Source organism: Prionailurus bengalensis, chromosome B4 (genome assembly GCF_016509475.1).
Source record: "Prionailurus bengalensis isolate Pbe53 chromosome B4, Fcat_Pben_1.1_paternal_pri, whole genome shotgun sequence".
NCBI lineage: Eukaryota > Metazoa > Chordata > Mammalia > Carnivora > Felidae > Prionailurus > Prionailurus bengalensis.
Window position 1 is genome coordinate 70,062,716 of NC_057358.1, and position 72,089 is coordinate 70,134,804.

Genomic DNA, 72,089 nt, shown 5'->3' on the forward strand with positions numbered 1-72,089 from the left:
GTGTCAAAGTTTTGTCATTACCATTCTGATTAAGCACAAGTGATTTTTCACTTTGAACTTTGGAATTTATATTTGTATTCTGAAGTCTTTTTATACTGTGAAATTTGTGGATTGCCCCTCTCTTTGTACACACACACACACACACACACACACACACACATGCATACACACACATACACACATGCATGTGCATGTGAACATACATTTCTTCCAAATGTGAATTCTTTAATATATACAATAATGGTAAAGAGTTAGTTTTCAGAATAAGATACAGCTGACCATTGAACAACACAGGTCCCCTTACATGTGGATTTTTTGATACAGAATAGTAATTAAATGTATTTTCTCTTCCTTATGATTTCTTAAGAATACTTTCTTTTCTGTAATTTACTTTGTAGGAATATGATACATGATACATGTAACATATAAAATATGTATTAACTGACTGTTTATGTTATCAATAAGCCTCTGGTCAACAGTGGGTTATTAGTAGTTAAGTTTTGGGCTAGTCAAAAGTTATATGTGGATTTTCAACTGCACTTCACTACTAACCCCCATACTGTTCAAGGGTCAACTGTAATTACATGGACACAATTGAAAATTTTCCTTCCTCAGTTTGATCTGAGTGTGGAGATGAAGACTACTACTAATAAGAGGACCTAAGCCATTTAATTTTGGGGTACAACATTATAAACTAGATATGACATAGTGATAATTTCACAGATAACCCTCCGAAAGCAGCATTGCCTGTGTGAATGAGAGTGGGGAGAATATTCAAGAAGGAGATGGCCGGATTACATCTTAAAATCCTTCCATGTTGATGGCTGAAATGTGCGAAGCTGGAAAATTCCTTCTTCCTGATGGTACAATAGAAAGGGTGGGGGGAAGTCTCTCAACTGAGACAGACCTCTTTTTCCTCTTCTTAATTTCTCGACTGGAGTGGAAGATGATGAGAAGTAGCATGATGTATGGAATCACAAGAATGGGACGTGAAGTCAGTTGGATGAAAGTGTGGGTCTCTGTAACGTTTTACCTGTGTGACCTTGGGTGAGTCACTTAACTTCTCTGAGGGTTAGTTTTCTGAAAGTTGTAAAATGGGCACATGGAGCTCAAATGAGATATGTATGAAAACAGGTGGCAAAACCACATATGTTAGCTGTTATTATCAAAGATGTCATCCAGCATTATGCTCATTTCCTCTTCCTGGAAACAATTAGTAGGCCAAGAAGCTTGTTGCCTTTGTCTTCCCTTTAACACTCCAAGGAAGGCAGACTGGGCACATGAGCCAGTTGAGTTCATAAGGGACCATGACACAGGGATTATGGCCCTGGTTGCCCTGTATCTTAAATCATCATATTTAAGGATACATATATATGCTAGCAGGGTGAATTCATGAATTTCCAAAATGTCTACATCTACTCAAATATATGAAGACTTCTATCTTTGGTGATTGGCAATCTTCATTTTCTCTAGCTCAGGAGATACTACTTAGATACCCTCTAAATGCTATCTTTGGAGTCCAAGCTGAAAGGGAGGCAAACCATTGTGTAGAAAGGGCCTTTTGGAATTTTGCTCAGTCTCCATCCTTAGATGGGATCCAAAGTGCCAGAACTTGATGTGACTATTTCCTGATTGGAATATTTTTTTTAAATGGAAGTATACTTGACATTCTACTGGCATCTTTATGAAGATGAGTTTTCAGCACATGTTGATGTTTTCCTTTGATCTGTCTGGGGATTTAGCAGGGGTTGGAAACCTTAGCCAAGCTACTTTTGGGAACAAATGTACAAAATGATGACGTTCCACTTCCTCTCATTTTTTTTGGTCTCGTTATGTAAATTCGAGGAAATTATTCCTGCATTAGAATAGGACAAGCAGGGCCTTTTTGGTCAGAATCCTTAATTCATCTGTGTTAAATGCTGAAGCACAGAGTCCAGCATTGTATGTTGATGTCTTGAGAAGAAGAGGGATTGAACATATTCCAGAATATCTTTGATTTAGTAAGGGAAAAATATCAGGCCCAGAATGTTTCAGAATACAGGGCTGAGGGGGCACCTGGGTGGCTCAGTCAGTTAAGCGACCGAGTTGAGCTCAGGTCATGATCTCACAGTTCGTGAGTTCGAGCCCCACATTGGGCTCTGTGCTGACAGCTCAGAGCCTGGAGCCTGCTTCGGATTCTGTGTCTCCCTCTCTCTCTGCCCCTCCCTGCTCGTGATCTCTCAGAAATAAATAAATGTTAAAAAAAAAAAAACAAAATAAAAGAAAAGAATTAAAAAAAAAAAAGAATACAGGCCTGAGAAACAATAAAACAAAATAAAAATTAAAACAAAAAACAAAAAACCCAAACAGGGGCACCTGGTTGAGCGTCTTACTTTTGATCTTGGCTCAGGTCATGATCTCATGGTTCCTGGGATCAAGCCCTGTGTTGGACTCTGCATTGACAGTGTGGAGCCTACTTGGGATTCTCTCCCTCTCTCTCTGCCCCTCCCCTGCTCACATGCACTTTCTCTTTGTCTCTTTCAAAATAAATAAATTGGGGCGCCTGGGTGGCTCAGTCAGTTGAGCATCTGACTTCCCCTCAGGTCATGATCTCACAGTTCGTGAGTTTGAGCCCCACATCAGGCTCTGTGTTGACAGCTTGAAGCGTGGAGCCTGCTTCAGATTCTGTGTCTCTTTCTGCCCCTCCCCTGCTGGTGCTCTCTCTCTCTCTCTCAAAAATAAATAAACATTAAAAAAATAAAAAAAAGAAGTTCTCACAGCATTTAAAGAAAAAAGATAGAGACACCTGAGTGGCTTAGTCAGTTGAGCGGCTGACTTCTGCTCAGGTCATGAACTCGCGGTCTATGGATTCAGGCACTGCGTTGGGCTCTATGCTGAAGGCTTGGAGCCTGGAGCCTGCTTTGGATTCTGTGTCTCCCTCTCTCTCTGCCCTTCCCCCACTCATGCTCTGTCTCTCAAAAATAAATAAACATTATAAATAAATAAATAAATAAATAAATAAATCTTAAAAAAACTCAACCAACCAATCAAACAACAAAACTCAGAATACAAGGCTGAGCACAGAATACTACAATTTGTCACTCTGGGAAAGAGGAGGTTAGCCTTCTCAAAGGAGGTTAAAGAGTGAAGCACTTTATTTTTTTAATTTTTAATTTTTGTTTAATGTTTATTTTTGAGAGAGAGAGACAGAGACAGAGTCAGAGTACAAGCAGAGGAAGGGCAGAAAGAGAAGGAGGCACAGAATCTGAAGCAGGCTCTAGACTCTGGGCTGTCATCACAGAGTCCGATGGGGGCTCAAACCCACACACCATGAGATCATGACCTGAGCTAAAGTCAGATGCTTAACCAACTGAGCCACCCAAGTGCCCCAACACTGAAACACTTTAAGCAAGTACATTAGAGATTTTTCCTTCTGGTGTTCCCATTTTTTTTTTTTTTTTTTTTTTTAGTTTTCACTAACCCATGATAAAACCCTGGTTTTATGTAAATCTAACTCCTCATTTAATTATTTTTCTGAAAACCTTCTGCCAAATAATTTTGGGATGAAATGGGCCAGTAATGCCCTGCTTCACTTCTTTTCTCTCTTCTATTCAAAAACATTCCCCCCAAGCCCAGCTATTTGACCCTCATCTACAGCTATTAATTATCAACCATGTAATATGAGCTGGCCACAGTGTTAGAAGCACTTATCATGCATTATCCTATTTTAGTTTCATAGCAATTCTGAGTAATGCTGTTATTATCCTTATTTTATAGAAAAGGAAATTGAGGTGTAGAGATTAAATAAATTGCCCAGGGTCCCTCGGCTATAAGTGGTTGAACAGGGATCAACCGCTGGAGTGCTTTGCACTCAAGATCCTAAGACCTACGTAGTGCCTAATTAGAAGGAAACTAAAGAACCTGGTTTGATAGCTTAGGTGACTCAGTTTCAACTCAACTTCTCTGTGTAGTCTTCAGTTGTGCATGTCTGCTTTGTTCACGCAATTAACTCCTAATCCCCCATTTTATGTCATAGTTCCTTTAACTATGCTTTTATCTTATCCCCTATACCCGAGTTTCTCAACAATGGCTTTATTTGGGGCCTATAATTCTTTGCTGTGGGAGGCTGTTCTGTTGATTGTAGAATGTGTAGCTGCTGACTAGGTGGCCTGCTGATTACTTTGTTCTGCGCAGATTGTGGCAGTCTGATTGGGTCACTCTGTGCTTAATACTAGTCCTGGATGCCGATCCCGTGCCTGTGCCATCTTGGCACTGCAACTCCCTGAGGTCAGCTGCTTTCTGGAATCTCTGCACATTTTTCTGGGCTGAACTCCCCATCACCATGTATTTGTCCTTGGGACACACCTGTTGTCCACCTACCAGCAGCCACCTAACTTGATGGCAAATTCTCACTAGATACTACGGTCTCTGATTTTGTGCTAAATTCCATGAATGGACTTCCTCTGACCGACTGTTGTCATCAGCTCCATCACATCTTGTCTGTCATCTCTCCCAATTTGTTCTATTGTATTGATGACTTAGCCTTGCTTGGGTCTTTGTTCTGATATGGCTTTGTCTCCCTGAAGCCTGCTGCAGCTGAGTTAGTTTAATTAACTTTCCACTTTGATCCTTGAATGCATTGAAACTTTCACCTTTCATACATTTGGGATTGCATATTCCATAGGAATTAGGTAGGTTCTCAAGTCAGTGGGATAAGCAAAAATTTACATTGTGAAATTTTCCCTTGAAATTTTCCTATGAAATAGCTGGCTGATGACTGACATTTTTTTCATCTTTCACTGAGGCCAAACCAGTCATAATTTTCTCCAGCAATGGGACATGCTCCTGGAACTTAATTAGAAAAGGATGGGTTTTTAAACACTAGAATCATATTCATCATGACAAGCTGCTTCTACCATGAGAACATTTAGGAAGCAAGACTGAATAGCCTGTAGCATTTTCACCTCTTGCCCCTCACGGTCACTCTGTGCAGGGCCCTGGCTCCTGAGTAGAGTGGGGCACAGAGGTATACTCTCTTACCTCTTTTGTTTTTGTTGTTGTTGTTTCATATGAATATATTATTAAATGTGTATGGTGCCATTCTGTTGTAAGATATTTGTTGGGAGCAATGGAAAAGAAGGACACCATAAAGGATTTGCTAGTGTGTTCCAACATTAGCCAAGTGTAGTTTTCAAACCCTCTTCTGAGGAACCCAGGGGTTCTTCTGAAGAACTTCGGGGCTGTTGTGGGGCATATGGTGTTTGGTTCAGTGATAGAAACTCTGCTTTCTTATCTTTTCTGCTTTTTGAATTTTTGTGTAGTATCTAATTTGAAGAAGAGGTTCAAATGGTTAAAACAATATTAAATTGTGCAAAGCACTGGAACTCAGAACCACATCATTGATACTTCCTTTCCAATTGAATAGTTTATTATTCACAATTTGATTAATATATACACAAGGTAGTTTCTAAGTATTTTAAAAACAAAATTTAATCATATTTTATATCCTAAGTCTATACCTTTTTAAATGTAACAATGTATCATGATCATCTTTTTATGTTGGAACATATAAACTTACCTCGCTAAAACATGATTTTGTGATTCAATATATGAAGAGACCACAATCGACTTCACTATTTGCTGGATAATTAAGTAGTTTCACAAAATTTACTATTTCAAATAATACAAAAGTTTTCCCTATAGACAATCAGTGTTTCTTCAGGATCGATTCTGAGAAGTAGAACTCAAAGGTCTAGGGTATATACATTTAAACTTTTGGTATAGACTGTGAAGTTGCCACTCATAAAGAGGGATCTAATTTTTTTTAATGTTTATTTTTGAGAAAGATAATGAGTGCAAGCAGGGGAGGGGCAGAGAGAGAAGGACAGAAGGTCTGAAGTTGGCTCTGCACTGGCAGCAGAGAGCCTGATGTGGGGCTTGAACTCACAACCTGTGATATCATGACCTGAGCCAAAGTTGGACACTTAACCAACTGAGTCACCCAGACACCCCAAGAGGTATCTAATTTAAAGTTCTACAAATAGTCTAAGTCTTTCCTATACCAACACCCTGACCAAACCTGATGATTAATAAACAATTTAATTTCTCCTAATTAAGCGGGTGAAACTGATACTATGTTATTTTTATTTACTTTCTCCTGATCATTGGTGAAATTTATAATCTTTTCAAATATTTACCAGCCATTTATATTTCTTCCTGAATTGCTGTTTCACCTTTTTCCTTCTTGGTTGCTTAACTTTTCATATCGGTTTTCAGAAACTGCTCTCTCAATACTTTCTCCCTAGTTGCTTATACTGTATATATTGAATCGTAGTCTGTAGTTCACCTTCTGACTTTATGGCTTCTTTACTGTGAAGAATTAAATATTTAGGTACTCAGATCTTTTATTCTTTTTCTATCTGACTTTAAGTGATATGTTTTGCATAGGAAAGGCGTCCTCACTATTTTGAGGAATTTTTGAGAATATCCTTTTAAAGTGATACGTTAAAATTTCTGTTTAGACATTACTTTTGCATATGGTAAGAATCTATTTTTCCTAAATACAGTCTGTTTTTTAGACCACTTTTTGAATAATTCATCATTTCCTTACTGAGTTTATATGCCATGTTTCTCATTTATTAAATTTCTATATATAATTGCTCAACTTCTGAACTCTGTATTTTGTTTGTTCATCCATTATTTACTAATAGCAAAGTGTTTTAATTGACTTAATGCGTGTTAAATTTCATACTTACCGTTCTTTTTAACATTATTTTTTCTTTTCTACATTTTTGTTTTCCGGATAAATGTTAGAGTTTTTAAGGTATGAAAAATATTTAGCTGGATATAGATCAAAATCATATTTAAATTACAGGTTACTGTGAGAGAATTGATAGTTTTAAATACTGAGTTTTCTTAATGAGAAGTATGCTATCTCCGTTTATTCTGGCTTTTTTTCTTAATAAAGTTTTCTTCAACTAGGAATTCAACATTTTTGTTAGTTTTATAATTTTTGTTGTTATTGGAATTGGATCTTTAAAAACATATTTTCTAGTTGTTTATTCCAATGAATGCTACTGATTTTTATATATTTATTTTGGAATCAATCACTTTACTACACACGTTAGTTTTTCTTGAAATTTTTCAGATGGTGCTTTTTGAGCCCTTTGATTATTAAAGAATGCCTTACGTCTGATGTGGAATGAGTTACCAAACGATTATTAATTCTCACTGGATCCCTAACTCTTTAACAATAGATGGTGCACCCATACATCACAGAGATAACAGCATCTCAGATGTTTTCCCAGGCCTCCCTCCTGTTTGCCTGCGCTATTTCCTACTTGTGCTTCCCTGCCTTATCTGCATCCTGGCGGCTGCATCCTACTTTGTTTAGGTAACCCTTTGGGGACCTATCTCCCAACTGTGTCTCCATCCACCCACTAGGCGTGAGTACACCTCCAGATCCAAGTATGAGATGATCTCTCTATCAGCCTCAGGTCTTCATTCAGAACTGCATCCTCCCCTCTCTCCGACAACTGAGCTAGCCAATGAAAAGTTCAGCAGTGAATCTAAGCTGGTCTATCTCACGCAATGTGGGTTTTCCAAATTCCTCCACAGAATGGCAATAATTTTAACCGAGCATTGGGGGAGGTTCTAGGCATTTGTTAGGCTCTAGGGAAAGAGCTGTAAATACTGCAGATATGCTATTCATCCTCATGGAGCTTGTATTCTATGGGGACCCAACACTGAAGGGGAAATCTTTCACACTTTTTCAGGGGTTCTTGTTAGTGCTGGGATTCTACAGGTCTTCAGGCCCTTCTAACCATATCCCAGGAAGTATTTATCTTTACTTCTACTGTCAGGGTTTGAGAGAGTGGAGAGTAGAAAATAGGAACAAACTATTTTCATTGAAAATAAATAATAAACTACTAAAACATTGCAATTCTGTACAGCTTTGTTGTAGTATTTATGAACATGATTTATTTTTATATATAGTCACTATTCCCCTACTTGTCTGTAACTCCCTATAGGAGCAAGGAAGGACTTAGCTCGTATACTTTTCATTCTCTAGAGCATACTACAACATAGCCAGGACTCCTGCTCAGAATTGATGCTCAGTAAGTATTTGTGGTCTCTCTAGATGGGGTAACTCAATATTATCCCCCCAAAGCCTTATTTCATCTCATTTAGCTGGTTTCCTAGGGCCCTTCAAGTGACACCTCACTGTATCTTCTTTGAGGTTCAGAGTTTTAAAAAGTAAAGAAAAAAATGGACATGCTAAGATGGCAGCAATTGTGGTCTTGGGCAGCGTACTTTTTTGTGTTAAATGAGAAAATGCATTCTCATCTGTGGTTTGCTAATTACTGTTTGTTGTTGTTGTTGTTGTTGTTTTGTTTTGTTTGCAGAACAAAGAAGAAAAATTTTCTTTTAAAGAAAAGCCCGGCAATTATTATAGACTTTTTCTTTTGACATTATTCCTAAACAAGAACAGGCCTAGATGGTGTCATTTTCAATTCTTGCCCTAACTGATATTGTTTGATTCCGCCGCCCCCCCCAGATTGTCTTGAAGAATTTTTGCCCAATTTTGTTTGTGTGTTGGGTGAAAACTACCTCTACATGGAACAACTAAGGTATCTTAACTGTCTACTTATATACAAAGTATTATTTTGTCTTCTTCTGAGTTCCATTACCAACTAACTTTATGTATGATATTAGTTATCCTTTGCACTTTTCTTTCTGTAAGGATGGACTAACATCTTAGGCCCCCGAGACAAAGAATCCATGGAGATTGTATTTGGAATTTTCCCCTTATTATCTCCATATGGCAAATTCACAACTCAAAAGAAAACTGGAGGTTGTATTATGTGATTCAGAGATTTGTACTTTTGTTTTAGATTTTGTATGCTTTCTTTCTAGATTTTCTTTCTATCCATCTGGCTTAAGAGCTTCTTTTGGTACTAAGGAAAGTCATAGAATAAGTTTCATAAGGAGCTTATGAAAAATCCAAAATCATTTTTTTTCAACCTTCAAAAATTGCTTCAGGGATTTATAAAAATGTGAGGGGATATTTGCTATTTCATTTGTCATATTCAAACCAGAAACACAAGGAAGTTCTAATAGCTTAGTGTCGTGCTTAAATTTTCTCAGAGCACATTTCAAATAGGGGTACAAGTAAAATTTACAAGTGTCATTTAATTCTAAGTTGTGTTGGTCACACATCAGAGAGGTGACAGAGTTCTTTCTGGTCTTAGAGCAAAGAGCAACCAGTGAGCAGTGCTTTTTGAACCTGTTCGTCTTTTTGTTTTGATTGGCTGAACTTTTTGGCTTTCTTTCCTACGGTGTCAAATCCATTTAAGATCAGAACAAAAACGTCTAGTCAAGTAAATCAGACATTCTTTATAATAAAAAATTTAATGTACTGTATGGCAAAGATTGAGAAGATGATGGTCTAAAGCTATCTAAATGTATCTCAGGGAACCCTTCATTTTGACAATTAACAAAGCTGGAATTTGAAGACAAGGTCTAATTGAGTATCTGGATGTCTTATTTAGGTGGGACTGATTTTAAAGCTGAGTTTATAAATTCCTTCTCGCTTGTTTAAGTCTCTTGGCAAATGTATTTGTGAGAAGGAAAGAAGGAGACACAGGAATTTTAATTTTAAGCATTTTTAGAGGGTGCAGTCATCAAATGAATTAAAGAAGAGGAATTATAGCCAGAGACTGAGTATGGTGGAGAGATGGACTGTGAACTCAATACATATCATTTTAAACATGTGATCTTGCCCTTCTATATTTTCTGAAGAGATAGCTAACTTACTCCTAAACTAATACATACTATTTTATAATTGCTAAATATGATTTTCTTTTTATCGCTTGAAATCAATGAAATGGTTATGAGCCCAGGTGTCAGACATGGACTTAGAAGTCAAGTGGTTGCTTGGGCACTGCTATGCTTTTACTGATACAATTAAACTATGCTATCTTCCTTTCCTTACCTCCAGAGATTTTGGGGGGCCTCGCATTTTTGAGCTTTTTAAAAATGCAGTATGAAAAGGATTCTTAAGTCCTTTCAGGCACTGAGATCTAGTTTCTGGAGTCAGGTTATGTTAATAGCAATTACTAATCTTTATTGATACCAGGTGCTAAATCGTTGGCTAAGCAGTATACAAACATTATTTCACTTAATCTACCCTATGGGGTATGTATTATTTTTTTCTGACATTGTACACATGAGGAAATTTAGGGACAGAAAAGTAAAGTAAGTTGCCTAAAGTCATGCAGTTAGTAAAGAGTGGGTTGGGATTTGAACCTAGACATAGTGACTGGAGACATGGTCTTAACTGCTGTTTCATAGTGCCTTCTTTCCCGACCAATAGAGAAGTCAGTTGAGAGACTAGATCAAAAGCAAAGTCAGACCACTTGTGTTCTCTGGTGTGGTAGACTCTTGGTTGTTTACTCAACAGTCATTTCCACTTCCCTCCTCCATTTTGTTCAGGTGTTAGTCAGCCAAGACCTTCAAACATTGACCTAGCTTCGGGAAGTTGAATAGTGATTACTCTAAGCCAAGACTAGTAACTTCATTTTTTTGCTATTAATTGGTTTAGGAATGGTCTTGTGACAGAATTCTTGTCAATAAGACATAAATATAATTCTACATAATGGTATCTGAAAAAGTGTACTTTGCTCTAAACAAGTGATAAGAAAGAGATACACTCTGCCTTCCCTTCCTCTTCATCTTGTTTTAAAGTTTACCCCTTTACTTTGTTAGAGTGCAAGTAGGGGAGGGGCAGAGAGAGAATCCTGAGCAGGCTCCATATTCAGTGCAGAGTGGAGCCTGACATGGGTCTTGAATCCGCCAACCGTGAGAACATGACCTGAGCAGAAATCAAGAGACAGGTGTTTAATGGACTGAGCCACCCAGGCATCCCTGCCTTCCTTCTTAAGATTGATGGGTAAAATATGAAGCTTGGTGCAGCTGCAGCTAGCTTGCAACCATGAAGATATAAGATTGAGGAAAAAAGCCCAGTGAGGATGGCAGAGAGAACTCAAGTTCTTGTGATGTCATCAAGCTGCTGCATTAATTAATCCTGGAACCTCTCTACCGCTAAACATCTTATTGGGAAGAAAGTAAGTGTACCCAACTGATTAATCCATTTTGAGTGTAGTTTTCTTGTTTCGTAGCCCCCAAACATCCTAATTGATGCATCTGGGCTCCAGACCATGTCCCGCTCTCTTATCTTCCACATCTTACTCCCTTATAGGTGATATCGTGTTGTGTTTTTCTTGTAGTTTGTGTTAGGTTAGAAACTGCCTATAAGGTTTTCTAAACAGATGTTTGAGACTTTCCCAAACAGAGGTATTTAGAACAAAAGCCGATAGTTTTGACTTTAAGAACTAAATATTTACAGTCTCTCCAAGCCTCTGAAGCTGTCCAGGAAGAGAATTGTGAGTGAATGTTCTATCACATACAGAATGGAATAAACAACACACATGGGAGCCCTCAGGGGACTGTCAAACTACATGAAACTTTACACATCTTTAAGCAAATCTACAGAGCCTAATGCAAAGAGAACAATAGGAGCTGTGAGCGGATTTGGGACCCTCTCTGAGGAGTTCTCCCTTCTCTTGGGAATATGCATTAGTGATTGATGATGCTCATCCAAAAGTATGCTCTTATTATCATCATAAGACAGTTTAAAAAATTCAAACAGAGTAGGCAAATTTCTCAGTTGAAGTTTGAAATATTCTTGACTTTATTTATCTCTAACCCCATGTGTGGAGACCACAACTAAACACAAAGTGTTCCTGAGAGCAAAGGCAGGTTTTGACTTTATGGTTTTTTTGGAAGCATATGGCATGCCTCTCAGGAAAGTTAAAGACATGGTGCAAGGCCTCCTCAGCTGTGGCCTGTTATCACCAGCTGTGACATGTCTTCCACATCGGTGGTATACATGTCACATTTCACAAAATGGAGCTCAGAGAGCTTTCTTTTGGAATATAACCCCTTGGTGACAAGGAGCATTTCTTAAAACCGGTTCACTTGGTTTTCTTAGAGTGGGGCATCTTCGACTCTATATTCATAAATAGCCTTGGAATTATCTTTAGGATGGGCTCATCTCTGGCAAATTATGAATGTTGACTGCCCCCCACCCCTGCCCTGGATCCATGAACCAAATACAGCACAGTGTTTCCAGAGGTCCTTCCTGTGGGTCTTGGAGATACTCTACCTCCTGATAAGATGTCTGACCATTTAGTAAATGTCTCCTCTAGTTTGTTTTGCCTCAGTAACCAAGAATGGTGTGTTGACCTGTTTGTTTATGAGTGTCTCTTCCTTAGTAGAAGGTGAATTCCTTGAGGAAAAAGGCACTTGTAATTTGGTCTTAGCAAAATGTCTGGCACATGGTAACAGGTCATCAATACAAGTCATAATCTTTTTTCCCCCCTTCAATCGCACGAGGTCACTAAGAAAGACCTAGGATGCATGCAGCAATATGTCCTACCTTGATCCTTTGCCAGAGTATAGAATGGGCTAACAGACTCCAACTCAGTTGGTGTTCCATATGCAGCCAAAGATTTCAAGGGGATGGATAGTCTCCTGGAACTGATTTGTCCTGGACAACAAAGGCAAAAAGCCAGATGTGTATTTGTAGGAAATCCATGGCGCTCTTGTTACAGCTCTAGGAGCCAAAGCAAAGGATCCCTGCCCTTTAAGCACTGAATTTTGAAATTGGCAGACACATAATAGGGCATGTCTATGGTTACTAAAGAATGGAAAACTAGAAAAATATTAAATCCAGGGTTATAATTATCTGATTAACCACAATGGTACAAAAATTAGAAATCTAATAAGGAAGCTGGCGTGGAAAGTAGGAGTCAGACTTTCATAAAACTGATCAACATACTGAAACAGAAATGTATTAAGTGTGATACTTGTGACTTGACAAGATTAAAATCCCCTCACTCCCTGAATGTACCTAATGCAATCCCAGAGATAAGGAAATCCCCAAATGTTATGTGCTTCATTATACTTCTCCTACTGATCAAAATTCAGGATGCCTTTGCATGGATAATTACAAGCAGAATGTCTGTGTTGGAATATATTATTTTATGCTCATAAGGTACCCTCCTTCTCAAAGCGCTCTGGGAAGCATATAAAAATATTAAAACACATTCCCTTATGAAGGAAACCAACACAGAGTAGAATGAAGCAAGGGGAAGAAATTTGGCTCAGAAGATGAAACTCGACTCCTGTTCTTTGAAAGGGGCCAGGGGATATTTAGTGTTTAAACAGGCCAAGAGGAGCATTCACTTTAAAATATAAATAATTTTCCAGATGAGAATGACTTTGTAAGCACTTGGCTTTGGGATGGTGTCTGTTAATACATGCTCAGGGTTTCTTAAGCGACTGAATTTCCATCAGTAAAAACAAGTATCTTCCAGTCCCTCCCCCTTTCCCCCTTTTGCAGCATAGCACTAATTTCTCAGTATTACACTTCAGTGAACACTGGCCAGAAAGCAGGATATTCAAAGATAGGACTGTACTTCTAAGGTGCTTTAATGGATACTTCTTCGATATCCTCTCTCACTTCAGAAGTGGTGGCATTTCCAGCCTAGTGACATGGGCCTACAAGAGGTGAGGTATAAATAAAACCCAGGGAGTATCTGTGGAATGGGGACAGGGTTGTTTATTTCTTTAAAAAATTTTTGATGTTTATTAATTTTTAAGAGAGAGAAAAAGAGACAGAACCTGAGCTGGGGAAGGCAGAGAGAGGGAGACTACAAAATCTGAAGCGGGCTCCAGGCTCTGAGCTGTCAGCACAGAGTCTGACATGGGGTTCAAACTCATGGACTGTGAGATCATGACCTGAGCTGCAGTCAGATGCTTAACTGACTGAGCCACCCAGGTGCCCCAAGGCTGTTAATTTCTAATAGAGAGTTCACACGGGGACTAATAGTATCCAATGCTTGAAAGGAAATCCTGATCATTTCCCTGATCCTCATCTTTACGGCTAGCACTGTTCTAAGTGCTTCCCCTATATAATTTTATTTAATCCTTAAAGCAAGCTTATTAGCCAAGTACCTATCAGCACTTTAAAGGCTCAGAGAGGATAAGTAATGGGTTAAGTGAAGATCACAGTGCTATAAGGGGTGGGCCCTGGATTTGAGCACAGGTAATGTGACCTGGGGCTGAGCTTAGCTCTCAGTCGTGTGGCCACTTGGATAAGATTACAACTTGGATGGTCTTTAACATTATACTCAATTATTTATTTATTTTAGTCTTTATTCTGTATGTGGGCCAATGGTTTGGAAACACATTAAAGGTTTTGGAATACTCTCTCACATGACATTTTGCCAATATATTGAACAGATAAAAGTGAAAGGCTAATATACTAAAGACAGACACTCAATTTATAAGCAGATCAGACAGCATGTGCTCTGGTTGAGGTGGGCAAGTAGGTGGACCCCGCCTAGTTGGTTGCTCTCCTTGCTGAGGACCCAGAGACTCCTCTGTGGCACTCACAGGGCACAGGTTGACAATTGTGGCTGTAGGCATGGGGAATACTGGAGTTTTTGAATAGAGCAGTGGACAACTGAATGAGGTATTATAGAAGAATTTCTTTAGTCTTGATGTGCAAGATGATAGGAAGAGAGAGAGAGTAGGCAAATGACAGCCAGCCACAAGGTCATGGCAGGGGCCCAAGCTTGATTTGATGAAGGCTTGCTCTGGGTGGTAGAAACAGCAAGAAGTGGATGTGAAGGCAGAATTAAGAAAAGGTCAAGTGAAGAGTGAAGTGAAGTGTTATAAAAGGGGGGAGCATAAGTATTTCAGACAAGAATACTTTTTGTTTAAAAAAACAAGATGTCAAGAGTAAAAGGCAGTTTTGCTGATTTTTTAAAGCTTATTCATTCATCTAGTTCGTTTTCTTTAAGAGCAAGATCTTTTTCATTCAAAATATTTTTTTATTTAAAATTTTTTATGTTTTCCTTCTATATTTCATTTTAAAAGGCAGGCTTAAGATGTAGGATATAGAGAACATGTCGTAATCCATAAGCACCAGTCATTAACTAAAAAGCACATGATTAATTTAAATCTCAGAATGGTCTGTCACTACTCCCTGATATCAAACAAACAAGAGATTGATAGAGCAGCACCGGACCCACAGAGGGAAATCCAAATGTGTAGAGTGAGTGGCAGGGTTGTGGTTCCTTGACTGCAAGGAATGTGCTCCTGGTTTTAAGAATCAATAGAACATTTACGTTGATTATAACAGGCTCTTAAATCTCTTTCACTTCTTGATGTCAACCAATCAGATTATGGCATTTTTGAAAATTTTTCAGTCCAAAGTTGGATGGATATGTTGCTATGTAGATGGATGAACTTTCCCCCAAACGACTACATTTTAGACCCAAAATCATAAATCATTTTTAATTGACTAAAGCTGGTCCCTGAAGAAGAGTAATCAAAATATAGTGCTGGCTAATGAGCCCACTGTGAAAGACAATTGTAGCACTTCCGATGGATGCCATTATTTTTAAACCTCCACTAGATTGTTTCAATTAATTCCATTTGGATTTATGAATAAACACTCATTCTCCTTTGGGCTTTCCAACCTGTCTTTGCCTTAGAAGGCTCACCTCAGCTCCATCAATCCACGATATTTTTTCCAGTGATATGATTTATACGCTAATGACTTTCTGATTTCTATTTTTTAAAGCCCATCTCCAGGGACATTATGTTCTTGGGTGGTTAAAGCAGTCTATTGGGTAAAATATATGAAAACGACTAACAGTAGGAGACATTAATGTAAAGAGAAAGTGTGATTTAATGAGCTCTTTTGAAACAAGTTGGAACATTGACATTGGTTGGTGGGAGGGGGGGCTCCCAACGCACTCTTGGCTTCAGGACTATTCCAGAAGCTGTAGCGAAGTATTTCTTTAAACCACAAGAGTGTGAAATCTTTCTAAAGCTTCTCAGAAAGCAAAAGGGGGATACTAATGAACACGAACTATGATACAATTCCAATTTTACAGCACACTTAACGTTGTTGATAGCATCTTAGAGCATAATTAAATCAAATCGGAAGGAGATTCTGGTAGGGAAATAGTCTTCCTGGCTGAGAAAGTGGATACTCATTTAAACATTATTTATCCTAGGTTGACAATGTGCAAGCCAGCATCATGGAGTTTATATAGGGGAATTCAGGAATCTATTCAAACTGTTTTGAGTATTTGGTGATTTCCTCTATAGTATGAAGAAACATCTACTTTGGGATGAGAGAAGAAAAGGGGCAATTATGTTTGCACACTTAAATTTCTCTCAACAGAGGACTAAAAAAGGCAATACTACCCTCGAAAGATATAACATAGTTTTCAAATAACAACTTGCTTAAATTAACTTAGCAAGCAGCCTTCTACAAGAACGTATTGACTTTTAGAAGAAAATTTCCCTGTGTACTTTGCTGACTTTTTCTCTCAAGTTTCATAAAATAGAAAAAAGCCTGCAAACAATTTCTTCCAGTGACCTCCACATTATAAAATGCTGGCTAAAGAATGAAAGGCAACATCATTAAGCTTTGGAAAGAAAAATCAGGAAATCTAACCATGTAACTTCAAATTAATTACTTATGAAGTTTCTTCTGCACTATGATGACTCCCTCTGGAAACTGACAGCTTGGCCTTCATCCTGTTTACTGCTGTTGTGCTTTCCCATAGCAGAGATCCTTTTTGCTGGTTCCACAGGAATTCCACTGAACTGGGTAGGATCCCTCAGCACCTCCTCTGTGTCCCCTTCTCCAGCAGCCTCACCAGGCAGCAGTTGATGGGACCATATCTACTTGGGAAAGAGGTTACAAAATTGTCCAGCTCTTTGCTGTCTTTCCTCATCCCTCTTGTGTAATTTTTTTAAGACTTTGTTTAGGTCCTAGAGTTTCTGATGTATCAATCAAAACAATGCAGTTAAAGACAACAGAAATATCAAATGGGCTTATGTCAGTGAAGGAGTTAAAGGAGACATTTTCCAGGCATTTGGCCTCAAATTAGCACTCTGGAATGTGGGGAATGTTTTAAACATAAAAAAGCTGAGTTGTGTATTATAATACATGGTAACTTTTGAAATGTTAGGGTTTCATATCACAAAACAGACAACACTGGAAATTAAATGACCCCATTGTTTTGGAACTTCTGTTGTTCAGATACTTACCTAAGCACTAGTTACAGCTGACTTAAAGATGGGGTGGGGACCTTTGAAGCTTTGTGTGTGATTTGAGGTTCTGCTTCCATTACTTTTTATAAAAGCTTGGACAAACCAAGTTCCCAAATGTTGGTCTGAAGATTTAGGGCTTATTTTACCATTACCTTTGGGTAGGGTGAGTGTTTAATTTCTTGGAAGGTGGAAAAAAAACAAAATACTCGAGCAAATAGGGTTGCAAATTGATTTTCAATCTGCCCTTTATTGAAAAAGTTGTTTTTGGTACATCAGGTAGGCTTCAAAGTATGAGGTTTCCATGGTGGAAAATTAGACTCAGAGCTATTTGAGAATATGAAATACATTTTATGTCTTTCTTGTAAACCTCATATATATATATAGAGAGAGAGATCTTTGAAGAGCAGCAGAGAAAGCCTTTTGATAGCACAGCTATGTAGTCAGTGGTCAGACAGGTGGTACCCCAGAAGTGATGGCTTGCAAACACAATAAAGCCCACCTCATTCCAAAATGTCTCCCTACATGTTGCCATTTCTGTCACCCTTCTCCTTTCCCCTCTCCAGCAATTGCTCTTTCATGAAGGAGCAATTTCTCATTTCCCCACAATGGGGTTACTCCCTTAGTTACTTCCAGAAGGCCACATGGAGAGGTCAAAGAGGAGCCAGAGGGGATCAAACCTTTCATTCCTTTATTCTTCCCCCTTTTCTTTCTTGTTGTATTCTACTTCCTTTGGAAAGTATATACGATGGTGGTTCTTTCATTAGTTTATTGACCTGCAATCTTCTGATAAGATTAGGGAGTTAGGGGGAAAAAGGAAATATCCAGGACAAAGACTCTTGTATTTTTTCTGCTTCCAGCACATGAGTAGAAACCTTCATAAGGCCAGCCCTGCTTGGTTTTCTTTAACACCTTCCAAATGATCCAGATTTATCATAGGTTTCCCTAAGAGAGATGATAGTAAGCCAGGGAGCTATGTGGAAGCAACAGGCTTCTTTTTATTTTCCTTTTTTTTTTTTTTTTTTTTTTTGGAGAGGGAAGGCTTGATAATAAAAAGAGCAAGCATAAATAGTAGCAAATGGAAGTACCATTGAGTGGGAAGTTTCATCCCCTTCAAAACAAATATGTGTTGTATGAATGCCTAAAAAACTGCCTAGAGTGTCATTTGTCAAGATATAGTAACCTCAGTTACCCTAGGTCAATGCAGCAGACAAAAGGAAGATTGTTTGGGAAACTAAGAAGCTCACTGCTGGGGCCAAAAGAGATGCAGAATTAGGTGAAGTCAGAATAAAGAGAGAATCTTACAGGATATAAACTAGTATGTCTTGATGCAATAGATTCCTTAAGGCATCTGCCTTATATCCTCCAGCAGAAATTCTATAAATAAACCAGAACACCACTCAGGCCATTTTGAGAGCTCATCTGAAGCTGTCGTATTTATTTAATCACAATCTCATTTTGAGAAGATAATAGACTGTCAGAACATTTGAGAAGAGGACATAAATAGATCAAATTTGTTATCTTATATAAGGTTGATATCTGTCATCTATTGACTTAATGTCTGCTGTGAAATTAGAATACTTGATTTCAAAGTTGTACTGTAGCCTTATGTAACTGGTATGATTGTTTCTCCAGACTGGACCATATTAGGTCATATGCTATGTTTAGGGTTTTCAGGTACCCTAGAAACTTTTCCCCTCCTCTCTTAAAATGCCAGAAGTCACTCTGGCCACTGTTCTAATGCATGAATTTTATTATTCTTGCTGTAGTATGAGTAAGTTTATCAAGAACTTTCCAGAGAATAAGATTAAAAAATAAGAAGGGTAGAAATTTGCCTGTACGGGGTGCTAAGTTTTAAAGGGGAAAGAAGTAAGTAAAATGGAAATTGAGATTTTGTAATATTTCACTTTACAATTTTGTCAAAGACTATTGCCATAGTTATGCTATAGGAAGATAAAGGAAGAAGTTAAATGACAGATGATCTTACCTGCCTCTTTGTAACTACTGATGTGTAAGGGAGTATGCTCAGTAGAATACAGATTACCATAAAATGATGTGTTTTTTTGAAGACCTTTTTGTTAAGAGGAAACATGGTTTAAAGATGGGAAGGTGGTTGAGTTAAGGAACAACGTTCTCTCTTTTGTTTCCATCACTACTATAGAGATTGAGGTGGGATATGCAGGGTGTTCAGGGACCAGGGATCAATCTTTAAACATCTTACGGGCACAAAGAGGAAAAATGTGTCTTCTACAGTCCTGGTTCTAGAAGAAATGTCAATGTAATCATGGTATATAATAACTATAATAATAGTTGATACTAATTTTTAAATAATATTTTAATAATAGTTGATATTAACTTTTTATTCCCTGTTAAACATTTAACTATTCATAAGCATAGACTTGATGGTTTAAGTACCAAGTTAAATCATTGAGCAAATCCATCATTAGAATACATTTATAAAAGTGGAATGTCTAGGGATTTTGATGCTCTTTAGCAATCTACAATCCAGTAGGGTTGTACTGATTTATATGATCAATAGTTGTTTTTCTTTTAACCTCAAATAGTTGCCAATGATTATTCTAATTCTTTTCAATATTGGTCAGTGTGAGAATTGGGTATTTAATTTAATTTCCTTAGCTTTCTGAAGTGAGTGCTTTACTTTCATTTATTCTTATTTACTAATAAAGCACTAAGGGCTACAAATTTTCCTCAAGTGCAGCTTTTGCCATACCTTTTGATAGTTAGCTTCCACTGTTGTTATTCCCTAAGTAGCTTATACTAATAATTTAAAAATCAAAAACAAATTTAGTTCAGCTTACTTATGAGTATTTTAAAATTGCTACACGATTCTCATTTAAAGTGTAAAACACAATGAGGCCCATATTATGTTACTTTTTGAAGTTCTCTTTACAACAATTTATTTTATGCTGTGCTAAACAGTCCAAGGATGTTTAGGAGGAAAATGTATTTTCAATTTGCAGAGGTTAACAGGCATCTTTTACTAAAGCTTTTTATATTATCCAGACTTTTATGTTCTTATTTATTGTCTATTTAATCTGCCAAAGATAAACCCACTTATAATTGCATTCCTAAAAATTATTTGTTGTGTTTCTAGTAGATTTTGCTTTATATATTTTTGATATTTGATATTTAGCAGGTCTATATTTAGTTCTCTATAATATCTTCACTGTAGAATATAACTTTTTGTTGAAGTAAAGTAATTCTCTTTTCTTTGCTGTATACTTTTGACTTGAATTCTACTCTGATGTTAATAGGGCTACTTCTTTCTAATTTGAACATTTTTATGCCATTTTAATTTAGGTGCATCTCTTGAATAGCAATTATGGCTTTGTGTATGTTTTATTTCACTTTTTTCTTGTTGTTTAATCAGAGAGAGTGTTTGGCTTTTATGGAGAAGGTCAACTTACTTACTTTCTTCATGATATCTGATATTTTTAGCTTTACTTCTGCCATCTTATGTTTGCATGCTGTCTTCTCTTTTGTTCTTTTCCTGTCTTTGCTGTATTGTTTAGCTTTTCTTAATTCCTTTTTCTTCACTGCTTTGGAAGTATATTTATATAACTAATGGCTATCTTAAACATTTAATTGTATTTCAACCTGTATTTATCTATCAGCATGAAGAATGAAACAGTATCGACTTACTTAATAGCAATATAAGAAAATTTCATGTTTTTAGAAAAAACATGATCATCAGTTTTTCCTAAAAATTTCTGAGTTATTAATCTTAAAGCAATCTATATCAAAGCACAATGGATAGAAGCATAAGAGGTTAAAATAAAAAGATTGAAAGTGTTTGCAGACGATGGTGGAGTCAGGAATTAAAAAATTATATTATGTAACTGAAACAGTTAATATATATTATATTATATACATAATATAAGGCTAATATAAGGAATAATCTATATGAATAGAATTAAAGAGTTCATTATTGTTTTATGTTGAAATGACTGGATACATTTTCACCAAATCTGGGTCTTTTTTGGGATGGTCTGATTTAAAATAGAAGACATGTGGCACTGTCCCCAGTGGGAAGGACCTCAGTGAGTTGAGCTTCCAGAGTGGTGGCCTGTGTGGGTTTGTGACTGAGATACTTGATGGAAGCAGGTGTCAGTGACACCTGATCCAAGTTGAGCAGCAATAGGGATTCATCTATTTCATGATGACTAATGAGCCACTCAGAATAACTCACTAGAGCACAGTGAAGTCGCTTTTACCATAGGGACCAAGTGAACCTGCTCCACAAATCCTAGAGTTAAGAGTTTGAATTTAATCTGATTGGCAAAGAATAGATTTCTGGTTCCTAAGAAACAAGTGAAGTCTGGACCAACCAACATTTATTACAGTTCTCTGCCTCCATTACATCCTTGGAAGGTTCTAAGAGCAGTTACACATTTCTCACCATTGTGTTCACTTTAGAAAATGTCCTTAAATATAGGACTTATGGTATGCACAGGAAATATTACTTCCACAAAATTCTTTGTTTAAATTTTAAGTACCAGGATTTTAATTCCACACAGATGTAGTTCTTATGAAGCATTCTACCTACTAATGAAAGAATCATGGTTTGGGGCCATCTGTGGTGCATTTAGGTGTGCTTTGTCTAGCCTGTTTTCTGTAAAATGAAAGAAAATTTCTACTGCAGTTATTCTGATTTTATAGGCATCTCTTTAATCAGCTAATAAGATCTATCTTGAAACTATAACTTGCCTGACCAGTTTACTTAAAGGTTAAAAAATGATCTAAGAAGACTGTTTTGGAAGTGAACCAACACTTGCCTCATGAAGAGTCAAAGTAAAGGAAGAATCTAGAAATGTCAGTTAAATGTAGTTAGTGGGTATATGTGTGTGTATGGTGTGGTGCAGGCAGGGATATGGTCTTACTTGATCTTAAGGAAAGCAAAGGAAGAAACCACTGCATTTGGTTTCTGGACTAAACTTGACATGTTTAGTGTCTGTAACAATTAGTAGTAGAAAACTTCCGAGACTACATGCAAAATATTTCTAAGCCACAGATACTATTATGTAATTTAACAGTTACCCAACCAAATGGTACTATTTGGAATATTGGCATGGAGTGTCCTACTTTCCATTTTCCAGCTATCTAAATACTACTCATTCTCCTTGGTGAGGCCTTCTCTGATTCCTCAAATCACAGTTTTTGTCCTTTCTTTGGACTTCCCACAATATGCTGCGTGTATACCCACTGTACCATTTTATGAGGTATAATTACATACAGTAAAATTCACTTTTTATATGTACAGTTTGATGAATTTTTTTTCTTTAAATTTTTTTTTCAACGTTTATTTATTTTTGGGACAGAGAGAGACAGAGCATGAACGGGGGAGGGGCAGAGAGAGAGGGAGACACAGAATCGGAAACAGGCTCCAGGCTCTGAGCCATCAGCCCAGAGCCTGATGCGGGGCTCGAACTCACGGACCGCAAGATCATGACCTGGCTGAAGTCGGACGCTTAACCGACTGCGCCACCCAGGCGCCCCCAGTTTGATGAATTTTGATAAAATTTGCATACTTTTCCATGTAACTGTTTACTACAGTAAAGATACAGAATATTTCCATCATCTGAAAAAATCCCCTCAAGCCCCTTTTATAGTCAATCACCTCCCTCTACCCCAAGACCTCAGCAGTCAATGATATATTTTCTGTCCCCACCGTTTTTTTTTAAAGTATCTTAGGAAGGAAGTATTTTTATTATGAAACAAAGCACGGATTGATTATTCATTGCACAGATGCTACATGATGCAGGGGTTATGAAAATGGATCTGTTACTATGATTTTGCCTTCTATAGAGTGTCTTATAAATACAATCATACAGTATGTAGTCTTTTATGTCTGTTTTTTTTTCTCTTAGCATAATGCTTTTAAAAGGACATCCCTGTCCTTGCATGTGTCATAGTTCAATCATTTTCATTGTTGTAAGTATTCAATTTAATGGATATAAAATGTTACTGATAAAATTTGTCTTGTGCTACTTGTCTTCATTAAAAATAACCTCATTACCTGTAGACATATGTCAAACACTATATGCTAGGCCTGTCATGGGTCCTGGGGGTAAAAAGATTAATTGACATATAGTTCTGATACTTCTGGAATTTTTATGTAAACAGATGATATTAATACAATACTGCTGGGCCAAGATGAAGTATGTTCTGGAGTTATAGAGGAGGGACCTTTAGAATAAGTCGAGCCTTTCCAGAGAAGAAGTAGAATAGAGAAAGAAAGAAAGAAAGAAAGAAAGAAAGAAAGAAAGAAAGAAAGAAAGAAAGAAAGAAAGAAATGTGGAGAAAGGCAGAACAAAGAAAGGAAAGAGCATGAACAAAGGCGTGAAGACAGATAATTGCATAGAAATGATAAGCACTTTACTAGAGCATGAAGTTTAAAGCCTGGGGTGGCAAAGGAGACTAAGGAGACTAAGGAAATATGTAGTAGCCAGATCATAGGGGACTTTCAATATCACAGAAGGAACTTTACTGTGTTACATGAGGGAGTTTTTTACTGTGTTCTTTACTGAGTTCTTTACTGTGTTACACGAGGGAGTTTTCGAGGTGCTTTTAGATGGAAGAGACAGTCTCTTGCATTAGACTAGACTCAGTGTGGCAAAGGAGTATGATAAAAGAGTTTTAGGTGGTCTTTGCTCTATTGCAGGCCAGTGATAATGAGGACCTGAATCAGAACGGGAATCTTAAGGGCAGAGAAGCAAGAATCAATCTGATAAATATTTAGAAAAGAAAGCACTTGGTGACTGAGAGGCTGCTGGTAGTAAGGCACAGAGAGACTCCCATGTCTCCAAAAGACATGATGTCTGGATGGATGTTCATGTATGTTTGAGGAGGGGAGGTGACTTTAATTTTGGACATAATAGGTTGGAGTTGTCTATTGTGCATTAAGAGATTTTAGTAGCCACTGTGTTTATGAGGCTTGATCTCAAGTGTGAAGAGAAGTCTGAGTTTAGGAATAATTAGCATAGGAATGAAACATGTGGAAATGGCAAAGTTCAAGTTCTTGGAGAGTGAGGACAAACATGTTATCTTCATGGCTCACAGTACAGAGCCTAAAATGCAGAAGATGCTCCAGAAATACTTGTTGAAGAGATGAATGAATAGATGCTGATTTTTAAATTAAGTTCTGTCCTATGTCTTGCATGCTGGAATCCGTGGGAGTTAGACATACAGCTAAGGTGTGCGATTGATTGCATGACCTATTTAAAGACGGCCAGATAATACTCTCTATTTGTGGCAGATAGAGCTTTGTGCAGTGAACAAACAGTAACCTTTTAGTTATTTTCTATTTCTGGGTTGTTGAGCGAGAGAGAGAAGGCCACCTGGAGACTTGGCTGCACCAGTTGCCAAACCACCACGATGTCTACCATTTAACTTTACCCTGATTAGGCCAGAACTGGGTAAATGAATGTTTCGTCTTGCATTTTTCCATATAAACAGATGTCTTAACCCACAGACAAATTTAGAAAATGGTGTGGTTTTAAAGAAAAGGGAGGTCATTTTTCCAGTTGGGGAAAAAGGTGGCTGCTTATCATCATTCTTAAAGACAAGTTTATTTTTCAAAACCCGGGCAACAAATCCCAGCTCTTCCAAGAAGCCTTCCCAGATCTTGCCAGTTGGAATGAATCTATGTCTACCACTTACTCTCATATTATTTGTTTTGGAAGCTGTGCAATACACTGGGAAGAGCATGGAATTTGGAGTTGGGTAGTGTCTTGGTGTTGGTAGTAACACAACTTCTCTGAATCTCACTCTCCTTATCTACAAATTTGTAATGCACCTGTAATGGTGCATGCTGGAGTTGGATTGGGGGGCTCTTAAGTAACATTGTTTCCCATTTCTTTTTTTATGTTTCTTTATTTTTGAGAGAGAGAGAGAGAGACAGAGTGCGAACAGGGGAGGGACAGAGGGAGAGAGGGAGATATAGAATCTGAAGCAGGGTGCAGTCTCTGAGCTGTCAGCACAGAGCCTGACACAGGGCTTGAATCAGGAACCACAAGTTCATGACCTGAGCCGAAGTTGGATGCTTAACCGACTGAGCCACCCAGGCGCCCTTGGTTTCCCATTTCTCAGTTCCAAACCTTGAGAGATACATACAGGAGATAGATGGACATAACATGCTAATTGTTCCTCCCTAATTCAGTGATCAGTTCTATTTCTCCTCTTCTGCAGGGGGTTGAAGAGAAGTTGCTAGTGTGAGTCATCTACTTTTCTTTCCTTTGAGTTAGAGTAGACATGGGGAATATATGTTCCCTCATAAGAATACCGACTTTAAGGCTTATCTGTCTGAAGGCCTAGAAATAACTTATGAGGGGGGTGGGTAGCAGAGGAGAGGAGTGGGCAGGATAGGGCCTGTCCTATTTTCCTTAGTGCTCTTCAGATCACTAAGTATAGTGTTTTAATGTTGTAGGTTATCATTTGATGTTCGTTGGATTGAGTTAGAAACAAATCTCACTTTTTCATTAATATTAGATGTTGAATTTCCTTCCAGAATTATTGTACTTCTTTTTCCATATGATCTCTGGACATTATAGGTCTATACAGTTCTTTTAATTATTTTTTTACTTAAAAGCAACTTTTAATCTGAAGTACATGTATATGTAGAGAAGTACAAAAAATCACAAATACACGGCTTGATGAATGACAACAGATTGAATACACCTGTTTTACTATTACCCAGGATGAAGCAATGGAACCTTACAGCATCCTAGAATATTCTCTTGAGTTCCCTTCCAGAGGTAACCATTAGCTTTATTGCTAACTCTTACATTAGTTTTGTCTGTTTTTGAAGTGTGCATGGGTGTGCTCTTATTCTAAGTTATGTATATGAGGTACATCAATATTGTTTTGCATAGAAGTAAGGTATTCATTTTTAGTTGCTGTATCATTTTCCACTGTATGAATGTATCACCATTTATTTCTTCATTCCACTGTTAATGGACATTTGGATTGTTTCCAGTATTTTGTTATTATAACTAAGGTTGCAGTGAAGATTCTTGCCTATTTTTTGTATCTTTATCTTAGGTACATACTTAGAAATGAGATTTCAGGGACACAGGGCAAGCGTATAGTTAGCTTTGATAATGTAAGAACAGTTTTCCAAAGTGTGCCAATTTACATTGCCACAAACATTGTTTGAGAACTCACTTCATTATCATCAACACTGGGTGATCTGAATCTTCTTATTTGCTGCTCTGCAGATACAGAGTGATATCTCATTGTGGTTTAAGTTTTAATGTGGTTAAAAAATCATCAGTTTTTTTTCAAATTTTTATTTAAATTCCAGTTAGTTAACATACAGTGTAATATTGGTTTCAGGAGTAGAATTTAGGGATTCGTCACTTACATATAACACCCAGGGCTCATCCCAACAAATGCCCTCTTTAATGCCCAAGGAAGATGTTAAACTTGGTCTATTTGCAGATGACATGATAGTCTGTGTAGAAAACCCAAAATTACACCAAAAAATTGCTAGAACTGATGCACAAATTCAACAAAGTCAGAAGATATAAAATCAACATACAGAAATCCGTTGCATTTCTATATACCAATAATGAAGCATGAGAAAGAAAAACCAGGGAAGTGAACCCATTTACAAGTGTACCAAAAACCATAAGATACCTAGGAATAAACCTAACCAAGGAGGTAAAATATCTGTACTCTGGAAACTATAGAACACTTATGAAAGAAATTGTAGAGGAGACAAGGAAATGGAAAAACATTCCATGTTCATGGATTGGAAGAACAAACATTGTTAAAATGTCTATACGACCAAAAGCAATCTACACATTTAATGCAATGCCTATCAAAATACCAACAGCATTTTTTATAGAGCTCAAACAAACAATCCTAAGATTTGTTCATCAGGGATATTGGCCTGTGGTTCTCCTTTTTAGTGGGGTCTTTGATACCTGACGATTAATAGAGTCAACCAAATATTCATTATGGGTTTAGTGGTCATTGGCATTCTATCATGTGAAGTTTCTGTTCATGTTTTTCATCTATTTTTATGAGGTTAGCTGTATTTTTATGGCTAATTTAGAGTCTAATTTATAACTTATTTTCTTTACAATTAATGCTTTTTTTGTGTCCTAGTTTAATAAGTTGTTGTCTACCTCAGGACATTAAGGTACATACCTATGTTTCTTCTGGCATTTTCCCGTCTCCTTTTCAAATATACATCTGCATTTCACCTGGAATTGATTTTTTGTGTATGGTGTAAGATATGGTCCAGGTTCATTTTTTACTTGGATATCCAATTGATCAGGACTCTTTATTAAAAAGAACATCTAAATTTCCCCATTGTTCATTAGTACCTCCTTTATCATAAATCAAGTTTGTTTATGGATTAGTTTATTCCATTGTTCTTTTGATATATTCTTATATTAATACCACAATGTATTAATAGCTATAGATTTAAGATGTCTTGATATATTGGGGCATAAATCCTCCAGTTTTTCTTCAAGATTGTCTTAGCTATTCTTGGTTCATAGCATTTCTATGCAAATTTTAGAATTATCTTGTGAATTTCTGCAAAAATTGTTGGGAAATTTTAAATAAATGTTTTATTTTGGAATAATTTTATACTTACAGGAATATGTGAAAAATACAGTGAATTCTTGTGTATGCCTCATCCAGCTTCTCACATTGTTAACATCTTCTATTACTATGGTACATTTATCAAAACTTAGAAGCTGACATTGATATATTACTCTTCAGTAAACTTCAGACTTTGTTTGGATTTCACCAGTTTTTCCATTCATGTGCTCTTTCTCTCCAGATTCAATCTTGGCATCTAGTTGTCCTGTCTCTCTAGTCTTTTCTCTTCCATAATGATTTATCAGTCTTTCTTTATTTTTCCTTATGATTTTGACAGCCATAGAAAGTACTGGCCAGTTATTCTGTAGAATGTCCCTAATCTGAAGTTTTCTGTTGTTTTTCTTATGATTATTCTGGAGTTCTTGGAAAGAACACAACAGAGTTGAAGCACCTTTCTCATCACATTATATAAAGGGATACATGATACACACATGGAATTGCTGGTGATGTCAGCATTCATCACCTGGTTAAACTAGTGTTTGCCAGGTTTCTCCATTTTAAGGTTAAAGTAGAAACTTTTTACTCTGTATATAAAGTATACTTTTGAACAGAGCATACTTTTACAGAGTGTAAAAGTAGAAACTTTTTACTCTGTTCTTTGGAAATGAGTCATTAAGTCTGGCCTACACTGGTGGTGGTGGTGGGAAGGACATTAAGATCCACCTCCTGTAGAATGCCCTATCTTCACTGATTATTTGGAATTCTTCTGTTAGAAAGATATTAATTAATTAATGAATTCAGTCATTTATTTATATCCGTATGGACTCATGTATATTTACTTTATACTTTGGGTTATAATCCATTCCACTTTATTTATTTTGATGCCCAAGTTGTTCCAGGTTTGGTCATGGGGAAGTTTTTCAGGTTGGTTCCTGTGTCCCTTTGATATCGCTATATGATTGTGGAGCACTTCCTTACCTTTTGGCACTACGAGATGTTCTGGACCCATCTTTTATATTCCCTTCCCTAGACCTAGAATCAGTGATTTCTTCAGTGAGCCCTTGTTATTTATATTGGAGAATAGTATTTAGAAACCAAGAAATAGTCATTGAATGTGCTTGTTGTTACCATTGCTTCCAGGGCCTCTCAGTGGGCAGTGCTAATATATATATAAATATATTTATATATGTATACACAAATATATATATATATGTGTATGTATGTATATCTATGAATACTAACCCATGTGTCTATGCACATTTATAAGTGTTCTGTATCTATCCATCTGTATATATAATATAATATAATAATAATATAATATATAATTAATAGAGTATATATTAAACTAAACATGAGTTTATACTGATATCTAATTTAGCGCTACCAGGTACATTCTAGGCTTCCTTGCTTGTTTATCTGTAATCCTTCTCTGATGAGTAAACTGGCACTCACCATCTGTTATCCATTTACCTATTTGTTCAACCCTAGTGTACAAGTAAAGGAGTTTCAGAATTATTAACATGTTTCTCTATTACTATGAGAAGGAAATTAATCAACTAGAGTACAGTAATTATGTATTGTTCCTTTTTTCATGGGTTCATAATTTTTAGTCAAAACATAATTTTTCAGATAGATGGTTTCTTTTTTTTTCTTAGTTTGCACATATTGAAGTTCACTCTTTGTAATGTATAGTTCCATGAATTTTGACAGATGCAGAGTCCTGTGTCCATCATCCCAGTAGAGCTCCTTTACCCTAAAAATTCCTCTGTAAGTTCGTTTGCATTCATGCAGTCTCCCTTCTCCAATATCTGGCAATCACTAGTCGGTTTTCATTCCTTATAGTGTTGTCTTTCTCAGAATGTCATGTGAATGAAATTATACATTATGTAGGCTCTTGGGTATAGCTACTTTCACTTAACACACTGTATTTAAGATTCATCCATGCTGGTGTATAAATCAAAAGCTCATTTCTTTTTATAGCTGAATCGTATTTCATTGTATGGATGTGTCACAGTGTATCTATTCCTTTGTTAAAGGACATCTTGGATGCTTCCAGTTTTTAGCAATTAGGAAAGAAGCTGCTAGAAACGTTCACATACAGGCTTTTGTTTAGACATGCATTTTCAAGTCACTTTGGTGAATTCCTAGGAGTGTGATTCCTGAGTATTATAGTGAGTATATGTTTAAGTTCATGAGAACTGCTAAATCCTTTCCAAAATGGCTGTATCACTTTGCATTCCCACCCGCATTGAATGAGAGTTCCTGTTCACCTGCATCCTTGCCAGCATTTATTGTCAGTTTTGGGATTTAAGTCTATCTAATAAGTGTAGTGATATCTCATTGTGGTTTTAATCTGCATACTCCTAATGGCATATAATGTTTATCTTTTCATTTTCATGTTTTCATTTGACAACTATGTATCTTCTTTGGTGAAGTGTCTTCGCAGATCTTTTGCCCATTTTGAAATTGGATTGTTTCTTTTTCTGAGTTTTAAGAGTTCTTTGCATATCCTGGAGACAAGTCCTTTATTAGACATGTGATTTAAATATATTTTGTCTGTGGCTTGTCTTTTCATTTTCTTGACTATGTCTTTCACAGAGCAAAGTTTTAATGTTAATAAAGTCCAACTTCTCATTTTTTTCTTTTTTAAATTGTGCTTTTGATGTTTTACTAGAAAATACGCCACTAAAAGCAAGTCATGCAACTTTTCTCTGTTTTCTTTAAAAAGTTTTAAACTTTATGTTTTATATTTAGTTGCGTGATTCCTTTGGAATTAATTTTTGCATAAGGTATGAGTTTGGGGTCTACATTTATTTTTTGTTTATTGGCACCCAAGTATTTGAGCACCATTTGCTGAAAAGCCTTTTTTTTTTTCTCCATTGAAGTGCATTGGCCACTTTTCAAATATCAGCTTGTGTGGCTCTCTATTTTGTTTGCTGGGATTCTGATTGGGAGTACATGAAATCCATAGACAACTTTTGACAGAATTGACATCCTTATAATGAGCCCTTCCATCTACAAATATGGTGTATCTTTCATTTATGTAGTTCGTTAGTTTATATCAATAACTTTCAGTGTAGTATTCTTACACATAATTTTTGATGCTATAGTTAGTATTAGATTTCATCTTCTAATAGTTTGTTGCTTGTATATAAACATGTGCTTGACTTTTACAGATATTGGTTTTGCATCCAGCAGCTCTTCCAAATGAATTTCTCATATTTTCTTTCTCATAGTTTATCCAAGATTTAAAAGAAATTTTGACCACAGAGACATTTTGTTTGTGAACAGTGGCAAGTTTGTTTTTTTTCTTTCATTTCAATCTTTAATCTTTTCATTCTTTTTCTTTTTCTAATCTTACTGTATTGGCTACAGCCCTCAGCACAATTATGAATGGAAGTGCTTATAGCACACATCATTGTCTCAAGGGGAAGTCTTTCGATATTAAAACATTTAATACAATGTTTCCAATGGATTTTTAAAAAGATAAATTTTATCAGGTTAAATAAATTCCCATTTGTTCCCATTTGCTAAGAGTTTTTAATCACAAATACGTGTTGAATTTTTCTCACTGTTTTCCCTGCACTTATTGAGGTAATCATATTCTTGTTATTGCTATCTTTTATTTTATTGATTGGGGAATTGCATTGATTGATTTTTGAATGTTAAACTAACTTTGGATGCCTGGGATAAAGCCCTCCCAATCACACTGAATATATATTTTTTATTTATTACTGGATTAGATATGGAATTTCGTTAAGAATTTTTGTATGTACATTTACAGGAGATATTGGTTTGTATTTTTCTTTTCTTGAATATGTTTGTCTGATTTTGGTATGAAGGCAATGCTATCCTCTTCAAATAAGTTGGGAAGCATTTTTTTCTCTTCATTACCTACAAGATTTGAGTAAGATGGCTACTACTACTTTAACTTTTTGGTAGAATTTACCAATAAAGTTATCTGGACCTGGAGGTATTATAGTCTGTCTGTCTTTCCCTCTCTCTCTCTCTGTCTCTCTCTCTGTGTGAAGATTTTTCATTATAAATTTAATCGAATTTTTAAATTTCTAATAATATTCATATTTATTATTATAAGGTTATTTGTAATCCTTTTATTAATGTCTGTAGGATGTATACTGATAACTACATTTTCATTGTTAATATATTGGTGAGTAATGATTCCTATCTACTTTTTTTTTGAATAGTCTTACTAGAGGTTTATTAATTTGTATTAGTCTTTTTAATAAATCAGTTTTTGGCTTTCTTGATTCTATTGTATATTTGTTTTATATTATATTGTTAATTTCTGCTTCTGTCTTCATTATTTTTTCTCCTATTTAAATTATTTTTTTCTTCTGTCTTAATGAAATGGATGCTTAGGCAATTATTTTTAGCCTTTATTTTTTCCTAATAAATGAATTCAAGGCTATAAATTTTCCTCTAAGCACAGCTTTAGCTGCATCTCACCAATTCTAAGACATGGTTTTTATTTACCATATTTAGTTAAAAAATTTTTCTAATTTGTATTATAATTTTTTCCTTGGTCTGTAAGTTGTTTAGAAATAAATTGCTTAAGTTCTTAAAATCACATCTCAAAATAATGTAAATAATCATTTTGTTATGATATCTAGTTTAATTCTACTACATATTTTAATATATAGTCTTGACTTATTAATTTCTAATACCGGTTAGTACTTTTACCACTTTCCAGATAATGTAGGGATCTCAGAACATTTTAACTCCATTTTCTCCCTCCCACTTTTTATTATTTTTGTCTTGTATTTTAAAGCCCACAGACATTGTTACTTCATTCAAGATTAACTTAGATGTACTTACATTTTTACCCTTTCTATTGCTGTTTATTTTTTCCTGCATTTTCATACTATCATCTTGTGCTTTCTTCTTGAATTACTTGCTTTAATGTTTCATTTAATGTGGGTCCATTTTATTAGTTTGAAAAATCTCTCTTCTGCCTTTCCTTTGATAATTTTTTTTTGGTAATAGATTCTAGATTGGCATTTAGTAATTAGGTTTTTTTTTTTTCAGCACTTGTAGTTTTCATTGTTGTCATCTGGATTCCATTGTTTCTGCTTAGCCGTCAGGCCTCACTCAGTCTTATTGATTCTCTTAACAGAAAATATTTCTTTCCCAACCACCCCTCCCCAGGTTGCTTCAAAATTCTCTCTGTGTTTGGTTTTCAGCAGTTTCACTATCCTTTGCAGATACAGTTTTATTCAAATTTATCCTGATTAGGATTTGAAACACATTTCAAATTTATGGCTTGATGTCTTATTTCAGTGCAGCAAAATTCAAGGCGATTATTTCCTCAAAATTACTTTTTTTTTTAACGTTTATTTATTTTTGAGACAGAGAGGGACAGAGCATGAATGGGGGAGGGTCAGAGAGAGGGAGACACAGAATCTGAAACAGGCTCCAGGCTCTGAGCCATCAGCACAGAGCCCGACGCGGGGCTCGAACTCACGAACCGCAAGATCATGACCTGAGCTGAAGTCGGATGCGTAACCGACTGAGCCACCCAGGCGCCCCTCAAAATTACTTTTGAACTGTTCTCTTTCTTCACCTTCTGGGACTACAAACATTTTCTTGTAATACCACACTTTTACAACTCCCCCTCCCCCCCCACCATATTTTCCATCCTTTTGTCTCCAATGCTTTGGTCTGGGTATTTTCTTTTGACCTTTAGTTTCAGTAATCATCTCTTTGTGTCTGTTTCTGCTGTTAACCCATCTATTACAGGTTTAATTGTAGTGAATGCCTTTCTCAGTTCTGCAATTCTTATTTGATTCTTTTTTTTTTTTTAGATAAAAATGTCTATCTCTTCATTTAATTTCTTTAACATGTTAATGAGGTATTTTAAAGTACATGTCTAATAACTTACTGTTTCTTCTATGGGTCTGTTTCTGTTTTATTTATCTTGGCTTGGGGCTTCATAGTCTTATTTTCTGAGCTGCCTAATCATGTTTGGTTGAATGCGGGCCATCAGTTGCAGAGATAAATTGAGCCTTTGGATGGTGCTTTTTGCATCCCTAGAGAATGGAGTTTTGCATCTGTCAGGCAGCTAGGGTATGGGTCAGCAACCTTAACCCAATCAGTGGTTAAGTTAATTCAAATCTGGAATGCAGTCTTTGTGAGCACTGATTTAATTTAGGTTTTTCTCTATTCCTGAAGTTAAGGCCTTTGTGGTCTGCAATAAAAATCTGGGTAGTTTAACATGGACTTTTCTTTTTGAACTCCAACTTTTGTCCCTCAGTATTATAAAAATATAAAAAGTTTTGCTCAGCCTTTTGGCTTCTTAAGTTGCCATTTTTGCTCAACTTCTTGATATCTTAGTAGCCACTTGAGAATCCAAAACTGATGTAAGGGGAAAGCAGTACCAAATGTTGGCATTGCCCCTCTAAGTTTCCCTTCTTTTTGGGATCTTGGCCCCTTAGTTTTCACAGCTTTGGAGACTATCTAGTGTCTGTAAAGACATGATATATATAGGTATACATGAACATATAGTTCATTTCTTGTTTTTCATCATGGAAAGAGTGGTCTGTAACAGGCTTGTCCATTGTTATGGAAAGAAGTTACTAATATATAAAATTCTCATAAATTATATATATATTTAAAATGGGTATAATAATACTGAAGATTATTATGAACATCTAATTAGATCGTATGTGGGAAAGCATTGAGCAAACTGGAAAGTTCTATGCAAACACAAAGCATTATTATTATTCTAACATAGAACGTAATCTCTCTGAAACCTGTAGCAATATGGCAGAGAAGTATTTGATAATTCTGTATTTATTTTTAAAATATGGATCCTCTTAAAGGGTCAGGGTCATCTAGTGAATATGCTGCTAAATGTAGAAATTGGAGTGCTATCAAAATAGGAAATCTTATGCCAGGGAAGCTGAGAGATGTATTTCCCCAAGGCAACCCAAAGGTAGAAACCATCACTCAGTAGGAACTTAAACCGTCCTGGTTGAGGGAGGTGGAGTGCCATTCTGATAGATGTCCAAGATGCATGTTACTAATCTATTCTTTTCTGTCAGGTCTTCTTGTTGAGATTCTCAGTGAGGAATAGTGCCAGACTGTAATCCACTCAGCCAGTCATCCCATTCTCTCCACATTTGCTTAGGGATTTCACTGTAGGCAACCTTCTACTTATCTTTTTCTTTCTTTCTTTCCTACCTCATACTAGCCTTAACTTCTCTGTGAGCTCAAGCTTTACAGTACAGTAGGAATTTTCAAAGGCAAAAGATTGGGAGTTAGTATTGGCCTCATGCCAGGTACTATATATACTGTAAGTACAGTACCTCATAAAGTGAGAAGACGTTTCCGGATAAATCTTACCTATTTCTAAAACAGATCTTACAAACAACTGCAATAAGCATTGTGTGTTAGCTCAGGTTGAGTTAATATATGTTCTTATATAAAGGGTTATAAGAATAGTTCAAATTAATTATTCAGAGTTATAAAGGACAATGATGAATAAAAGTCAATGGTAGTATAGAAGAAACAAATAGTACTTGAGAGTGAGTATGGGAAGTGGGTTCTAGTGTAATTGCATTATTTGTCATAAATGGGAGAAAACAGATGTAGTTTTATAAGTCAAGAAATAGAGATAAAAGCATTTAATATAATGTAATAATGGAACTCCTTAGAAGAACTAATGCTAGAGATCACTGAGTGATTATCTCAGGGAAACGGGATGTTTGTATGCTAAGGGAATGGAGACTCTTTTAACTTGATGCCATTCTGCACTCTGATTTTCTCCTTTGCCAAGTAAAATCTTTCTTTTATAATAAAAATAGTTTTGTCTTTTTTTTTTTTTTACAAGAGAACAAATCTACACCTTTATTTACTTTCCAGTAATTTAAATCTTGAGGGGTACAGCATCACACGCATTCTATGGCCAGTGCCTTAACAGGAAGGTTGCTTTGGAATTTGGCATGAACCATGCCACTGTTTCCTTGAGGATGAGTTAGTTTTCCCCAGATTACTCTGGTTTTATCTGATTTGCCACCAGGAGCCACTGCATTGTTCTTTGTTTTGTACACATAAGCACATCTCTTGCCTAGATAGAATTCAGTTTCATTTCAAGCATAAACACCTTCAATTTTAAGAAGAGCTATATCCTCTCTCTGGTTCTGGAGAGCCCACTTTTGGCCAGCAAAATGGCCTTGGACCACAGTCTTCCAGGCATATTTATCATTTTAGGAGTTCTGTTCCCAGTAGACATCCAAAGGCTCCAAGATGGTGGAAACAGAAAGGCCTCTTTTATAATAAAAATAATTTAAAAAAGTAAGTGGATATATTAGATAAATGCATATAACATCAAATAAAGTTAGCAAGGTTAATAACAGAAATTAACATTTTAAAAATCAAAAAACTACAGGCAAGAAAGTGAATATATTCATAATTTCTTTGATTAAAGAGGATACTCAAATCAAATTTATAGCACTCTTCAGAAATGATCACTGTGTTACCATTAAAAGCTGTACTGTGTAGTTTATTCATTATAATATGGTATACATATCCATTCTCCTATTAACAGGCATTTGGGTTGTTTTCAGTTCGGAGTTATTTCAAATCTTATTTATTTACCCATGTCGTTATCATTGACAGTGTTCTTCACCCCTTTGTGTAAACATATATTTCTACCTTGTGTGATCTTCATTTTGCCTGAAGGACTTCCTTTAACATTTTTTTAGTGGAAGGATCTGGTAGTCATCAGAGCCAAGCCTCCAGCTTTTGTATGTCCAAAAGTGTCTATATTTAACCTTCATTTTGGAAAGATGTTTGCATGAGGTATACAATGCTAATTGCTTTTAGTTAATTGCTTTTAGTACTTTAAAGATGTTTCTCAATTGTCCTCTTATTTGCATTGCTTCCAATGAGAAATCTTCTAGACTTCTTATTTAGATTCCTCTGTATGTAACATGCCTTTTTTTCCCCCTCTGACATCTGTTAAAGTATTCTGGTTTGAGCACTTTAATTATGATGTACGTTTGTATAGTTTTCTCTATGGATACTTTTGTAGTTCTATGCATATTCTTTTTTTAATGTTTATTTTTGAGAGAGAGAGAGACAGAGAGAGAGACAGACAGAGCATGATTAGGGGAGGGGTAGAGAAAGTGGGAGACAGAATCGGAAGCAGGCTCCACGCTCTGAGCTGTCAGCACAGAGCCCGATGTGGGGCTCAAACTCATGGACCGCAAGATCATGACCTGAGCCAAAGTCAGGCACTTAACTGACTGAGCCACCCACGTGTCCCCATATGAATATTCTTGAGCTTTGTTCAAGAAATTGTGCCGAGGATCTGTGTTTCTTAAATCTGTCGTTTTATAGTTTTCATAAAGTTTGGAAAATTCTTGGCCATTATTTTTTCAAATGTTTTTCTGTCCCCTCCATCATACTAATCCTTGAGGAATCTCATTATATACACATTTAGCTGCTTCAAAGTTTCTCAACATCCCTAATGCTCTATTCCTTTTATTGTTGTTGTTGTTGTTGTTGTTGTGTTGTTGTTGTTGTTGTTTCATTTTGGTTAGTGTCTATTATAATATGTTTATGTTCACTAGCCATGTCTTTTGCAATGTCTAGCCTGCTTTTCATCCTGTCCAGTATATTATTCATATCAGACAGTAGTTTTCATCTTTAGAAGTTTAATTTGTGTCTTTTTAAAGGTCTTCTATGACCTAACATTTCAACATATGGAACTGAGTTGTAATAGTTGTTATTGTTCTTATCTGCTAACTCTACATCTTTGTCAGTTCCTGTTGATATCAGTTAATTCATTTTTTTCTTCATCATGGGTCACATTTTCCTGCTTCTTTCCATGCTTGGTAATTTTGTATTGGATTCCAGATATTGTGAAATTTACATTTTTGGATGCTGGATATTCTTGTATTCCTATTTGGGTCTTTTAATAATCTCTTCTATATCTCGACTTAACTTTTTGAACATAATAACTTTTAAAATGCTTTCATGTACTCATTCTAACATGTGCATCAATTTTCAGTCAGTTTTCTGATTGTTTTCTTTCCTCGTTATGGGTCACATATTGCTGCTTCTATAGATGCATGCTTGGTAATCTTTGATTGGATGCCAAACATAAATTTTGCCTTTTTGGGTGCTAGGTAGTTTTATATTCTTATAAACAGTCTTCAACTTTGTTCTGGGGTGTCATTCACTTACTTTTAATCAGTTAGTCATTTTGGGTCTTGTTTTTAAGATTTGTTAGGTGGAAACAGAACAGTATTTAATCTAGGACTGATTATTCCCCACTGCTGATTCAAGTCCCTTCTGGGTATTCAATACCTTGTGAAAATAAACTTTTCAATTCTGGCTAGTGGGAACAGGCACTATTTCTTGCCCTGTGCGAGTGCTGGGTGATCCTGATCCCTGGGGTAGTTCTTTCCTTGGCCTCATGTGGTTTTTCACACATTTGTGCTGATTGGTAGACTACTGATTCAAGGTGACCTCTGGTGATCTCTGGAGTTCCTTCTTGTGTAACTCTGTCCACGACAGGTAACCTACTTTGTCTCTCCTCCATTCAAGTAGTCCACCAGCCTCGGCCTATTTTTCCCCATTTTTCTTTACCACTTTCTGGGAACTCCCTCAAGGAAGTACGTAAGTTGGGCCAATCATACAGATGGCTTACCTCATCTGTCTTCCATCTCTGCTCCAATGTCCAGTGTCATGACAACCACTGTTTCATACATTTTTTTCTTTTTCCTTTTGGTTCTTTTAAGAAGGAGCGCAAGTCCAGTCTTTTTACTTCATCTTGGTCAGAAGTGGAAGAAATTTATTTTAAAGTGTTAATTTTAGAAAGGATGTTAAGAAAGATATCCTTAAATAATGAAATAGCAAAAGAGGTATGCGATCTTGCAACCAGATACTAAATCATTCCGGAATGGGTTTACTGCTGGACATTTACTTTTGTGAAGACGCAGACTTCATACAATTTTCAAGCTTTAAAAACATGATCTATAATTATTACAGTTCTGACAGTAGAAGTTTGAGTAATATATGGGCTTATTATTTGAGCACATAAGTATAAAAACTCTTATCACAACTTACTTTAAGGATCAAAATATCTGGATTTTAAAAAGAAGCCTGGTTATGCTCCAGGCATCTCATTCTAAACATCAATCTCTTTTAGAAATATTTCTTTTATAATTCCCTTTAACACATTGCCTTTGATTTATAATATCTGCTGATAACACTAGACATCCAAAACATTTATTAGTTTGACATTGCTTTAGGATATTTCAGGAGATTTTTAATATATATGAAATAGAAAATGATAATTTGAGGCACACTCTATTGCTTCTTATATGTATCTATAGTGGATCCAGTTTTGAACTTTAATAATGGGTTATTTTAATTTCATTGCAAAATTTGCACATTTTTTATGTGTTCTATGCAAAATATATGGTAAGATTGGGATAGATAAGACATCAACTAAAGTGGTAAATTATTCACCAATAATTATAGACGAACTATAGTTTAAAATCACTTTGGTTTTAAACACTTCTGAGTTAGAACAAAAAACTAAAACAGATCCATAAATACAGAGAACAAAGTGATGGTTGCTGGAGAGGAGGGGAATGAGAAGGAGGGCAAAATGGGTGTAGGGGAGAGGGAGATACAGGCTTTCAGTCGTGGAATGAAAAAGTCACAGGGATAAAAGGCACAGCATAGGGAATATAGTCAGTGGTATTACCTAGTGTTGTCTGGTGACAGATAGTAGCTATACTTGTGAGCATAATGTATAAACTTGTCAAATCACTGTGTTGTACACCTGAAACTAATGTAATGTTGTGTGTCAACTCTACTTCAATAATAAGTAACTGACCAATCATCTAACTCACTAACTCACTCACTCACTACTTCAAAGTTAATACATGTAAAGTGCTTAGAAGAGCACTTTAGTTTATTTAGCCTGGATTATAATGGGTTCAATACAGGTTAAGAATTAAATGATATCTTACTCTCTGAATTTTTTATTTGAGATGTGTGTGATTGAGGCGCAACTGAAATAGTGATACTGATTCTGTAGGTATCTGGATCTTTCTGCTGATGACACATTGCATTCCTTGACCACCAGTCAGTGTTTGGCTTAAGATGAAACCAAGGTGGGCCACATGCCAAGGTGGAGGTTTCTTAAGCTCCCGTAGTCTTTGTTGATAATTTTTCATGTTAATTCCTGCCGTGATGGAGGTTTAACTCACAACGACACTGGATACTGAGCAAGGAAGAGTGAGACAGGAGGGAGCTGGGGGAGTTGGGGAGGGTGGGTGAAGGCCTGGAGTAGGTAGGGGCCAGGCTGGAGACCAAGGAAAGCTTATGCAGGAGAGGCAGGGAGCAGCACAGAATCTAGATGCATTCCTTTTGTGTTGACTTTGCCAGAGACTTCTCAGGGGAAATGCCTTCCCTGGAAATACATTTAGGAGACAGAGAACCAATAGAATTTTAAAGCTGGAATGAACCTTGAAGTCTGTCAGATAAAAGCAATTTAAACAGGCAAGAGGAGACTGCTGAGAATCATAGTGAGAAAATTAGTACAAAAAGCTAGCAATTCAAGAACAGCCCCACTTGTTGAGCTCATACTATGTGAAAGTTGCTTTGCTATATTTAGAAACTATAATTAAAGCATAGTATTTCTTTAAGTAATTCTCCATTTTTTTTTAATGGGAAAGCAGATCATGTATGATTGGTGGTGCAGCCATTACTGACATGAATAATTTTCTATTTCATTTTAGATATCAGTATTTTCCAAAAATAGGAATCCGCCCCATAGCATTGTCAAAAAAGAAATCATTGAAAACTTATAACCTTTCTTTGATTTTTGGACAGCCATAGGGCTACAGATTGTTCTTTATACTGAACTTAATTATCTCTCTGCTACACTCATCTGTTGTAGTTCAGTTCTTTGGAATGAAACAGAATGAGCCTTATCCATTTTAGGTATTTGAAGACAGTTTTGCAATCCCAGTTCTCCTTCAAGTTTTCATCACTTGACATGGCCCCTTTCCCCTCACAATCCTGATTATCTTTCTAGATACAGAACCAATTGTCAAGGTCTATCTTGAGAATAGAGATAAAAAGAAATATAAAATGTGCTCACTACCATTATAGTACTTATGAAATATTGATTTTTCCCCCCAGTGCCTGTCATGTATCTTTATGCCCAACAGGTATGACGGGCTAACAGCTACAAAAGGGGAATTTTAACAAATAAGATCAATTTAAGGGGTCTGGTGTGTTGTAAGTGGCCATAAAATTTTGGTTGCAGCATATGTTGTCCAGACATACACATCTCATTAGGAAAGGAGGGATGCCAATTAACTAGTTTATTCAAAAATTATTTTATTCATCCATTCGGCCTTGCAACATTTCTCAGAATACATTCTGGGGACCACTTCACTGAGAAAAGTTTTTGTGGTTATGTAAGCTCTGCATGCTGTGTGGCTTCTTTGAGGTTCTCTGCAATAAATTTTACATAAAGGATTCTGATCAATCCTGTAGCAAAAGAACCTCCTTTAACATTGTTTCAGTCAGTTTTTCCAAACTTAATTTTGCTTTGGGAAAATTTGTGTTTCACATTCATTGACTTCTTGTGGAACATATTTTGGAAAACACTGTCTTCAAACATTGAACCACAGAATTGACTGGACTTTTTATTCCAAACATGTCAGTGTAAGTATAACCATTTTCTTAAAAAAATTTTTTAAGTCTATTTTTTCTTTTTTTTGAGAGAGAGAGAGACAGAGACAGAGCTCAAGTTGGGGAGGGGCAGAGAGAAAGAGGGAGACACAGAATCCAAAGCAAGCTCTAGGCCGTCAGCACAGAGCCGGATGCGGGGCTCAAACTCATGAACCATGAGATCATGACCTGAACCAAAGTCAGACGCTTAACCGACTGAACCAGCCAGGTACCCCTAGCCATTTTCATGAAAAATGGTTCTTGTAGGAAGACTGACTGACATCTGAACTTGACTCATTTCTACCAAAGATTTATCACAAAACCCTATCTGAGGGGAGCTGAGTGTAGCATAAGAAACAGAGGAAACCAGCAAAGTATATTGGCATGTGATTTTGAGGGAAATTCATGAAAGAGCTAGAAGATGGAAACATCATAAAACTGGAAGGAACCTTGAGAAATTTTTGTCTCTATTCCATGGCTTCCTTTCCTTAACTAGGACAGTATTCATTAAACCATCATCCATCATGAATGTATTTGGATTAAGTCAGAGTATTTACAAATCACTAACTATAAGGTGATACAAATAGAGACAAACCCGTTGTGCCAAAGAGCTTACAATTTAACCACAGAGAAAAGCTATATATCCACAAAATAATCAGATAATGATATAAGGCAGTATGTAATTAGCTGTTGAGTTGAGTGGCTCAGATTATAAATACTCTGGAGTGGAGTCAAGGAAGTTACCCCTGTGAATGGAGTTAGAGAAGGTTTTCTATTTTTAAGAACTCCTCAAAAGGAGAGTTTAAATTTATCTTAGTAACCATTGTTGCAAGAGAATAACTGTCTCAAAGTTCTTTATGTTTAACAAGCGTATTTATTGCTGGAGTTCATACAAATTTCTCTTGGGCAGTCTTCACTAGGAATGGAGAAAGGACAGCTCCTAATATAATAGTATGATTACTGCTAGGAGAATATTTTCATGAAAAGATCATCATGATTCTTCTTTGTTACCAGAGGGTTTTACAAAACATTTAGATCAACAACTTATAGGTATGCAATTCAGTGACTTCAGAGAAGAGTTGGGAAAAAACCAGAGGAGTTATGATAAGAAATAAATAAAAGAGGGGCATCTGGGTGGCTCAGTCGGTTAAGCGTCCGACTTCAGCCCAGGTCACGATCTCATGGCTGGTGAGTTCGAGCCCCGCGTCAGGCTCTGTGCTGATAGCTCAGAGCCTGGAGCCTGCTTCGGATTCTGTGTCTCCCTCTCTCTCTGCCCCTCCCTAGCTCATGCTAGCACTATTTCTCTCTCTGTCAAAAATAAATAAACTTAAAAAAAAAAAAGAAAGAAAAGAGAAGATAAAGTCTCACAAAGGCAATGTGATGCAAGCATCAGAAGGAAAAGAGTTAATAGGGAGTGTATATTTAAATAAGTGAAGACCAAAAAAGAAAAAAAAAAAAGATACACACAGGAAGCAGGTCCATGGGATAAGTGGATGGCTGAGTTTAACATATGGAAACCAGACAGCAAGGATGGGTCAGAAGAGAGGAACAGCCACCTGGGGATAAATATAGCAGCAGATAAGAAGAAGTGGAAATATTGGATGGGGGGTTTACTTCCTATTTTGGAAAGATAGGGGAGAAAGAACACTCCATTTTAAGCAGTTTAAAAATTATATACTTCCCTCTTTTTCAAAAGGGTTATGTAATTTGTAAATGCTAGAGCAGACCTTTAAAAACACTGGCATCACTCTCCATGTTATTTTTAAGCACCTTTTCTTTCATTAAGCACAATTAAGCTATCAAGCGCTCTGTTTTAACTATGCGGAACACAGTTCCCACAGCCAGGAGCACAGTGTATCAGAAACATCATGAACAATTCTGAACTTGCACATAATATAATTGGCCAATTTGGAGACATTGTTTTGCACAGTATGATGTGTCTCATACATTTTTCATATAGAGGCAATGCATTTTATGAGACACACAATAAGCATATGGAAATACATGCATTCTCAGGAGGCTGAGAGGAACGGAGCAGGGGGATGGGAGAGAACTGAGCTGAGCTGAGTGAGATTTGTGAGCTCTGAAACTTGACAAGCTTGGAAAAAAAAAACTATTCTAGGCAGGCTTTCCACGGCACTTACAATGCTAATTATAACTGGTGCACTCCATTTTTTTCCTTGCTATAATTTCTTTACTGGTTTTAATTAAGTGCTTTTAATGTCTATTAGGAAGGTGGAGAAACAAGGAGGGTGAGAATTTGCTTACCAGACAAGTTTCGCATTGTTCTCACTCATTTCATGCCTTACCCAACCTGTGCCTTTGTTAATCTTTTACATGATTACCTACATTTCTGCTAATTGATGGCTTTTTATTCTCTTCTTTTGCTAATTCTACAAATTAAGGTTCTACTTAAATGTTGTCAAGTTCAATCAGTATCCTCTTTTTAGTAGTATTAGAGTAAATGGGTAATCATCTTTTGTTGATTGACGTGTGGTAATATTAAAAATTACTGATGCAGCTTGAAAGTGTCTTTGTAAAGAATACTGAGGAACCCCTGAAACGTGGTGGAAAAAGCCTCCAGTGGAGGCTGAGCTCATATTTGCATGGACAGACTTGGATCTGGGGTGTAGAAGGGGTACAGGGCTCCATCCACTTCTGCTTCAGCTGAGTCAGCACTCACTGACCACAGTGTTCGGTACAAAGCACATTTGTAATAACTTCGGGATCACGTTTGAAAACTTAAAGCTGAACATTCATATTATAGCAGTTCATTTGTACAGGTCAGTTGTATTCAAAACGAAGGAATAAAATCCTTTTTATTCATTCACCTAATCACTGAATATATACTGGGCGCCTTCCAGTGTGTAAACCACAAGAATTGACGTAGAACTAGGTCTATGGAAGGAGCCCATCTCAAGAAGCTGACCTTCTGATGGCGAGAGAGAATATGCAAGGAAATAAGAACTATTCAGAGATATCATTATTTATTTATTCATTTTTTGTCATTAAGCATGTATGTGCTGACTACCGTGTCAGGACTTACAGTAGGGGATAAAACTATGAAGATGGGGAGAACACAGTATTTGTTCCCAAAAGATTTGTTAACTGGGTTGGGGGGCACAGACTTATAAATAAACAATTATAGCAATGGAGTCACTGTTATTATGTAATTATATGGAAGCATTTCTCAGCACCCTGAGAAAGAAGTACTGAATGCTACAAGGAATCAGGCATGGCATTCTAGAAGAAAACTGAGAGACTGTCTCAGTGTAGTTTGAAATCTCTACTCCAGTTATGTTTCAGTTTCTTGTTCTAGATTATGTGAGCAAACAAATAATATCCTTTCCTTTTTTTTTTTCTCTTTTGCTTAAGCAAGCTTAAGTTTGTTTTCTGTCACTTAAAGTCAAAATAATTCTGTAAAATTCAGAGCCAGGCAGAGCCTTGTATATATCACTGCAAAAGTGTTAAGTGAGACATTAGGAAGCCATCATAATAGGATACTTGTTTTGTCTTTTACCTAGAAAGTTTGCTTCATTTACATTTAAACTATCTTCTTGCACATTGTACAATTATCTTCCTTATTTGTGTGTTAGAATTTATCTATGCTATCTTACTTTGTGTTTTCTATTTACCATATATCTCTTTTTTAATGTTTTATTTATTTTTGACAGAGAGAGAGAGAGACAGAGCATGAGCAGGGGAGGGTCAGAGAGAGAGGGAGACGCAGAACTGAAGCAGGCTCCAGGCTCTGAGACATCAGCACAGAGCCCGATGCGGGGCTCGAACTCAGACCGTGAGATCATGACCTGAGCGAAGTCGGACGCTCAACCAACTGAGCCACCCAGGCGCCCCTACCATATATCTCTTTTTTAAAAACAAATTTCCGCTTTTTTCCTGGATTCATAACATCTTGACCATTCCTTGTCTTTCTTTTACTTATTTGGAAGTTAAACATTCTATTTCTGTTCTTGTAGTTATTGTTACATTTTTAACATGAAGGCTAAGTAAAAAATCAGTCAGTATTTCTATCTTTCTTCTGCCAAATACAGTTACTTTAATGCTGTAATGTCCTTCACCATTCCCTTCCGTATCAAAATTGTTGTTTGACATTGTCCTCTTCCGCTATTATCACTATTGTTGTATTTATAACTATATTTTTGTGGGTTTACTAAAAATTTACAATTTTATTGCTTGCTAATTTATCTTTAACCTACTATTTTCTTTGCCTTATTTTCTTCATTTTGAAGTATCAGATTTTTCAGCTATCTGGAGTAGTAAAACCTCTCAGTCTTTGAGAAAATCTTTATTGTGACCTTGGATTTGAAGGATAGTTTGGTTTATGCAGGATTTGATGATGACACTTGGGCTTTTGCCTCACCTAGACTCATTCTCCACTCTTCTACATCCTTCCCGATGCCCAAGAGACTGAGATCTATATAGATTAAACTGATGTCTCCTTGGCTTCATATTGGATAAAACAATGGGAGACTGGCAGAAAAGAGATTGGAAGGAGGAGAAAAAGATGGGTATTATTTCCTTCTAGAAGTCCTCTCTGATGGCTTACTATAAGCTGACCGCTTCCCTTGACCAAAGGCCAACGCTACCATTAGGTGGCCTTCCCCACCAACTTTCTACAAGTTCTAGTAATTGCTCGTCCCTCTTATTTCTTCAGGTTTAAGATTATCATTTCTAGCTGCTGGTAAGCCTGTGCTACTACAGCATCCCTTGATGCTTTTTTCTAAACCCTACTCTTACTCATACTTTGTGTCTAGTCCCTCTATTGAATTCTCCTCAATTATTGAGTTGAATGAATCTTTTCTTCCTAGTTATAACAGTTGTTTTCCCCTTAACATAAAAAAAAGCCTTTCCCATTACTTTCTGGCTTTTATTATGATTGGTGAGAGGTATGTTATCAGACTAACTATTGTTCTTTTTTGGGTTTCTGTCTTTGTCTTTGGTTGCTATTAAGACTTTTATCACATCATTGGTGTTTTGTGGTCTCTTTATCATGCGTGAGGGAGATTTTTTTATTTATGTCACTTGGTATGCTTTTTAAATTTGAGGATTGATGGCTTTTGCCAGTTCAAAAAGTTTCTTAGTTATTTCTTCAAATACTACCTCTCTTTTTGCGTATTCTCTCCTCTTGTAATTCCTATTAGATATACTCTGAATCTTGTATTCTCCAGATAGATCTTACATTAACCTTTCTGTTCTATTTGCCATCTCTATGAAGAGAGACCTCTGCGCTAGTTTATGCATAATTTTCTCAGGGTCATATTCGAATTCACTAATTATTTCTTCAACTATGTTTAATATGCTGCTCCCCAGTTGAGTTCTTAATTTTAATGAATACTTGTATGATGTTATTGCTCCTTTTTAAGTTGCCATTTTTTTCCTATTGCCTTTCACTGTTTTTCCCCCTTTTCTTACTCTTTTAATAGTTTTAAGGAAGTAGTTTTATACTCACTTCCATCTTAGTTTATCTTATATTCTTGATAGTGTTAATTTCACTGTTACATTTTCTGATTCTCTCAGCAAACCACTTCCTCTTGTGTTTCAACTCATTTTTATCACATATTTATTTATAAGGGTATCATGTTCATGCTTTGAATGGTAGAAGGTTGCTGCAAAATAGTTTTGCCTTTGCTTCTGTTAGGTGCTCCAAGGGTTTCATTGATCCAGAAACACTCTTTATATTAAAATTTTTATCATTTTGCAGATTCTTTCAGGCTTTAGGTAACATAATACTGTATTCACACCTGTGTGTGTTAAAGGCCTGAGAGTTCAATTTCTCATGGGAGTCTTTATCTCCATAAAAGTTGAGCAGATATAATCTTTCTTGACACTTCCCCAAAGCTAGTGACAGTCTTTCTTTTCCTGAGTCCCAGTTAAAGATTCTGTTTCCAGATTTTTACCTTGCCTGGCCTCAAAGCTTTAATTCCTATCACTGCTTGGATATTTGCTGCATGGCCAAATAGATCCAATATACCACCAGGCTATATTATCATTTCGGGTCATGAGCTTAATGTTCTGCCTTTGGATCTGGATTTGTTTCTGATAGATTTTCCTTTTTGTCTTTGGAGTTCATCTCTGTATTAAAATATTTTGTTATATTTTATTTTTTATTTCTATGTTTATAAAGGGAAGAATGTTCTCTCTTCTGTGTTCTGTTTGAAGTTCCTCCCATGGAAGAGTGGAAGGATGAAACTGCAGAAAGGCAGACCCAGGAATTTAAAGAGAAAGGAAAATTAGTCAGCAACCATGTACCACAAATCACCACTTGAACAGTGAAGGCTCATGAGATCAGAAGGTTGTTCCAGACAAAAGATGCTGCAAAGCCAAGAGTAGACCTTAGGGAACCAAAGGGAACTAGTTCCTGTGTCTCCTTCCTCCCCATTTCATTATCATAAGCTCCTTGCTTATTATAAATAAGAACGCTCCATTTTCTTCATGCACTTTGAAACCAATAGTGGAAGAAATGAAATGATCTTAGTGCTCTCAAGTCACTGTGGAGGTCCAGCCAAAATCAATGGGTGAGGATGCTTTGAGAGAACATGCCGGGTCAACTCCTATGCAACAGAAGTTTCACTAGTTTTATCTCTATCAGGGGCATGTGAGATATGCTAATGCATAGCATTCCATCAAGAAACACGAAGAACTCAAACTGCCACAAAACAAGACTGCCTAACATTAGAAACGCTAATTTTGTAATTGGGTCATTTTAATTTTATTCACTGATGTTAGACTCCAGCTATTGGTGGAGATACTACTGAGCACTTAGGTTAACATGCACACACACACACACACACACACACACACTCCTCCCCCCCAAGAGACCTCCTCCTTCAACTCCCATGCCTGCTATGTTGTGGAGAATCTGTGTGATCCTGCAATGTAACAGTCATGCCCCTCCCTTTTCCATTTGGACTCCAAGCAACAGTAAGACTAGTTCATCAACTATTCATTTGTGGGGACTTTGCCATTCCTCTACTCAGCAGAAGACAATTTCCTCTGTGTTGCAACTCTATATTTGGCGAGAGGATAGGAGGGTTGGCACGACCAGAGCTGGCTACTAAAAGCAGGCACAGTAAAACCCCACAATGGTTTGCCTCTTTTTCAGTTTGGCACATCATGTTAGGAGCTGGAATAGAGAAACATTTGTAATAGATTGCAGTTGGGAGAAAGGGTGATGGTGCTTCTGTAGAAGTCCTGTGTTTCTTTTCCCCTCTTTCGGTGGAATAGCCATGAGCCTCACTTTGGTTTTTCATATTTTAAATTCAGCCTGTACTGAACTTGCCACAGAAATAGATCTGCACTGACACTCCCACACTCAAGCTGCCGGTGCTGCAGACACAGGTTTTGACATTGCTTGAGCCAACCCAGAAACTAGAAAGTTGAAGTAGAATTAAAGAGGTTGTTCCATGAATAGGCACAGTTCCTGGTTGGAAAACCTGGATCATATTTTATTTCCATCTCTGACACTCTTATAAATCTTTAACATCAACACTATGCCTGTCACATAGTGATTGCCCACATTTACAAGGTCTCACTAAAACAGGAATTGCTTTATGACACAGGCATATTTTTTGCCTAAGTGAAAGGGTGCAGTGGGAATTGTCCTCACTTGGACAAGGTCTGCTGTAGATGCCTGATCCCTGGAAGTTAGAATGATGGAACCACTGGGTCAAGGCCAACTATCAGAGTGGGAGGTCAGCATCAGGGAGGGCTGGAGGGAGGTAACAGGAGGTCTTGGTGGATGGGTGGGACAGAACATCAAAGGTGGAGGTCTGGAAAGGCAGTCTGAGGTGTCAGAGACACTTGCTGTGGGGTGGGGGAGGTGGGGCTGACTCTAGAGCTAAAAATCCAGAGCAGCTCTTAAGCTCTTGGAACAATGCTAGGTTGGAGTAGAAGGACGGAGAGACCCTGGAGACTAAAAATACCAGTTAGCATTTACTGAGCAACTGAACCAGGCACTGGGCCAGCAATGTTCTGTACACCAATCACAGTTCATATCATGGCACATTTCATATGCTTATTCACTTCTGGATCTCCCACTGAGTTGTGAGTTTCTTGAGGGATGGGCCTATGTCTTGATCACTTAACAGTGAACCTTGGCATCTAGAAAGCATTTGGTAAATGTTTGTTAACTGACTGAGTGAGTGACATTCCATCTTTCAACAAACCCTATGTTTGGGTTGACAAAGCCAAGAGTCAGAGAGATTAGGAGACTTGCCCAAGGTCACCTACACAGGTAATTGCAAAGACAAGTTTTGAATGTTCTTTACATGAAACCACACTACTTAAGGGACTGAATCAGAACTTAGGAATGTAGGGGCCCAGATTCTGGAAATGGAATTCAATGTGGGGAAGTTTTCAAACTAGAAGTTCTCTGAATGTGGAAGCAGAAGCAAGCCCCAGGGCTGACTTGTGATAAAATCCTTGAACTACTGGTATTATACTAACCACATTCCCTGTGCTCTACCCTCCTGTCCTGCCCATTCCTGCTTGTTCCATAGGGGTAAGGGTACCAGACAAAATTGAGGACACCAGGTTAAGTTTGAATTTTAGATAAATATATTATTTTTTAGTATAAATATGTCCCAGGTATTGCTTTTAAAAATATTCATTATTTATTTGAAATTCAAATATAACTGGCATCCTGTACAGTGGCCCTCCCCCTTATCCACGGGGCATACATTCCAAGACCCCCACTGGATGCCTGAAACCACAGGTAGTATTGAACCCTATCTATACTATCATTCTTTTTCTATACATACATACCTATGATACAGTTTCGTGTATAAATTAGGTACAGTAAAAGATTAACGACAGTAGCTGTTAACAAAATAGAACAATTATAACATATAGTGAAAGTTATGTGAATGTGGTCTCTTTCTTTCTCAAAATATCTTATTGTCCTGTACTCACTCTTCTTGTGATGACATGAGATGATAAACTGCCTACGTGATGAGATGATGTGAGGTGGGTGACTGACATGGGCGTCATGACCTAGCATTAGGATACTATTGACCTTCTGAGAATATGTCATAAGGAGGACCATCTGCTTCCAGACCACAGTTGATTGTGAGGGAAGCAAAACCGCAGATAAGGGGGTGACTACTGTATATTTATTTGCTATTGCTACATTTGGCAACCCTAGATGAGGGTTGGTTTTAAGGATATATATGTAGGAATCAGGAGATATGTTAAACCACCTCAGTAGCCCCAAAGCTGGTTACAGAGGCTCCCAGCACTTCTGTGGCTGGGGTGTTCAGTGGGAACTAAGGAGTGCTGGAACAATGGCCCGTTGGGTTCTGATTTAACCACAGCTCAAGTGCCCTCTTGTTACCTCCTCCAAAAGGGAGCGCATTGTTCCTGTGCTGCTTCCTTCCTCCTGTGCATGTCACTGTCACACTTCCCAAGAGAGCATATGGCTAGGCTAATGTGCCACCATTCAGAATGGAAGGCCTGCCCCAGAGTAGATGCTCAATAAATACTTCTTTGATGAGTGAACAAGTAAGTTTCAGAATGGTCACCTCAAAGTGGTTGATCTCATGGATGTCCATACAGTCTATAGTCAACTTTGGCAGCATATTCTCAGGTTTAGTCAGTTGTGGCTAGGGTATCAGGGCCACTTAGGCCAATGTCAAAATATACGAGTTTTTTTCTGAACAAACCTCTTGGGCTGCTTTCTCAGTAGGGATCTGTGAGTATAAACAGGCAGTCTAGAACATTTTATCCTGTCTGGCTCACATGGCCTCTTCAATATGCCATCCTTAGACTATTAACAACCAATAAGCTCTAGTCACAGTAATGTGAGGGTAATTATATAATTTGTTATCTAAACTAGGGTATTTTGGTGCATAAAAGGAGATGCTGGTCACAATGCCACTGGGACAAATGATATAAACCTGGACTGTTCTGTGCAAACTGGGACATACTGACAACTTGGGTTTTGTGAAACATAAGCACCCTTTGGAATCTCCTGGATACTATAATCTCCAAATGCCACTCTTCGGTCACAGTGACCGTCTTACCCAATCAGCTGTAGTGTGCTCCTATACTGTTTTCTCTCAAGGTAGTTTTTCAGGGGAGATTCTATGAGATTTTCCTCACAAATATGATTCATATAATATTTTGCTGAGAATATTTCTGTCTCCATAACTTGATCTGAATCTCTTAGAAATGGTGGTCCATGCCATTTACCTGCGTGTTCTAGCATCTGACACATTTCCCAACACCTACAAAGTGTACTTGCATCAACAGCAACAGGCTATTATGCTATAGTAATAAACTACCCTTAAACCTTGGTGGCTTGTGAGAAAACGAATTATTTTCTTTACACCATATGTCTAGAGTTGGTCAGCTTGTGCCCTGTTCCACATCCTATTTAATCTGGAACCCAGACTGATGAGCAGTTCTTATCTGGAATGTTGCGGGTCTCATGGCAGAGAGAACAGAGACAATGTGGGATCACAGACCGGCTCTTAAAGCTTCTTGTCAGAGGAGAGAGTTACTTCCACTTGCATTTCATTGCCAAAGCGAATCATACAGCCAAGTCTGTTCCAGTGGGAAGGAAGGTATAATTCTCTTACAGGGAAGAAAGCAAATGTTTGGGACAATAGTACAAAATCTACCACAGTGCCCAGTAAATGTGAATGGAACTAAACTTAGCATTATTATTTAAGTCGATATAACCCATACTTTCCTGACACGAAGATGGGGAGAAGTGGGATGAGATGGGATGAGGTAGGGGAAAGAGTGTACCCCGTGTGCAATGTTTCAGGAGCCCAGCTTGTATGCTCCCCTTTATGCTTTCTGTTCAGGTACATTTGCACCTGGGAGGGATGAGAAAAAGCTTCAGTTCTAATCTTTCCTCTCCCCATCTTTAAGGATTATCTTTCTCCTTTCATAGGGCTGGGAAGAGAGTCCATCTATCCTAGCAGGAGTAGTGAATAACAGCTCTCTGATTCCAAACCATTCTAGCTCTGGGATTATGATATGAATTGCTCCAATTAATGGACACCTACCAACTCTCATGTACTGGGCCCTCAATATTATCGAGGTTCTTGCCTTTAGGCAGCTTGCACTTCAGGAGAGGAGCAAGACATGTGCAGCTAATTCTAGATGAGGTATAATATGTCAATCCTTCACTGCTTGGAGTTCCAATAGTTTAACCCACTTGAGTTTCTCTGATTTCAAATCCTGGCCAGATTCAATTTAACCAGACATGCCAGCCTCAGATGGAGTCCCATGGTTATTATAGTGAATCCAGCCTTCTCTAGAAAGCCTTTCTCTACTTGGGTAGAATATACTTAGTTCCTACAAGACTTTGACCTCTTTGTTCCCTCTCCTATGCTGTATACTTTGGATGCAGTTATAAAGATGGCTGATTGATGGGGCGCCTGGGTGGCGCAGTCGGTTAAGCGTCCGACTTCAGCCAGGTCACGATCTCGCGGTCCGTGAGTTCAAGCCCCGCGTCGGGCTCTGGGCTGATGGCTCAGAGCCTGGAGCCTGTTTCCAATTCTGTGTCTCCCTCTCTCTCTGCCCCTCGCCCGTTCATGCTCTGTCTCTCTCTGTCCCCAAAATAAATAAACGTTGAAAAAAAAAAAATTAAAAAAAAAAAAAAAAAGATGGCTGATTGAATTATATGTCTAATATTTGGGTATATCATAGCCCTTGGGACCCAGTCTCTCAAAATGCAATTATACAAATACAACTATATTTTTCTTAGTGATCTCACATTAGAATGGGGAGAGGAATCTGGTCACAGTCCGGGGAAGACCATTTCTATCCAGAAGAGCTAATCAGACCCAACAGGCATGAACCGGGAATTCATAGGATCCATCCCAGGCACACCACAGACATTCTTAGTCATGACAGTTCCCTTTCCAAGGCCATCCTAAAGACCATAGCACTACCTTACAGAAAATCTCTTAGGTCCTAGGCAAGCCATTTTTGCCACCCATGTTTCACTAAGTGCTTTTGGGAAATTTGAGAATTATTGTAGGTGTTGGGACACATCTCTTATGGTTCAACTATACTTCTAAGCCCACTTCTCAGCAGATTCTTGAGCTCTGATCTATGAATTTTCTGATCCCATGTTGACATCTCAGATTTCTATTTTACCCATGAAAAACCGGAGTACAGGGAGATTCAAGCATCTGCCTAGGGTCACATGCTTGATTGACTGAAACATTGTACGAGTCTAGAAGGTTGACACTGTATAGGAACTGGAACCTGTTAGGACAGTTAATGGCAAGAATTATGGGGCAAGCTTTCCTGAGTTCTATGAACACATCTCTTTTTAGACTTTTCAGTTTATAAGTGTCATGTTAAATAAGGTAACTCTGGTGAGCATGTATTGCCTGTTTCACAATAGTACTGGATCTTTAAAAGTCAGATTTCTGAGTCATGCTGAGTTATTCACATGAACAAAACTTGAACCTGACAAATGGAATAACAGGAACAAACACAGTGACATCACATATCTCTTCTATAAAAGGTTGGAGAGACCCAGAAAGGAAGTTTCTCCAGGAATTAAGGCAAAGTTGGATATTGAACATCATTCAGCTACAATGATAGTTAAAGAAGAATCTTATCTAATAAACTTGATAAAATTGAGATATTGCCTTTAAGAGCAACAAAGTGCTGTTGATGTGAAATTTAACTACTTAACAGTTAAAACTAAACAATTAGAAATTCCGCTTTGCTGGCTCCATGAAGATCCTTATGCTGCTTGGATTCCTTTGGGACTCTCCTACTCCTTCTCTAGGAGTCAAAATACTGCTTATTTTTCAGGACAAACTCTTATTCATGAGTTTCTTAATTCTTCTGGTTGTAAATAACTTCTCTGTCCTTGGCAGTGTAATGACAATTTGAATAAGCATACTTTATAGCTTTCAGCATCTTCTAGCCAGGCACATATAATAATTGTCTTCATGTTTCATTTCCTCTGCTGTATAATAAGCCACCTGAAGACAGGGATCGTGTCTTTTCTCTTTTGTGTTCTCTCAAGGTCTAGCACTGTGCCAAGTACATACTCTACATTTTCCAAATGTTTGTGCAATTAAATGAAACTGAATTACATTAGAATTGATAGGGGCAAGGCTGAGACCAAGCCTGAAAAACATTGTCTATTGACATAAAAGAAACCAAAGAAATCTTGAGAATTTTAAACATCAGAGTTAAGATAGGGAAATAATGTACTTTTCAAACTTGGAAATATTTTTCCGTTTTGTTCATTGTGTATTGTGTATGATATCAAAAATGAGTTAACTATATTATATTTTGTGCTTATAAGAAAATATATTTCCTTATGGAAATAATAAAAAGGCAATGAAATATTACTTTCCTCTTTTGCTATGCTTATATCATCCTGAATAATACAAAGGGCACGTTAATGACCTGTGTTAGGAATTTGGCTTTTTTTTTTTTCAACGTTTATTTATTTTTGGGACAGAGAGAGACAGAGCATGAACGGGGGAGGGGCAGAGAGAGAGGGAGACACAGAATCGGAAGCAGGCTCCAGGCTCCGAGCCATCAGCCCAGAGCCTGACGCGGGGCTCGAACTCACGGACCGCAAGATCGTGACCTGGCTGAAGTTGGACGCTTAACCGACTGCGCCACCCAGGCGCCCCAGGAATTTGGCTTTTTAAAAAAATCATTACAGGAAGAGTTTTTAAAATTTCAAATTCCATGTGCAGTCTTTTTTTAAGTATAATTTACTGTCTGATTGGCTAACACACATTGTGTAAAGTGTGCTCTTTGTTTTTGGGGATAGATTCCTGTGGTTCATCGCTTATGTGTAACACCCCGCGCTCATCCCAACAAGTGCCCTCCTCAATGTCCATCACCCATTTTCCCCTCTCCCCCACGCCCCCATCCACTCTCAGTTTGTTTTCTGTATTTAAGAGTCTCTTGTGGTTTGCCTGCCTCCCTCTCTGTTTGCAACTATTTTTTCCCCCTTCCCTTCCCCATGGTCTTCTGTTAAGTTTCGCAAGATCCACATATGAGTGAAAACATATGATATCTGTCCTTCTCTGACTGACTTATTTCACTCTCCTTGTTTAGTGGTAGAATAGGGGGCCAGACCATGTAGAAACACTGGCATATTTTATGAGTGGGCAAGGCTGAGACCAGCTCAACCTGGGGTGAGGAAAAGATAAAAGGGACAAAGGCCAGCCATGACATACTGTCAGCCCGTGGGCCCAGGATGTAGTGCACATACCTCTTCACAGCAGATTCCTTAAATAGATGCATTACTCTAGTCTAGCGTGACATTTTGTGTAAAACGTGCATACTTTGCTTGTTTAAATAAAGTTTGTATAGACAATATTTGAAATCTATTGATACTCTAGGTAGTAATGAGTGTATAAACCAATACACAGGGGAAATAGATCAAGAAATATTTGTTAAGTATCTCCAGTGTAGTAGATAATGTGCCTTTAAATAATAATAATACTAATGAGAGCAAACATAGTAAGTTATTTTTAATAAGTGCTTACTGTGTCCATACACTGAGCCACTTAATCCTTCAGCAAATCTTATAATGAATTCTGTCCATTTTATAGGTGAGTGAAGTACCTCCATGATTTTAAGCAACCTGTTCAAGGTCAGATCATGCCAGCGCCAGGATTTGACCTGGTCTAGCCAGGGATGGTATGTTTGCGAAGGTAGACCTCATCTCAGTCTAGATCAAAGAACAGAGGTTTGTTTTCAATAAAATTTTTAAGTAAAATTTTTATTTTAGAATACTTGGACCGAAAAATTGTGAAGACAGTATAGAGTTCTCTTATACTCAACACTCAGTTTCCCTTATTGCTAACATACTAAGTTAGTATAGTTAATTTGTTACAATTAATGAATCAATATTGACATATTATTATTAACTAAGCTCCATAGTTTATTCAGATTTCCTTAGTTTTTACCCAATGTCCCTTTTCTGTTAGGGCCCTATCCAGGACACCACATTACATTTACTCATCATGTCCCTTTAGGCTCATCTTAGTTGTGATAGTTTCATAGACTTTCCTTGTTTTTCATGACTATGGCAGCTTTGAGGAGTACTGGTCAGATATTTTGTAGAATGTCCCACAACTGAGGTTTGTCTGGTACTTTTTTTGTCCTTTAGGGTTACGTGTTTTGGGAGGAAGACCACAAACATAAAGTACCATTGTCACCACATCCTCTCAGAGTTACATGCTATCAATATAACTTACTGTTGATGGTGACCTTGAATGCCTGGATGAGCTAATTTTGTCAGGTTTCTCCACCTTTCAGTTATTTTAAAAAGATTTTGTTGTTGTTGTTAAAATAATGCAGAGATATCTCACAGAAATGAATTATGGGTTGTTCTAAACGAATTGAAAATCATCAGGAAGCCACTATCTCTAATTTTCTCTCTTTGGGACTGTATGGTCTCTCATTTCCTTTACTTTGGGTGTTTTCTTCATTATTTCTTCTTATTTTTTACTAACTGGTGATAGATTTCTGGCTCTGGGTAACTACATCCTGATTTTCCTATTCTCTTTTCTTCCTGTGTTTTGACTTGGCTCCCAGCGACCTGCTCCACATCCCTCTCACCTTTTTTCTGGTCTTGATTCTGCTTAGCACGTGTCTCACTTTCTTCTAGTTTCTTTTCCCCATTGCAAGTGCCTCTCGATCACAACTAGTGCCAGTCGCTGTCCCAAGCACTTGTCTATGAACTGTTTGGCTTTAAAAAAAATCCTGTAAAGTAGGTAAAATATCTCCAGTTTTACAGATGATGAAATTGGAGTCCAGAAAAGGTAAGGAAACTTTCCTGAGTTTCTGCAAGTGTCCTTGATGCCTATACCCAAAGGTCTAAAGGCACAGCACCACGCTTGTTACTATTCTATTGTTTCACGTAAACTTCCAACAACCCTCCAGAGTTAAGTAGCTTGCCTGAGATTAGCCATTTAGTAAGTGGTGGAACTGGGCTGAGACCCTGGTTTTTCATAGCCTGAAGTCCACTGTACCCCAGCTTGCCTTCCATAATATTACAACATATAAATTAACCTGATGGAAGTCATTATTCTAGGCCTTTTGGAGAGGTGAAAAGAAAGATGTGAAACCTATAATACTTAACTATCTTATCTCTCTGAATGAATCAGTTCAGATTGTGGCTTTGGCACTCATTAGCATTCACCTTGAGCAAGTACTCCATGCAGATAAGGGAGCTGTTGATCTGGGCCTTGTGATTCAAATTGGTACTAGAAAGTTGACAAGGCTAGTGGGTGGGAAGAGTAGAAAGATCAATACACAGTAAAGAACACTGAACCTTCCATAGATGGCAAATGTGTTGTTTTGTGAATCTTAAATTTTTTTTTATGTTTATTCATGTTTGAAAGACAGAGAGAGACAGAGCACAAGCAGGGGTGGTCAGAGAGAGAGGGGCACACAGAATCTGAAGCAGGCTCCAGGCTCTGAGCTGTCAGCACAGAGCTCGATGTGGGGCTTGAACTCACAAACCGTGAGAGCATGACCTGAGCCGAAGCCAGATTCGCAACCGACTGAGTCACCCAGGCGCCCATGTTTTGTGAATCTTAATGTGCATGTATATTTTGGCCTAAGGAATCAGTGTAAATGGCTGAGATCCATGCAAATTGAGGGTGTTTCCTGATACCCCTGATATTCTGAGATATTGAGTGATTGCCATGGCCTTGAACTTGTAGGGAACAGCCCCACATTATCTTGAGTTCTTTTAGTATAGCTAGGGGATATAGTAAAGACAGAGTAGTAGTGAAGGTGAAAGATGATAGCAGCTTGAGCTAGGGGGTACCAAAGAAGATAGTGACCAAAAAAATAATGGTTTCAAGATATTGAATGTGGAGAAGTGGAAGTTGTTAAGGATGATGGATGGGTGGTAGTATCATTTACTGAGATAGAGACACTGGCAGAAGACCACGTTTGGTTGGGGTGAGGTAGGGCAATCATGGCTGTGGATTCTTTAGACATCTGAATGGAGTACCAAGGGTAAACTATTGGATATATGGTTTGCACTCAGGAAGAGGGCTGGGCTAAAGATAGGCATTTGTGAGTCACCTGTATACAGGTAAGTAACACTATGGGTATTGTCCAAAGCTCCTAGAGAAATCAAAGAGTGAAAAGAGAATAGGGTCTAATGGCCAAATTTGTAATGGAAAAAATAATTAATAGGCTAATAAATTGGAGGCAAGCTGGAAAAAAATCCAGGCACATAAGTATGAGAATTGGAAACAATGCAGTGCTAGGGAAGAGACTATTTCAATAAGAGATAAATTGTAGATTAACAGACTATGAAGTCATTAGTTAATTTGTCAATTAATCAAGCAGCTAGTGAAAACTTCTTCTGTGTTAAACAATAGTTAAAAAAATGGGACTAGAAAGAACATTAGGATCCCAATAAGCTCAGCTCTTTGACATGCTTTCCTGATTTGAGGTAGGGGCCGATTGTGATCATCTGTATTAACCATTCTCCTTCTGATTTTGTCTACTCTTTTATTTTTGTCATTTCTAGGCTTCTCAGCACTTCCATCAAGCACTAGGCAGCAACAGAGAAAGGAAGTTATAGTAAAATCATTCATTTTTTTTGGATGCTCCCTAGGGCTGATAAATACTTGATGGTGTAGGAATAAAATCTTGAGAACCTCGGTGGCTTTTAAAGTTCTTTGCTTTTTAATTTTTGTCACTGATACTTAAACATGACTGCAAAGTACCTAGTTCCATATATTTTTTCTGATCAGAGTCATATAGCATTTCAAAGTAATTCAAGCAAATATAATGCATCAAAAAAAAAAAAGCAAAGAAGCTAATATTAGTGAGGAAGATGTAAATACTTGCAAACTATTTAACATTTCAATATCTTTTTATGTTCAAAACCACCTAAATAATAATTTAAAAAAAGCCCACCCCCCATACCACCTAAATATTTAGAAGGTAATAAGAATGTAAACTTAAATATGGGCTAGTTTAAACAGTGCCCTATTAACAAAAGTAGTTATTTTCCCTCCTTACATTATTGTTACCTCAGAAGAAAACTTTGATATATCTTAAGTCCAATGTTGTTGTATTGGTATGGGATAATATAAAAACTCAGATTAACTTGGAAATGCTTTTAACTAGAAAACATAGTTTATTTTGTGAGAGCTCTTTATCATTTAGAAACTGCTTGTATTCATAATGTATCCTGACTACTATTGCCTAAACATTATTTAGGATTATGCCTTTCAGACTATTATATCTTTTGGGATGAAGGGATACTATGCAACAGAAAAGCAATCTATCTGCTGGCAACCACATCGCTTAAATCAAATATATTGTCTTTCTGTCAGAAAGATAATAATATCAGAAACAGTCATTAGGTACCATGGAGGCAGCAAAAACCTCCCTGCTGGGACTCAAGATTTACCTAAATGCTGTGTGCCCCCCAAATATCTCCATGTTCACCTTCCGTCCTCAACTAGTCATTGTACTAAGCATTTTCCATATTACTCAGTTCTTCAAATAAGAGTACTAAATGTGTTAAATACTATTTTGGAGTGATAACATGTGATTTTTTTTTTAAGATAAGGCACCTGATTACCTCTTGGGAATGAGACATTTAGATGTGGGAAATAACCAATTAAACACTCGACACCATGCTAATCATCTTGGGTAATATAAAAGTAGTATATTTGTTCCATATCTTCAGGCAGCTTATATTCCTATTTGAAGCTGTACCAGATAGAAAAAGAGCTAGATGTTCATCTTCACATTGTGAAGACATAAGAAGAAAGGAAAGCCTGGTAAAATGTGTTTTAAAGCAAAAAGGAAAAATGACCTTCTAAGTTTGAGCTAGATATTTAAAAATTTTTTAATGTTAATTAATTATTACTTTTTTGAGAAAGAGAGAGAGAAAGAAAGAGAGAGACAGACAGAGTGTGAGCAGGGGAGGGGCAGAGAGAGAGGGAGACACAGAATCCGAAGCAGGGTCCAGGCTCTGAGCTGTCAGCACAGAGCCTGAAGTGGGGCTCGAACTCACAAACCATGAGATCATGACCTGAGCCAGTCGGACGCTCAACCGACTGAACCACCCAGGCACTCCTGAGCTAGATATTTTAGTGGACTTTTAAGGAAAAAAATGTCGCTAGGAACAGGAATGTTAAAATTCCAACCTAATGGTCCATGAATTTGCATTCCTTCTGTTTAGCAATATTATGATTACCCTTTGTTCTCTGGACCACTCACTTATTTTTCATATTTCACTTATTTGCATCCATGATTTGTCTACCTCCAAAATGTACTTCTAGCTGGGATATAATGAGGGATTTTGCTTTTCTCGCTGCATGTCATAGAGCAGCAAACTGTCCTACCAATGGTCTCATTCAATCTGGACCATAACTAAAGTGCTGGAACTCTATACATGGGGTCACGCTAACACATGTGCCTTCTTGTGCACGAACAGAAAGGAGCCTGCTCGTCAATCATACTGGTCCCTATGTTCTCAGGACTGGGGGTTTACTTCTGCCAGTCTCTTCCAGCTATGGACCCTGGTAAATAAGAAACTTTGTTTTTTTTGTTTTTTTTTTTGTTTTTTTTTACTTTCCACCCTCTACCCTCCAGCCCTGAACTTTGTCATCTGATGCTCCTAGCCAGCTGCTCATTATCCTCAGGTCCCACCTTCCTCTCGTGGGACTTATCTGTAAGGCTGACTCCTAAATGTTCTGCACAGTGTCATTCTGGATGACTGCGGTCACTAACCAAAAGTTAGACAGCCAGTGAGTCAGAACACATCAAGTATGCTTGGAGAAAAACAGTTAAAGAAAAATTACTTGGTGGAAGAAAAAAGTCCAATATGGTTTGATTTGATTTGGCTAAGATAGTATAGTATTAAATTATCCAGTCATCCATATTTATAGCCAAAAAGTCATTTTTGTGGTAGCTAAATCTAAAAGAAATCTGTAATAAATAGACATCCATAAATAAAATCAGCTGCCTTATAATTTTTATTGGCTACAATGAGAGGATAACATAAATAGTGTTTTGTTTCTATCATAACACAGTTATTAAGGCAGAATAGTCAAACATTATTGTAGGTTCCTCCTAATTGTATAATTGCTATTATATAAACCAATTTCCTTTCCGCTGGTTAAATAAGGGGCTGTCTTTTCTTACAGCATTTCAACAATGTCACTTGTATGTTAATAAAACACTATTTGTATCATTCAGGATTCATCCATCATTTTATACCGACAAAATTTTAATCAACATCATAATTACCTCTCTATGGAAGGTAAGAATTTTATTTCTAAAGAAAAACACAGACTTGCCTTATTCTTAGGGTGAATTTCTATTAAGAATTTATGTTCAGGCAAAATAATTGATAAATGAATGTTCTTTCCAGTTAGAAAAGCCTCCGGCATATCTAGTACATTCTTTCTTTAGGAATTACGCATTTTTGGCTTCATTCCTTGACTTGCGTTAGAAGTCTTTGTCTGCTTACTAAAGTCTATTGTCTTGAATTTGGGTAAATTTAAGATGTTCTTAGGCCATCTATAATCAGATCAGCAGCACAGATAATATTTTTTTTTTTAATTGCATTCCTCTAATCTTTGTTCACAATTCTTTTAGTAAAGACTGCAGATTTCCTCCTCTTTACTTCTGGGATATGGCTAGAAAGGCCACTTGCTTTAGTGGAGTCAGGAACTCTGGCTCTGTGATTCTGGGAAAGAGTCAATGCATTTGGGCCTCAGTCCTTCCTCTGCAAAGTGAGAAGTTGAATGGGATGTTCTTTGAGTTCCCCTTAAATTACATAGAAATTGTAAAAAGCTGGTTAAGCTGACTTTCAATGCTTTTTTATGAGGGTTCTTTGAAACAGATGATGGAGGGGAAAGAAGCAGAACAGTGGAGGAAGAAAAACCAGAGTGGAGAATGTGTGGGAAGACCGGAGGGTGGCTCGTCATGGCTGGCAGCCTGGCTCCTGTTCCTCCCTGCGTTTCCGATAACTTTCTCCATGTACACTCTGAATGATCTCACACCAAAAGGAAAGTCTGGGTGTGGGTTGAAAAGAAAGGGGGTGAATTTTATTGGTTGAGAATGCCAAGCTTAGTCTGAAATTCATTAGTTACTTAAGTGATAGTTAAGATGATGGGACATTAGGTCAGGGGAGCAGTAGTTAACGCAGGCAAAAATACCTGCTAATCCAAAGTTCCCTTGTAAGGTCATTTGAGGCAAAAGTTAACCAGAATACAAAAAAGGTTTAGTTATATCATTTATATGATAAACATATGTCACGCCCCTAAAACATATGCTTCGCCCTAAAATGCTGCAATGCTGCTCAGAGAATGTTTTTCTCTTCTAAATTTGTATCTTAGCCATTCTTTCACTGTGTGTGTGTGTGTGTGTGTGTGTGTGTGTGTGTGGTATGCACATGCGCATTTGTGCGTGTTTCTTTTTATAAAGTCACCTGAGGACCTGTGATGGTCCCAAAGAAGGCTACCTGCTGGCTCACGCACATCTCCTCCTTGGCCCTATGTTTCCTCTAGCTCTGTGTTTGCCACAGTGTGTTGTAGTGTTTTGTCTTCATTTCGCTGCCTCTCAACAAGAGAAGTCCCTTAAGGACACAAACTATATCTTATTATGTTTTCCCGAAACCAAAACTGTCTTTGACTCAGAATGGATCAGGCATGGTGCTAGGGTGAGTGATAGGAAGGTACAGGCCCAAACTTATGCTTATAATTCAGTGAGGAATCATGAGTAAAAAATGTCTCTGATATCAACATACTGCCATAAATACTCTGATACATAACCCAGAGGACATAAAAATATTTCTGAACATTAGACTTTCCTATCACCCCGACATATGGGATCACCAGGATGAGAAATGCTGAATTAGAGGATCAGTTTCCTTACTTCCGATGAAATGATGATGCCCCATAGCTCTTCACAGGTGCAATAGGAAGTAAGGATTTAAAAAGCTGAACAACAGGCACTATCCTTATCTTGCCCCTGACTGCAACTATGTGCCTCACCCTCCAAATTGGGAGAAGATAAAGCTGGGTCCATCTTCAACCTCTGTCCACACAATCTGCTCTCTAGGTCTGGACATGCTTCCCTCCACTTTCTTGCCTGATGATTTCTCCCACATCTGTGATAGATTAAAGATGGCTGCAAAGCTTTGTTACTCCTCTCATTGAGAGATGTGTCGTATCCCCTCACTCTGAGTCTGGTTAGGCTCTGTGACTGCTTGATCAATAGAATATGATGAGCCCAGGCCTTGCGGACTGGCAACTTCTACTTCCTATCTCTTGGAATGCTAGTTCTGGAGGAAGCTAGCTGTCACTTAATAGGTCTGGCTACCCTGGGAGGAGAGGTAGTCTTTTTCTCCTCTTCTCCCATGTGCTTGGGTCCAAAGCAGTAGCAGCAGTTATGGTTTGTTGAATATCTCCTATGTGTTAGGCATAGCGTGTGGTGTTTTATATACATTTTCTCACTAATCTCTCAAAACAAATCTATGAAGAAGATCTTATATTGATCAGGTAGTTGGTACTTAGAATCATCAAAGATTATTGAAGATCACACTGTGGTATGTTGTACAACTGGAATCTGACCCCATTTCTGCCTGACTCTATTCATTCTTCTTGTTGTTCTAAACTATGATGATCTCCTATGTACCTGCACCACAGGTACAAGGGAGAGTTGCTGTTCCTCACGAGGCTCCCCAACATTGAGCGCCACATCTCATGCTCAGTCAACACTCCCTGAATGAGTGAGCAGTCTGCAGAACAATTTCTAGAAATCAAATACAAGGCCCTATTCTTGGAAAAGCAGAATTGTTCTCCAGTGAGAAAGTAACAAGTCTTAGTAGTCCTTTGGAATCTGGCTTCTGCAATCACTACCTATTCCATTAGAGAATTCCACCAATGCTAACAATCTGGTGTTTAGCCACAGGCCTGCCCTATCTTTATCTGAATCTCGAAGAGACAATACCCCAGTGGGTTCACAGGGGGCTAATATTGTTATCCGCTGTTTCTGTGAGAGACACCTCTCTAATAAACGAACTTGCTTTAAACAATAGTGAACTCAGTCACCTCTGCAGCAAGGGTATCCTATCTTTTGCTGCTAAAGCTATGGGAATTGGGAATGCAGGGCTGGTGCTTATTTAAAAAGAGGGCGGCAGATAAGCGGTGTTAGATAATGCAGCACAGGCTCAATAGAGATAAGATGTTCCAGAGGTTGGATGTTCCAATTTGCTGGTGCTCTCACTCTTATTTATTGCAGACAAGAATTTTCCCTGCGTCCCCTCAATCTTGCTGTTGCTGACATTGTACTCCCTTTGACACTTCATTGGGTGGACTCTGTAAGCATTTGCCTAACAGGATTCATCAAAGAACAAGAGAAAGCAGTACAGCCTGACTCCTTATGTGAAAGCAGGGCTGATGTCAGGGATTTCCAACTAAAGCAAGGCAAATAAAATGCCAGCTTAGAGCTTAAATCCTGCCAGATGATCTGAGATAACTTACAAAACATGCCCTTTTCACAAGTGTGTTTGTGTGCAGGAACGGCTACAATAAGGAGTGAGAAAGTGTCTGTGTGAGAGCGATTACTTTGGGATGTCACTTGCTGTGTCGTCTGGATACCCCTCAGTAGACAGTTGGAGACACAGGAATCATTTAGGGGAGGATAGAGATTTTGTTAATTTTGTCCCATGTTGAAAGAGAGAAATGAATTCCCATTAAAGTACCTGTACGTTTTGCTAGTGGGTTTGGTAAAAGGGAAAGATTTTCTGATGGATGGATTTTTAATTTGCTTTCTGTTCTGTTCACTGAGGTTTAATGAAAAACCAAACCAAATCAAACACTTAGTCTTATTGGGGTCAAGCATCTGTAATCTTGTGGGTTTTCTGATGTGCAGCCATCCTTTTGCTGACCATGTGAGGGTCTGTACTGTCATTCGCACGTCACTATTGTCTACTGTCTGAGGAATGTGTTTGAAACCCAAGGGGGAAATATGGATCATCCACTGCTTGTATTGTATTTCTTTCTTTGCATGTCTGTCATTTTCATTGGAACATTCAGTGAAATTAGGTCAGTTATGGTTTTAGTTAGCAAAGCAGCTCTTGTGTTGAACACAAATCATATGATGTTTCTAATTATCTCTGCTTTTTAACATTGATCTGAAACCAGATCCTTAACTATGCATGGCTTAGAGGTGTTTCCCTCTCCTTCCCTCCTTTTTGCTTTGGCTTCTTTCTGGGGCAAATATGAAACTTAATCTTGCAATAGCAAGATGTAATATTTTTGGTTTTATAGGCAGCTTGAACGCCTAGGGTCAGGGGAAAAGAAATGGATGAGTACTGGATGTACAATGTAGATGGTAACTTTTGTAGTAATTAATTGGGTGAGCCACTACTCCATTCCTCAAATGTGGTGTGATGCTTATCTTTGTACTTTATAGCCTCACAGATGAACCTTTGGAAGTCTCAGTGGTCTGCCTTAGGCCAAGAGCTCTAGATTTTCTGATTCTTGAGCTATGTTCTGTTTCCAAAGGTAGGGAAGCAACTGGAAAGGCTTTCCAAGAGTCTCAGAATGTGGGCCACTATATGGTCAGCAGAGGGAGGAGAACCTGGGAAATGCAGCATGATGTAGAAGACATTAGTTGTTTTTGTTTGTTTTGTTTTGTTTTGTTTTTTTCTAAACTGAGTCATAATGGGAATGGCATCATGAAGAGAGGTTTTCAAAAGTATATTCTCTTTTGGCCTTTAAAAGCAGGAATGATTCTCCCCAGTCTAGTTTATCAGATGCTAGGGCATTCTAACTGTGCAGATGTGCCTTAAGGCAGAGACTAAATGACTACTGAATACTTTCACATCTGCTATTCTGTAAGGAGACAGGAAAACCTTCTGTATCACCTGACCCTTTTGGGCTGGTCCTTTATAGTGAGGAATCTTAGGCATAGAGGATTCTTGGAAGCCTAAGGGCTGAAAGAAGCTGCATGAAAGGAAAATAGACAGTATCACTCACAACCCACTCGCTTTTCCCTTCCTTCTTCACAAACATACTTATTAAGTACTTAGTAGGTAACAGGACTTATGATAAGCTGTGGGGATTATTTAAGAAAAAGTATAGGAGATGATTCTTGCCCTCAGGAAGGTCACAGTCTGATGGAGGAGATAGACATGAGAACAAATTATTATGATACAGTTCTGATAGAAGTATTGTAGTGAGTTGAATTATGTCCCACAAAAAGATACATCTAAGCCCTAACCCTTAGTACCTGTGAATGTAAGCTTATTTGGAAGTAGAGTCTTTGCAGATGCAGTTAAGTTAAAGATCTTGAGGCAAGATCATCCTGGATTTAGGGTGGGCCCCAAATTATTAACTGGTGTACTTATAAGAGAAAGCAGAGGGAAATTTGAGACACAGAGACACACAGAGAGAAGGCCGTGTGATGACAGAGGCAGAGATTGGACTTATGCAGCCCCAAGCCAAGAAATGCTCAGTTTCCAGCAGCCGTGAAAAGCCAGAAAGAGGCAAAGAGGGATTCTCGCTCAAAGGCTCCAGAGGGAACCAACTCTGCTGAAACCTTGATTCTGGACTTTGGGCTTCCAGAATGTGAGAGTCTAAGTTTCTGTTGTTTTAAGCCACCTGTGGTAATTCGTTATGACAGCCTTAGGAAACTATTATAGGTATGTATAAAATGTTGTGCAGGAAGGAGCAAGGGGCAACCGTGTCTAGTCAGAGAGAGTGTCTCAGAGAAGATACCATTGAAGCAGACTTTTGAAAAGAGAGCAGTGGGCCATGTGCACAAGGGGGCGAAAGGCATTTCAGGCAGAGGGACATAATGGCAAATCCAATGTTAATAAACATGATAACTTCAAGAAATGATGTATAATTCAGTGTTACTGGAGTATAAGCTGTGATGTGGGAAATGAGAGACAATAAGAAAAAATGCAGTAAGTTTGTGAAGGCTTTGCGTGACATGCTAAGGAGAATTAGATTTTTCCATAGGCTGTTTGTCCTTAATTCTGTGCTACCATGCAGATTGCCTGGGAGATATATTATAACTTACTTATTATGAATAGTAAAATGCTGATGTTTTCTAAAATAATTAGATTTACTCTCAACTAAAGAAGATTTGAAGTTATTCAGGTAAATATGTCATCTCGATTTGTTTTTTGATGTGTTTCTTCATTGGGAGAGAAAAGGGTGGGGCTATGACAAACATCCAGAGAACTGTGTAGGACTGTGACCCATTGGTGCACATGAACATCTGTTCTATGTATGGCAGAAAAGATGTTGACAGCCCTGCTTTAGGCAACAGGGATCCAACAGAGATTTGGAAGTTGAACAGTGAGAAGAAGATGATTTTGACTGTTGAGAATAACTCTGGTGATGATGAAAATACACAGAAATGGGAAGATGTTTGTCTCAGGGAATTGGTGGTAGTTGTAAACAGAATCAGTGGAAGCAGAGATTTTGGACAGTGGCTTGGGGATAGAAAAATGGAGGGAGAAGGGTTTCAAGAAATCTCTCTGAGGTAGAAATGACTACTCTGTGTGGTAAGGACCATATCTTTGAAGCATTGGAAGAATAGTTAGATGATGATGATGCCATTGACTGAGTTAGGGAATAGGGAAGGAGGAATATGTTTGTGGGAGAAGATGACAAGTTTGAGTTTGGATGCATTTGGTTTGAATTGACCATAGAACATCCGTAAAGAGGCACCTGGGTTCTTGTAGACGATACCCACTATGGAGTCTGATACCATGGTGGGGAATTGCTCAGTTGAGGAAAACTATGTATGGTGTATAAAAGAATGCCAAGCACAAGGCTTTGCAGGAACATTTTATTATAGGAAACAAGAAGGGAGGAGCCAGTGAAGGGGTCTGAGAAAGACTGGTCATGTATATAAGGGTAAGAGTGGAACAAAGGGAAGGCTCTCTTGAAGACTAGAGAAGAGTAAGTGTGTTAGTTTACTAGGACTGCCATAGCATATTGCCACAAACTTGGCTTAACACAACCAAAATTTATTCACTCACAGTTTTAGAGGCTGCAAATCTGAAGTCAAGAGGCCAACAGGACCACTCCCTCCAAAGGCTCTGGAAGAAAATCCTTCCTTGCCCCCTTTTAGCTTCTGGGGTCTCCTGGTGTTCTTTAGTTTGGATGCAACTCCAGTCTCTGCTTTAGTCTGCACGTGGTCTTCTTCATTTTGCCTCCATGTCTCATATCTCCCTCTTCTTTTCTTGTAAGGACACCAGTCATTGGATTTAGAGCCCAAACCAAAGCCAGGATGCTCTCATGTTGAGATTCTTCACTTAATTACATCTGTAAAGACCCTATTTCCAAATAAAGTTACCTTCTTAGGTACCAGAGGTTAGGACTAGGACATATCTTTTTGTGGTTCACAATTCAACGTACAACAGTAAATCACAACAAATGTCAAAGAAATGAGGACTGGATATACAACTGGATTCGACAATAAGAAGGTTATTGATGACTCGAATCAGAGCACTTTCAGCAGAATACTGGTCTGGAAACCAAACTAAAGGGTCAAGCAACAGATAGGAAATTATTTCTGTTGCAACAGATAGGAAATTATTTCTCTTTCAAGATGTCTGTTCAGGTCATAACTTGAGAGACCTATAAATACTGATCTGGCCTGGTGTTCCCTCAGGAAGAAGGAAACATCAGCAGTGCAGCAAGTAAGATCATCTAGTTTACAAATGATCTGGCAGAAGACAAGAAAGGTTAAATAATTTGTCCAAGGCCATGTAATTTGAGTTCAGCCTAGAATACAAGACTTCTACATTCCAGAGCTCTGCTCACATTTATTTATTTTGAAAAATACTGAAAATTACCAAGAAAAGTAAAAATCATTCATAATCCCAGAGCTTTAGAAAATAACCTGAGAAAGACTTAGAGAGATTAGTATTCTACCTGGGGGCTGAAGGGGCAAGGGGGGTGGGGTAGCCAACCACTCTCTGTTTGCCCAGGCTTGAAAGGGTTCCTGGGACATAGGAATTGAGTGCTAACACTGAGAGAATTCTGGGAAAAGTTGGACAAAGTAGTTACTATAATTAGAGGAGGGAGTTGTTACTGGGACCCAACAAAAGCTGTGGCCCAGGGACAGAAGTGGCAGAACAGAAGTGGAATGTAGCTGCTGCTAAACCAAGGCCCAGCAGAGAGGGAGTTGGATGTGGGAGGTAGAGAGATCGGCATACAGATTTGGAGAATAAATACCCCATCTTTACCCTCCTCCTAATCTCCAATCTGCTGATTTAACTAGAGAGTTAAGGAACCCAGGTTTGCAGTTCCAGATTATTCTCCAGAGCATTCAGCAGGTAAGAGAAGGGCTGAGAATGGATATGAAGGAAAAGACAGCAAATAACCACCAGAACCTTCTACTATGTGTTAGACATTGTGTTTGGTGCTTTACAAAGTTATTTCCTTTATTCCTGAAAACCAGTTTGAGAGGTAGAGATAATTAATCCCAGCATTTACATCTCAGAAATCTTAGGCTCAGAGAAGTCAGATAATGTCACTGATGAATGCTTTTTTATGATGGGTCAAAATGCAGTGTCTAAATTTCCTCTTTAAAATCACACAGTTATCCTAGTTACTCAGACTTCATTTAGGTACTTCCAAAGCTGTACATTTGTAGCTACAGATTTATTGATAATTCCTAGTATTACTTTTGCATACTTTTCCTCCTTACACAATGAATTTAATTATGTTATTAAAAGATATACAATTTAATAATAAAAAGTCAAGAATAGCAAACATACAGATTTGGAAAAAAGTCGAAGACTGAGGAAAAAACATAGAATCTAGATACTTAGAATGTAAAGTATTATCAATTGTTGTAACTGGGTCGAAATTTTGGGCAGTCACATAGTTCTTATTGTTAAAAAAAAGACATTTCTTTCTGACATGAATACTGTTCTAAGTGCTTTATATACCTATTTCATATGGATCCTTCACAATAACACTCATTTACAGATGAGGAAAGAAAGCACAAAGAGGTCAAGTGGTCTGCCCATGAGCATATAGCTAGCAATTGGTGGAGCTGGATTTCAAACTCAGACCATCTGACTCCAGGGTCTGTGCCTTTAACCATTATACTGGGCTGTTGCTAAGGAAAACAGATCTGTTCCTGAAAGAAAAACTTTTCCAAGTACTTAGTTGTGTGTTTTTCAATGTGGGCCATTATATAGAAAACTCCAAAATAGGCAATGGACCAAGTTCTCCATGATTCTTCTTTGCTGGAAGTTAAAGATTTAACAAAAGTTCAAGTCAGTAGATAGAATCCTTCAGGAAACCAAGATGGTGCGATCTACCCTTGGGTAACTGCATCTGTGTATTGATCTTCCTTAGTCTGGCCAAATGTTTCCATGTTCATGCAATACCTTGCTTTATTTTATGTATAATACAAGATATAAGCCGTGGGCACATGTGCTGTAATGCTAGTGAGGAGGATGAAGGAGAAAAAAGGGAGAGCCAAGGAAGGGCTGGTTCTTCACAGAAATGCATACCAGTACAAGGAAACAACCAAGGTCTGCATGAGGGATTTGGTGTTATGGGCTGAAAAGCTTTCATGGTAGTCGTCAACTGGTGCTTTAGCCTGGAGATATGGGATAAATTCATGGATCTTAATAACACCTTGTCATGACTTATTTGATGTTACGTCAGATGGTCTTTGAACCGTCACAAATGTCCTGTGATCTGTCCCAAGGCATTTGTAGTGAGAGCTTTTCAGGAATATAATCAAGATCACTGAATATAGACAGACACACATTTTGACTAACGTATTTTTCATGTCATGTGCATAAGGATATAGATCGTTTTAGGTATATGCACACTTGGTTAGCCACCAGTGGCTTGTGAACGTAGAAAACAATTTACAAGAAGTTCATACTATATAGCTTGGATTACAAATATCTGGCATTGAAAGACTCTTCTGTTTGTTTGGGAACCCATTATCCAACCTGTATGATTATACATTGAATTGATAATAGGCTTATACTTCAGACATCAGTCAGAATGGTTATAGTTTTGATTTGTTGATTTTTGTTGGATTATTTATGCTTTGGGGGGCTATTTATCTTTTCCTCACTGCATACATATCTGACACATATCCCCTCTTGGAAGGCAGAAGACCCGGAGCATGTGAAATACTTGGCAGAGGGGGCTGGCATAGCACAGGTTGTTGACTGCTGCGGATATTTAAGCTGAAAATACGTGATGCAGAGGCAAGGACGTTGCTGTTCTTCACTTTTTAACGTGCTGATTTTTTCTGGCTTTCGTTTTGTGACTAACTTTAAATGTGGGAGGATCTTGTGGGTGTGTGTGTACACCACACGAGAAAAAAAGTGGTTTGATCATGCTATGAGATTTTGATTTCTTCAATCAGGTACGTAGCAATTCACGTGGTCTCAAGCCACAAACGCTACCTCATAAATGGCACCATGGAAATGTGTCGACAAAATTCAGCCTACTCACATCAGGGCTTAGAATAACAGCTGCTGGTGCTCTGGCTCAAGAAGCAGGTGTGAGACCACCTATGGGAACAGCTCAGAGAGCTTCCTGTCAGTAGGAAAGCAGCATGAGTTTCCTCCAAGGTGCCAAATAACG